At 33.4% G+C, this 72,089-nt stretch overlaps 3 protein-coding genes across 3 annotated transcripts; 1 reads left to right on the plus strand and 2 right to left on the minus strand.

Annotated features, from left to right (window-relative positions):
• The first annotated feature begins 22,745 nt into the window (after positions 1-22,745).
• On the plus strand, positions 22,746-26,684 carry LOC139852004 (G2/mitotic-specific cyclin-2-like). Its single transcript, XM_071841222.1, has 12 exons — positions 22,746-22,908; positions 23,116-23,178; positions 23,350-23,482; positions 23,607-23,663; positions 23,757-23,805; positions 24,106-24,240; positions 24,324-24,437; positions 25,082-25,174; positions 25,291-25,512; positions 25,602-25,700; positions 25,792-25,970; positions 26,299-26,684. The coding sequence occupies exons 2-12, from the start codon at positions 23,124-23,126 to the stop codon at positions 26,447-26,449; spliced, it is 1,287 nt and encodes a 428-aa protein (XP_071697323.1). The 5' UTR covers positions 22,746-22,908; positions 23,116-23,123; the 3' UTR covers positions 26,450-26,684.
• Positions 26,685-27,630: 946 nt separating this feature from the next.
• On the minus strand, positions 27,631-28,797 carry LOC139855161 (putative F-box protein At1g47790). The gene has a single exon (XM_071844405.1). It carries the CDS (start codon positions 28,795-28,797, stop codon positions 27,631-27,633), a length of 1,167 nt encoding a protein of 388 aa, XP_071700506.1.
• A 1,028-nt stretch (positions 28,798-29,825) lies between these two features.
• Positions 29,826-30,386, minus strand: LOC139855162 (F-box protein At5g62510-like). Its single transcript, XM_071844407.1, has one exon. The coding sequence runs from the start codon at positions 30,384-30,386 to the stop codon at positions 29,826-29,828; it is 561 nt and encodes a 186-aa protein (XP_071700508.1).
• Positions 30,387-72,089: the final 41,703 nt, after the last annotated feature.

Genomic DNA, 72,089 nt, shown 5'->3' on the forward strand with positions numbered 1-72,089 from the left:
CTGTACGATTAGGTACACTGCCTATAAGTGTTGTAGCAAGGTTTAAGTATATCCATTCTATAAATAAATAAATATCTTGAGTAAAATTGTATCGTATTTAATAGTTTTTCCTAGTAAAATATAAACTATTTTATATACACCTCGCATAACATCACCTTCCTGCTCAAGGCATCGGCTACCACATTTGCCTTCCCCGGGTGGTAACGAATCTCAAAGTCGTAATCATTCAATAATTCAATCCACCTACGCTGCCTCATATTCAGTTGTTTCTGATTAAATATGTGTTGAAGACTTTTGTGGTCGGTATATATAATACTTTTGACCCCATATAAGTAGTGCCTCCAACTCTTTAATGCAAAAACAACCGCGCCTAATTCCAAATCATGCGTCGTATAATTTTGTTCGTGAATCTTTAATTGTCTAGACGCATAAGCAATCACCTTCGTTCGTTGCATTAATACACAACCGAGACCTTGCTTTGATGCGTCACAATAAATCACAAAATCATCATTCCCTTCAGGCAATGACAATATAGGTGTCGTAGTTAGCTTTTTCTTCAATAACTGAAACGCTTTCTCTTGTTCATCATTCCATTCAAATTTCTTCCCTTTATGCGTTAATGCAGTCAAGGGTTTTGCTATTCTGGAAAAGTCTTGGATGAACCTTCTGTAGTAACCAGCTAGTCCTAAAAACTGGCGTATGTGTTTCGGAGTTTTCGGGGTTTCTCACTTTTCAACAGTTTCTATCTTTGCCGGATCCACCTTAATACCTTCTTTGTTCACTATGTGACCGAGGAATTGAACTTCTTCCAACCAAAATGCACACTTTGAAAACTTAGCGTACAATTCTTCCTTCCTCAATACTTCTAACACCTTTCTCAAATGTTCACCGTGTTCTTGGTCATTCTTTGAGTAAATAAGTATGTCATCAATGAAAACAATGACAAACTTGTCAAGGTATGGTCCACACACTCGGTTCATAAGGTCCATGAACACAGCTGGTGCATTAGTTAAACCAAACGGCATGACCATAAACTCGTAATGACCGTAACGTGTTCTGAAAGCAGTCTTTGGAATATCATCTTCTTTCACCCGCATTTGATGATACCCGGAACGTAAGTCAATCTTTGAATAAACAGACGAGCCTTGTAGTTGATCAAATAAGTCGTCAATTCTCGGTAGTGGGTAGCGGTTCTTGATGGTAAGTTTGTTCAACTCTCGGTAGTCGATACACAACCTGAATGTACCATCTTTCTTCTTAACAAACAAAACAGGAGCTCCCCACGGTGATGTGCTTGGTCGAATGAAACCATGCTCTAAAAGTTCTTGTAATTGGCTTTGCAGTTCTTTCATCTCGCTGGGTGCGAGTCTGTAAGGAGCACGAGCTATTGGTGCAGCTCCTGGTACAAGATCTATTTGAAATTCAACGGATCGATGTGGGGGTAATCCCGGTAATTCTTTTGGAAATACATCGGAAAATTCTTTTGCAATGGGAACATCATTGATGCTCTTTTCTTCAGTTTGTACTTTCTCGACGTGTGCTAGAACAACATAGCAACCTTTTCTTATTAGTTTTTGTGCCTTCAAATTACTAATAAGATGTAGCTTCGTGTTGCCCTTTTCTCCGTACACCATTAAGGGTTTTCCTTTTTCTCGTATAATGCGAATTGCATTTTTGTAACAAACGATCTCTGCTTTCACTTCTTTCAACCAGTCCATATCGATTATCACATCAAAACTCCCTAACTCTACTGGTATCAAATCAATCTTAAATGTTTCGCTAACCAGTTTAATTTCTCGATTCCAACATATATTATCTGCTGAAATTAATTTACCATTTGCTAATTCGAGTAAAAATTTACTGTCCAAAGGCGTCAATGGACAACTTAATTTAGCACAAAAATCTCTACTCATATAGCTTCTATCCGCACCCGAATCAAATAAAACGTAAGCAGATTTATTGTCAATAAGAAACGTACCCGTAACAAGCTCCGGGTCTCCCTGTGCCTCTGCCGCATTAATATTGAAAACTCTTCCGCGGCCTTGTCCATTCGTGTTCTCCTGGTTCGGGCAATTTCTAATAATGTGGCCCGGTTTTCCACATTTATAACAAACTACATTGGCATAACTTGCTCCGACACTACTTGCTCCGCCATTACTCGTTCCGACACCATTTGTTAATTTCGTTCTATTAACCCCTGATCCGTAGACCTCACACTTCGCCGTGCTATGACCATTTCTTTTACACTTGTTGCAAAATTTGGTGCAGAACCCCGAGTGATACTTTTCACACCTTTGGCATAGCTGCTTCTGATTATTGTTGTTGTTGCGGTTATTATTGTTGTTGGGATGATTGTTGTAGTTGCTGTTGTTGTTGTTGTTGTTGTTGTTGGGCCGTTTGTTGTAGTTGCGATTGATGTTGCGATTGTTGGGATAATTGTTGCGATTATTGTTGTAATTGCTGTTGTTGTTGTATTGGTGATTCTTATCACCGTTTTCCTCCCACTTTCTTTTGACTTGCTTCACATTGGCCTCTGCAGCAGTCTGTTCTTTAATTCTTTCTTCAATCTGGTTCACTAGTTTGTGAGCCATTCTACATTCCTGTTGTATGGAGGCGGGCTCGTGTGAACTTATATCTTCTTGGATTCTTTCCGGTAATCCTTTCACAAACGCGTCAATCTTCTCTTCCTCATCTTCGAATGCTCCCGGACACAATAGGCACAATTCTGTGAATCGTCTTTCGTATGTGGTAATATTAAATCCTTGGGTTCGTAACCCTCTAAGTTCTGTCTTGAGCTTATTGACCTCGGTTCTGGGACGGTACTTCTCGTTCATCAAGTGCTTGAATGCTGACCACGGTAGTGCGTACGCATCGTCTTGTCCCACTTGCTCTAGATAGATATTCCACCATGTTAACGCAGAACCTGTGAAGGTATGCGTAGCGTACTTCACTTTGTCCTCTTCAGTACACTTACTTATGGCAAATACCGATTCGACCTTCTCGGTCCACCGTTTCAATCCGATCGGTCCTTCGGTTCCATCAAATTCCAAAGGTTTGCAGGCAGTGAATTCTTTGTAGGTGCATCCTACACGATTTTCTGTACTGCTAGATCCAAGGTTATTGTTGGTATGTAGCGCAGCCTGTACTGCGGCTATGTTTGAAGCTAGAAAAGTACGGAATTCCTCTTCATTCATATTCACGGTGTGTCGAGTAGTCGGTGCCATTTCCTTCAAAATAGTCAAATGGAACAAGTTAATCATACAGAATATTAAGAGTAGTTAATAGTATTTCGTAGCATAATATGAACTCATTTATAAAAGCTTTTTCTTCATATTAGCATTTTATAAATTTAAATTCGGGTAGTACCTACCCGTTAAGTTCATACTTAGTAGCTAATATACAATTCAACTACTACAATTCTATATGAAAAACTGATTATAATAATATTTCGCGTTCAAACTTTTACACATTATTTTACAAACTTACAATACCGCTTATTTTACATATAGCATGAAATATAGCACACAATAAATTTGATACAAGATGGTTGTGAAGATAATTCTAGCTAGTACACAAGTCGTTCAGCAAAGGCAATAAAGACACGTAATTCATACGTCCAGAAACAAGTCATGCATTCTGGTTTTACTAGGATTACTTCCCATCCTTGGTCTTGTGGAACATAACCGTTATGGCCGTTGATAAGACAGCGTGTTGTAACGTCGTCAAAGGGACGAGGGTTACGTAATGTCCAACAGTCCCGTAACAATCTAAAAACCTCATTTCTTACCCCAATTACCGACTCCGTCACTTGTGGGAACGTTTTGTTTAATAGTTGTAGCCCGATGTTCTTGTTCTCACTTTGGTGAGAAGCGAACATTACTAATCCGTAAGCATAACATGCTTCTTTATGTTGCATGTTAGCCGCTTTTTCTAAATCACGAAGTCCAATATTCGGATATATTGAGTCAAAATAATTTCTTAACCCATTGCGTAAAATAGCATTTGGGTTCCCCGCAATATATGCGTCAAAGTAAACACATCGTAACTTATGGATTTCCCAATGTGATATCCCCCATCTTTCGAACGAAAGCCTTTTATAAACCAAGGCATTCTTGGAACGTTCTTCGAATGTCTTACAAACTGATCTCGCCTTAAATAGTTGTGCCGAAGAATTCTGACCGACTCTAGACAAGATTTCATCAATCATGTCTCCGGGTAGGTCTCTTAAAATATTGGGTTGTCTATCCATTTTGTGTTTTTATACTGTAAAATAGACAAAAGTTAGATTCATAAAAAAAATACTTATTAATACAAGTAATTTTTACATATATCATAAAGCATAAGCACACTATATTACATATATTACACCACACGAATACAACATCTTATTCCGACTCGCTTATTTCTTCTTCTTCGGTTTTGGTTCGTTTTGCCAAGTTTCTAGGGATATATGATGTTCCCCTAATACGAGCCGTCGTTTTCCACATTGGTTTAGAAAAACCTGGTGGTTTAGAGGTTCTCGGGTCATTATTACAACTTAAGGACTTCGGGGGTTGACGATACATATAAAGTTCATCGGGGTTGAAATTAGATTTCTCTATTTTTATGCCCTTTCCCTTATTATTTTCTTTTGCCTTTTTAAATCCAGTTGGGGTAATTTCTATAACATCATCGGAATTCTCGTCGGAATCCGATTCATCGGAGAATTGGTAATCCTCCCAATATTTTGCTTCCTTGGCGGAAACACCATTGACCATAATTAACCTTGGTCGGTTGGTTGAGGATTTTCTTTTACTTAACCATTTTATTATTTCCCCCACCGGTTCTATTTCTTCATCCGGTTCCGATTCTTCTTCCGGTTCCGATTCTTCTTCCGGTTCCGACTCTTCTTCCGGTTCCTCTTCGGGAACTTGTGAATCAGTCCACGAATCATTCCAATTTACATTTGACTCTTCATTATTATTAGGTGAGTCAATGGGACTTGTTCTAGAGGTAGACATCTATCACATAATATCAAACACGTTAAGAGATTAATATATCACATAATATTCACATGTTAAAAATATATAGTTTCCAACAAAATTTGTTAAGAAATCATTTTTCAAGTAAACACGGTCGAAGTCCAGACTCACTAATGCATCCTAACAAACTCGATAAGACACACTAATGAAAAATTCTGGTTCTCTAAGACCAACGCTCGGATACCAACTGAAATGTCCCGTTCTTATTGATTAAAAACGTTCCATATTAATTGATTTCGTTGCGAGGTTTTGACCTCTATATGAGACGTTTTTCAAAGACTGCATTCATTTTAAAACAAACCATAACCTTTATTTCATCAATAAAGGTTTAAAAAGGTTTACGTAGATTATCAAATAATCCTAATCTAAAATATCCTGTTTACACACGACCATTACATAATGGTTTACAATACAAATATGTTACAACAAAATAAGTTTCTTGAACGCAGTTTTTACACAATATCATACAAGCATGGACTCCAAATCTCGTCCTTATTTAAGTATGCAACAGCAGAAGCTCTTAATAATCAACTGAGAATAAACATGCTTAAAACGTCAACAAAAATGTTGGTGAGTTATAGGTTTAACCTATATATATCAAATCATAATAATAGACCACAAGATTTCATATTTCAATACACATCCCATACATAGAGATAAAAATCATTCATATGGTGAACACCTGGTAACCGACATTAACAAGATGCATATATAAGAATATCCCCATCATTCCGGGACACCCTTCGGATATGATATAAATTTCGAAGTACTAAAGCATCCGGTACTTTGGATGGGGTTTGTTAGGCCCAATAGATCTATCTTTAGGATTCGCGTCAATTAGGTTGTCTGTTCCCTAATTCTTAGATTACCAGACTTAATAAAAAGGGGCATATTCGATTTTGATAATTCAACCATAGAATGTAGTTTCACGTACTTGTGTCTATTTTGTAAATCATTTATAAAACCTGCATGTATTCTCATCCCAAAAATATTAGATTTTAAAAGTGGGACTATAACTCACTTTCACAGATTTTTACTTCGTCGGGAAGTAAGACTTGGCCACTGGTTGATTCACGAACCTATAACAATATATACATATATATCAAAGTATGTTCAAAATATATTTACAACACTTTTAATATATTTTGATGTTTTAAGTTTATTAAGTCAGCTGTCCTCGTTAGTAACCTACAACTAGTTGTCCACAGTTAGATGTACAGAAATAAATCGATAAATATTATCTTGAATCAATCCACGACCCAGTGTATACGTATCTCAGTATTGATCACAACTCAAACTATATATATTTTAGAATCAACCTCAACCCTGTATAGCTAACTCCAACATTCACATATAGAGTGTTTATGGTTGTTCCGAAATATATATAGATGTGTCGACATGATAGGTCGAAACATTGTATACGTGTCTATGGTATCTCAAGATTACATAATATACAATACAAGTTGATTAAGTTATGGTTGGAATAGATTTGTTACCAATTTTCACGTAGCTAAAATGAGAAAAATTATCCAATCTTGTTTTACCCATAACTTCTTCATTTTAAATCCGTTTTGAGTGAATCAAATTGCTATGGTTTCATATTGAACTCTATTTTATGAATCTAAACAGAAAAAGTATAGTTTTATAGTCGGAAAAATAAGTTACAAGTCGTTTTTGTAAAGGTAGTCATTTCAGTCGAAAGAACGACATCTAGATGACCATTTTAGAAAACATACTTCCACTTTGAGTTTAACCATAATTTTTGGATATAGTTTCATGTTCATAATAAAAATCATTTTCTCAGAATAACAACTTTTAAATCAAAGTTTATCATAGTTTTTAATTAACTAACCCAAAACAGCCCGCGGTGTTACTACGACGGCGTAAATACGGTTTTACGGTGTTTTTCGTGTTTCCAGGTTTTAAATCATTAAGTTAGCATATCATATAGATATAGAACATGTGTTTAGTTGATTTTAAAAGTCAAGTTAGAAGGATTAACTTTTGTTTGCGAACAAGTTTAGAATTAACTAAACTATGTTCTAGTGATTACAAGTTTAAACCTTCGAATAAGATAGCTTTATATGTATAAATCGAATGATGTTATGAACATCATTACTACCTTAAGTTCCTTGGATAAACCTACTGGAAAAGAGAAAAATGGATCTAGCTTCAATGGATCCTTGGATGGCTCGAAGTTCTTGAAGCAGAATCATGACACGAAAACAAGTTCAAGTAAGATCATCACTTGAAATAAGATTGTTATAGTTATAGAAATTGAACCAAAGTTTGAATATGATTATTACCTTGTATTAGAATGATAACCTACTGTAAGAAACAAAGATTTCTTGAGGTTGGATGATCACCTTACAAGATTGGAAGTGAGCTAGCAAACATGAAAGTATTCTTGATTTTATGTAACTAGAACTTGTAGAATATATGAAGAACACTTAGAACTTGAAGATAGAACTTGAGAGAGATCAATTAGATGAAGAAAATTGAAGAATGAAAGTGTTTGTTGGTGTTTTTGGTCGTTAGTGTATGGATTAGATATAAAGGATATGTAATTTTGTTTTCATGTAAATAAGTCATGAATGATTACTCATATTTTTGTAATTTTATGAGATATTTCATGCTAGTTGCCAAATGATGGTTCCCACATGTGTTAGGTGACTCACATGGGCTGCTAAGAGCTGATCATTGGAGTGTATATACCAATAGTACATACATCTAAAAGCTGTGTATTGTACGAGTACGAATACGGGTGCATACGAGTAGAATTGTTGATGAAACTGAACGAGGATGTAATTGTAAGCATTTTTGTTAAGTAGAAGTATTTTGATAAGTGTATTGAAGTCTTTAAAAAGTGTATAAATACATATTAAAACACTACATGTATATACATTTTAACTGAGTCGTTAAGTCATCGTTAGTCGTTACATGTAAGTGTTGTTTTGAAACCTTTAGGTTAACGATCTTGTTAAATGTTGTTAACCCAATGTTTATAATATCAAATGAGATTTTAAATTATTATATTATCATGATATTATCATGTATGAATATCTCTTAATATGATATATATATACATTAAATGTCTTTACAACGATAATCGTTACATATATGTCTCGTTTAAAAATCATTAAGTTAGTAGTCTTGTTTTTACATATGTAGTTCATTGTTAATATACTTAATGATATGTTTACTTAACATAGTATCATGTTAACTATATATATATATCCATATATATGTCATCATATAGTTTTTACAAGTTTTAACGTTCGTGAATCACCGGTCAACTTGGGTGGTCAATTGTCTATATGAAACATATTTCAATTAATCAAGTCTTAACAAGTTTGATTGCTTAACATGTTGAAAACATTTAATCATGTAAATATCAATCTCAATTAATATATATAAACATTGAAAAGTTCGGTTCACTACATCTACATCATGTGAGATGATAAAGACTTGATCTTTATCATCACAACAATCACAAAAAGGTTCCAAGTAAGTGAGATCTACAATAATAACTTAGATCTCAAGTATTAAGAAAATCCTAAGCTAGAAAGCTTGGATCTTTACAAGATTAATGAGACCATAAGCTAGAAAGCTAAGATCTAGTAAAAGTAGTGAGATCATAAGCTAAAAAGCTAAGATCTTTAACAAAATAATGAAACCCTAAGCTAGAAAGCTTGGATCTTTAATGTTCTTGAAGATCCTTAAAGCAAATGGCTAGATCTTCAAGTTACATGAAGATCATAAACACAAGTTTTGATCTTTATAACAAAATAAGGGAATCATAAGCTAGAAAACCTAGATCTAACAAGTAAATGAAGATTCAAAGCTAGAAAGCTTGAATCTTTCATGTTCTTGAAGAATTCAAACCCAAGTTTGAATTTACAAGATATAACAAGTTCAAAAGCTAAAAGATTGATCCTTTAAATGATGATGATGATGTCGACTTTATGAAGAAGAAAAGAAGAAGAAGAAAATTTAAAACTTACACTTTTTAGAGTGAGAAAGACTAGAGAGAGAATAAGGAAGTAAGTGTGTGTAATTTGTGAATGAGATCAAGTGTGAAATGTGAGGAATTAGCATGGTATTTATAGGAGGTGATGGGGTGGCATGGTGGTGGTGACCGTCGGCCATGGGGGGACAAGGGGGACAAACTTTTGCTTTTTGGTTAATGGTTGTCTAAAGTTGGTGCTTATGCTGGGATCCCATGCAACAATTGTGATTATGGTTAACAAAAATGCTAGTATGTTCCCTCTAATAAATGGGCATTTGTCTTTCATATTAATGGGTCACTAACTTATTAAAATTGGGCTAATTAAATAGTCCATTAGCTAGAGTAGGGTGGGCTTGAGTCCAACAAGGTAGAAAGTCCAACAAGACTAACTAGTGAGCATAAGTAAATTACTAAGCGTAATTAAACAACCAAAAGCCCAAGTAATTGTCATTATAAAATAACAATTAGTATTACGTAGTCATAATATTCCAATTATGACCAAAGTCAAACGTGTATCAAAATACATAGATCGTTTTAAACGTCAAGTGACACTAACGGTCATAAAAGCATTCGTGGATCAAGTTAAGTAACTAAGTACTTAATGGCACGTTGTATGGTATGAACGAAAGTAATTAATCATGAAATAAGATCCCAGAATATAATATAGCACATTACGCACAATTACGCAGTTTCGCAGAAAGTAACAAGCACAAATACAAGTCGAAAAAGTCGGGTCGTTACAACGTAAGTTCTTTTGGGTGAATACAAGTGAAAACTTAAAATTATCTTGGTGATTGTCAAGGTTGTAAATATTAGTTAATCTTGGCAGGATCTCGTTTCCACTGGCTAATCGAGTTCTTGAACCCCAACTCGGCCAGTTTCTCGGTAACTGGCTCACCAAGATCTCAAACCCCAACTTGGCCAGTTTCTCGGTCAACCATCGGTTAACGGTAGTCAAACTCGTAGATCTGCTCAAATTGTCACCAAATCCGTTCGTTACTTGGTCTAGATCCGTTCATAGTCATTCACTTAGGGTTTTTTGATTTTGGGATTAAATTAGAGAAAAGAGAGGAGAATTGTAAAGATTTAAAAAAGAAGAGTATGAGCAAAGTGTAGATTAGTATTCATAAGTGATTGACGGATGAAACTTATTATGCTCTACCCATTTGACTCATTCACAAGATCCATTAGACCTATATTTATTTATTGAGCGTTCGGATTTGATACCCATTTGACTTGTTCTTTTATATATTGCATAAGACCCAATAGGTTGGAGAAAAACTCATTGGACTTTTTTTTAAGTTTTGGTTTACATTGTCAAGCCTATTTTTTTCAAGACCCAATTGACTTGAAAGCTTGACCCATTTGACCCAAGTTTAAGCATATGGGTCTCAATTGCTAGGTATAATTACACGTCAATAACTTGTTCTAACAATACTTGTTAAACCCTTTTGTTAGTCGTGTCATGCCCATGCTAGTCTTCACTCTTCAAATCGAGTTCTGAAAGAGCTCGCTGGTCAACAAATTACGAGTTCGCTGAGTTACACATTTTTATTGTATTGTATCCTTATAGGAATAGAAAAGTTTTAATTACATCCAATAGTTCCAGTTTTCAGAAATTTCTATGATAGTTGGAAATGGTCTTTCATTAGAGGCTTGTTTCGTAAATTTGTCATCAATTGAAAGTTGCAAAAGAGCAGTGGTTGCGTGTTCTTGAATTTGGGAATCTGGTTGTGAATGAAGGCGAGTTGCATACACATTTGCTCCACCTGCAGCACTATGATGTTTCTACATTTACAACATTTATTATTTTTTGTTTTTCATGTTTACACATTGATTCACCCTTTAAGCTCCTAGTTTACAGATATTGTATATTTCAAGAACAGTCTAGGGTTTTGCATGCTTTTGGATTTTGGGAGAATTCATATGCTCCAACACGGATTGCATTAAGTAAATCTTTTGCAGTTAGGTCTAGTTGTATATTACTGGTCAACAACATGTTCTAACAATACATGTAAGTTAAAGATAATTAAAGTTTCCCTAAATGAAAGTTATCTAAGCTCTTATCCACCGTGGTATGCTTGCCCCCTCATATGTTTGCAACAGAAAATGAACATTCAACACTAGAATTTGTTACACATCTCTAATTGGAATCAAGGTGTACACATTAGCTCCACCTGCAACAGTGAGATGTTTCGTCATCTAGAATATGAATTTTCTACATTTACAATATTTATTATAGTACCCACTGGTTGTTATATCATATGATCTCCAGGGAAGGAGTATTTTTATCCAGATGTATGCAACCCAACTAGGTAATATAACTTGTGACCGTTTCTGACCATAAAAAGATGTTCTTGTCATACAATTATCGATTTTCTCATGATTTTGTTAACTAGATTTGGATTTTATATGTTGGATATTGATTTGGAGATTGATATCTTAGTATGAGATGATTGAGATTGACGAACAAATAGAAGCAAATCGGGAGTATTGCGAATTCATTTGGAAATCATTTGTGGGTTCTTATCTACATCCCAATTACAATTACAATTATCATTTTGACTATGCAATTATGTCACTGCAAATTTACTTGAAATATCCATAATTGATCAAGAGTTGTGAAGGAAAAGTTGCAATTTATGTAAGACATCCAAACATATATGATTTCTTTTATACGTTTGGTTAACAAGTTAATCAGAAAGGATGTTTAAAAAGATGAATAGTTGAAGATGTTCTATTTAATTAAGGTTGTGAGTAGCAAAGGAGCAACGATAGAAGAATTCGGCGTCTTCATCAAAGACATTTGAGCTCGTATTCTCGGCATCACGCTTTCTAGCGTCTTTTTTGTTTGGTGTCGTTGTTAGTTTATTGTATGTGTTGTTTATTATCCGGTTTGTATATCGGTTTGCTTCAAGTTGAGGCTCGGTATTCATAGTTTATAAGTTTGTCTCTTTCTAGGTACGAGCCTTATCGGAGTTTCTCTCGTTGTATCCTTTGTTGAAGGCGTTTTTTATTCGAAAGCGTTTTCGTATTCATATAGTTTACGTTATGTTTGAAAAAAAAAAATTAGACAATAGTCAATAAGACTGTTTCTAACCCTGCATCTGACATCACAGGCAGATTTGTACTTTTTGGCTCAAAAAGTGCATTTGCATGTGACATTGCAGTGTCAGATTTTGACCCCCCAATAACCTCAAATGTCAAATGGTAGTGTCAAATTCATTAGAGTCCACCAGTTTTGTAATTTTTTTTTCCCAAATGAATTAAAATGGTAAATAAATACAACAAAATAAAATAAATTACATATTAAATAAAAAAATGCATAATTAATTTTTCATAAGAATTTAAAAATACATAAATTAACGATTACATAGATTCAATAAAAAAAAACTAATTCGCATTGCGAAAGGTGGGTGGAAGGTTCCAAATATGCTCGACTAAATCCTCGGTAAGTTGGTTGTGCATATATCGATCCCTTATTTCTCTTGCGATGATATCTCGATCCCGTCTTCTGTTCCGTATACGTTCCATACCATTTTCCATTTCTTCGGTAGTGAATCTTTCTTCCCATTTAGAAAGTGCAAAGCCGTTATCTTCAAGTATCATGTTATGTAATATGAGACACCATTCCATTACTCTTCGCATCCTGTTAACTGACATACTTCGTGAAACTATGCGTATAATATGAAAACGACCTTGAAGAACCCCAAATGCCCTCTCTATATCCTTTCGGGCACTAGCTTGAAATCTTGTAGACTTAATCGTAACCTCGAACCCGTTTATAAACTAGTAAACTTTTATTAAAAAAAATATGGAAAGAAAAAGAGTAAGAATGAAATGTGTGAAAAATGATAGAATTGTTGGTGTTTAAATAGGAATAAAATGGAGTAAAAATGATTTTTTCTTTTTAAAAAAAATAATAGAAAAAACGGGTATATATCCGTTGGGTAATGGATATATTTCCCCAACCAATCACATGCTGCCACACGTCCCTTGAAGCCCCGTTTTTTTCAGTCAAAACATCAACTGACGCCCCCTAGCGTCAGATTTTGACGCCGCGATAATGGCGTCAGGGGCGTCAGATAGCGCCAGCTCGTCTGACGCGTGCATCTATGACGCTGCGTTAGTTCCAGTCTAAGTGGTTGATGCCTGAATATAGGTATCCGGACCTCTTATAAAAGCATGATTAGGTAGTAATCCTGATTAGATGCATGTCCATTTGAACATTTGATCATCTTACATCATAAACGCAGATAATTATTGTTATTGATGGATCAGTTATTTGACTCGATACCTTTAACTCATTTTTGCTACTTACAAATTAGTGATGACTATAATAAATGCACCTTAATTCTATTGATGATTATTCCCATTTGGTCAACATCTTGAGTAACTTATTCATCTTAATTGAAGATAACACTTTCTTTTTTATACTAAATTGTCATTGAATAATACTTAGACCACATTCAGAGGTGATGGAAAATTAAGGATTGTAGGAAAATTTAGAATGATGTGGGAAGGTTACGAGAAGTTTATGGAACGGAAGCATACTAGTATAGGTTGTGGGAATGGTTGTGGGTGATATCGCAAAAGATAGGATTAGGAATTGGTTGAAAATGTGGTGGAAAATGTAAGAAAAAGAAGAAAAATTGAGCGTTGTGAAGGGGTGGTGAAACACGAACGACCATTAAGGACGTTGTACGGCTTTCAAGTTCGTAAAGGGGTTAAAAAAAATGGACGCATGCTTTTTAGCTTTATTTTCATGTCAACGTAGAAATAGAAACATAGAATAGAATTTAACAATCACAAACATAGCATTCCTACAACAATTGTTAATACCCTTATCATAAGTGTTACATTGTTATAAATATATAAATATGTTATGTGCTATTCCTATTTTAATTCAGAAGCAATGTCAATATTATACTATTAATGCTAATTAAAGGGAAGTCGTGAGTTCGAAATCATGGACCATCATGAAAACCCTTCGTAGCCAAGGAAGTTCACCATTCACGGCTCATGGCAACTTGCAAAGCAGTTTGTTGCCTCGAGATTTGTCTGTTTGCAAAGCGAGTAAGAAACTCGGACCCGAAAGGAAGCAAATAAAAAAACTAAATCAATTCAATGATGAAAAATATATGCATCTTGTTTGATATAACTCATGAAAGAACAAAATACATTGTCAAAATTATATTTATGTTTATATATTTTGTATTTTGCTAACGAAAACCATGAAGGCTTGCTTGAGTAGTCACCGAGTTGCCCAATGAAACAAATCACGCAGGTTTGATTCTTGGCTATGCCAAATCGCTTAAAAAGAGAGTGTGACTAGAGGGTGCACATAATGCGCAACTCACCCGGTACCAGGTCACGCGCTCGGGGCTTGATTACCCAATGTTTACTCTCTATGGGAAGAGCCAATGTGATCATTCATAGAGAGGTTTTCTCGCTAATCTAAATTTTTTTGCTAACGACAGCTCTAACGACAACAAAATCTATATACTCCGTAATTAATATATTATATTATATTACTAGTTTTATGAGCCCGTGCGTTGCACGGAAGTTGTAAGTTAAAATGTAAATATCACACTTTAAACTTGTGCGTTGCAGAACTGTTAATGAGCAGAAAAAAATGTACATATTATAGTATTGAATTATTAGCGTATTTAAAAATCGTTGACTTAATTTTAAAAAACATAAGAATTATATATTATATATTATATATTATATATTATATATATTATAGATATAGATGTATAGATAAATGTATAGATAGATAGTTTTATGAGCCCGTTAAATATATAGATATTTTGCTTATTTAAATCTTTTCAACAAATTAGATAATACTTCGTAAGTTGTTTTAAATGAAAATTTAGATATTTTTCTTAATAAAATTATATCATTAAATGGATTATTAATAATACTCCGTAATAGATTAAAATTCTATTATTAAACAATAGAATAATCAAATGGCAAATTCTATTTTTTAATCCTTATCCTTATTTAATTTTAAATTTATTAAACAAACTTAATAATCATTTGTAAGTTGTTTATGGATTATTAATAATACTCCGTAATAGATTAAAATTTGATTATTAAACAACAGAATAATCAAATGGCAAATTCTATTATTTAATCCTTATCCTTATTTAATTTTAAATTTATTAAACAAACTTAATAATAATCCGTAAGTTGTTTTATATGGAAACGATATTGGGAAAATTCCACAAATCAAATTTATATTTATATTAATATTAATATTAGATTATGAAACGAAATATTTATATTTAATCTTTTATATATAATCTTTGAATATCTTTGAATTCCATGATAAATTTGGCAACTAAATTTCAACCTATATATAAAAATTTATTTGAGAAATTTTATTTATTTCAGTTTAATTAAGAAAATGACGCGTGTGCAAATTTAATTCAGTTTTATTGATAAATTGACACGCGTGCAAATTTAAATCAGATTAATTGAGAAATTGACACGTAGGATTATTGGCACGCGCTTTATACGGAAACGATAAATGGATTATTAATAATACTCCGTAATAGATTAAAATTCTATTATTAAACAATAGAATAATCAAATGGCAAATTCTATTTTTTAATCCTTATCCTTATTTAATTTTAAATTTATTAAACAAACTTAATAATCATCTGTAAGTTGTTTATGGATTATTAATAATACTCCGTAATAGATTAAAATTCGATTATTAAACAACAGAATAATCAAATGGCAAATTCTATTATTTAATCCTTATCCTTATTTAATTTAAATTTATTAAACAAACTTAATAATAATCCGTAAGTTGTTTTATATGGAAACGATATTAGGAAAATTCCACAAATCAAATTTATATTTATATTAATATTAATATTAGATTATGAAACGAAATATTTATATTTAATCTTTTATATATAATCTTTGAATATCTTTGAATTCCATGATAAATTTGGCAACTAAATTTCAACCTATATATAAAAATTTATTTGAGAAATTTTATTTATTTCAGTTTAATTAAGAAAATGACGCGTGTGCAAATTTAATTCAGTTTTATTGATAAATTGACACGCGTGCAAATTTAAATCAGATTAATTGAGAAATTGACACGTAGGATTATTGGCACGCGCTTTATATGGAAACGATAAATGGATTATTAATAATACTCCGTAATAGATTAAAATTCTATTATTAAACAATAGAATAATCAAATGGCAAATTCTATTTTTTAATCCTTATCCTTATTTAATTTTAAATTTATTAAACAAACTTAATAATCATCTGTAAGTTGTTTATGGATTATTAATAATACTCCGTAATAGATTAAAATTCGATTATTAAACAACAGAATAATCAAATGGCAAATTCTATTATTTAATCCTTATCCTTATTTAATTTAAATTTATTAAACAAACTTAATAATAATCCGTAAGTTGTTTTATATGGAAACGATATTGGGAAAATTCCACAAATCAAATTTATATTTATATTAATATTAATATTAGATTATGAAACGTAATATTTATATTTAATCTTTTATATATAATCTTTGAATATCTTTGAATTCCATGATAAATTTGGCAACTAAATTTCAACCTATATGTTAAAACTATTAATGTATTTCTAGATATAAATAGAATTAACTAATAGATATTTTACTAAGTATATACTAGAAGATAGTAGATGTAAAGGAAGTCAAAATATAAGAAATGTCTAGAAAAAGTCCACCGACATTTGTGGGCTATAAATAGCCAAGTTGTGTTGCATTTGAGATGCACCAAATTCTCAACCAATAAAAAGAATCCACTTCTTAAACTAAGTCTTCTTCACTTCCAATATTTCAATAAACATCCCCTCCATTTTAATAACATTTCAACTAAAACTAATAAACTATAAACTAATCAATCACAAATTATAAAACTACTACATTTGTAACAAGTGGTATCAAGAGCCGTGTTGGGCGTTGTTCGAGTACACCATGACTACCGTTGGTGCATACAATATTCCCGTCCCCATCTTTGATGGCGACAACTATGATTTTTGGAGTATCCGAATGAAGACATATTTTCAAGCACAAAGCTTGTGGGATATTGTCGAAGTCGGGTTTATAAATCCAAAAGACGACGAAACTCTGTCCGCGGAAGATCAAGAAAAATATAACAAAAATGTAGTCAGAAATGCTGCTGCTCTAGGCTACATTCAACAAGCCTTGACACCGTCTATCTTTCCACGAATCATGGGAGCTACGACAGCCAAAGAGGCGTGGAAGATCCTTCAAGAAGAATTTCAAGGAAATGTCAAGGTGAGATCCGTCAAACTTCTAACTCTCAGAAGAGATTTTGAAAATTTAAATATGAAAGAGACTGAGACCGTAAAAGATTACTATTCTAGAATTAAAGAAATAGTAAATCAAATGAGAGCCTATGGAGATAACATAACTGATAAGAGAATCGTAGAAAAAATACTTATCAGTATGACAGAAAAATACGATCATGTCATTACTGCTATCGAAGAGTCAAAAGACATCGAGACTCTGTCGGTACCAGAATTAATTGGCTCTCTTGAAGCATATGAGGCTAGACTGAGTCGGCGTAGTGAAAACTCACTTGAAAGTGCCTTTCAGTCTAAACTCAAATTACGGTCTCAAAAATCAAACAATGGGGGGAAAAGAAATCTTGAAGAAAATTCGAGAGGAGGAGAAAAACCCAGAACCGGGTTCGATTCGAGAAGAAAAACCTATCCTCCATGTGGCATTTGCAAAAGGACAAACCACTTGGAGAAAGATTGTTTCCACAAAGGGAAGCCACAATGCAATAACTGCAAAAGATTTGGGCATCTTGAAAAAGATTGTCGTTTAAAACAAAATCATCGAGCTAACTTCACGGAAGAAAGTGAAGATATACCGGAGAACAAAAATCAGCTATTCTATGCCTGCCATGTCGCAAATAAACAGAGGGACGATACTTGGTTGATCGACAGTGGGTGCAGCAACCACATGACAGGAGATGAAAAGTTATTTGATAATATCAACACGTCCGTAAAGTCCCGCGTTAAACTAGGGAATGGAGCACTTGTTGACACTAAAGGCAAAGGTACAATTACTGTTCAAACTAATAACGCCACTCGATCTGTTAATGACGTTCTTCTAGTACCAAGCTTAGCAAGTAACTTGCTAAGTGTTGGACAAATGATGGAGCACGGCTACTCTTTACTCTTCGAAGAAAATTCATGTGTTATTCGTGACAAGAAAAACAATTACAAATTAATAGCTGAAGTGCCAATGGAGAACCGCAACTTTCCGCTTCGTTGGGAGTATATCAGAGACACGGCCATGAAAGTTCAAGTCGAAGAATCATGGCTATGGCATCGAAGATTTGGCCACTTTAACTTTCACGCACTAAAAACCCTCCAACAAAAGAATATGATGAGAGACTTGCCTAACATAGAAGAAATCACTGACACGTGTGAAAGCTGTATGATGGGAAAGCAACATCGAAAACCTTTCCCTCGTGACAAAGCCTGGAGAGCGAAAGGTATACTAGAGCTGGTGCACACGGACGTATGTGGACCAATGAGGACCCCGTCTCTTAACCAAAACAGGTACTTCATTTTATTCATTGATGATTATTCTAGAATGACGTGGGTGTATTTCATGCGTGAAAAATCAGAAGTATTTACGATATTCAAGAAGTTCAAGAACTTCGTTGAAAAAAGTAGTGGCCATTATATAAAGACACTAAGGAGTGATAGAGGAAAAGAATACACCTCTACACAATTTAACAAATTTTGCGAAGATGAAGGAGTTAAACGCCAACTCACTGTTGGTTACGCCCCTGAGCAAAATGGTGTCTCTGAACGCAAAAATAGAACTGTAATGGAAATGGCCAAAACGATGATACATGAAAAAGGCCTTCCAAACAGTTTCTGGGCTGAAGCCGTATACACGGCCGTATATATACTAAATAGATGTCCCACGAAAGCCGTAGAAAACAAGACTCCAATTGAGGCATGGAGCGGAAGGAAACCATCAGCGAAACATCTGCGAGTATTTGGGAGTATTTGCTACATCCACGTTCCAAAGGAGAAACGTCACAAGCTTCAAGAAAAATCAGAAAAAGGAATATTCTTGGGCTACAGCACACAATCTAAAGGCTACCGAGTCTATAACCTGAAGACTAATAACATTGTGATCAGCCGAGATGTGGAGTTTGATGAAGACGCTTCTTGGAACTGGGAAAAGGACAAAGTTAAAAAACAAACATATCTGCCTCGGATATCTATGGAAACTCCAGTCCAACAACCACTACAAGTTGAGCATTCTGAACAACAAGAAAGTACCGGTGAAATAAGCCCTGCTACACCAACTTCTCCATCAACAAGATTACCTTTGGTGCAAGACGAGTCAAGTCCAGAGTCAACACCTGGAAGAGTCAAAGCGTTAGCAGAGATCTACGAGACTTGCAACTTTACAACTATAGAACCTGAAAGCTATGAAGTTGCAGCCAAAGATGAAAAATGGGTTACTGCTATGAACGAAGAAATAAGAATGATCGAGAAAAACAACACATGGGAGTTAGTTGATCCTCCAGAAAATAAAGAAATCATTGGAGTAAAGTGGGTTTACAAAACAAAGCTCAACCCTGATGGTTCTATACAAAAACACAAAGCAAGGCTGGTAGCTAAAGGCTATTCACAACAACCAGGGGTCGACTACAATGAAACTTTCGCACCTGTAGCTCGACTGGATACTATAAGAACGCTTGTGGCACTAGCAGCTCAACGAAGGTGGAAGATTCACCAACTAGATGTGAAATCAGCCTTTCTAAATGGGTTTCTAGAAGAAGAAATATATGTAGAGCAACCACAAGGGTTCATTCAAAAAGGAAAAGAAGAAAAAGTCCTAAAGCTCAAGAAAGCCTTATATGGACTTAAACAAGCGCCACGTGCTTGGTATAGCCGCATTGACAGCTACTTCACAAGTTCAGGTTTCAGGAGGAGTCAAAGTGAGCCTACACTCTACATCAAAACCCAAGGTAACTCTGACACTCTCATTATTTCCTTGTATGTCGATGATCTAATATATACTGGAAACAATGAGAGAATGATACAAGAGTTTAAAGAAGACATGATGAAAACGTTCGAGATGAGCGACCTTGGATTGATGCGTTATTTTCTTGGCATCGAAATCAGTCAAGAAAATGAAGGCATCTTCATTTGTCAAAAGAAATATACGGAAAATCTCTTGAAAAAGTTTAAACTATACGGTTGTAAAACCGTCGCCACACCACTAGTTGCCAATGAGAAGATGAGACAAGAAGATGGATCTGAGAATGCAGACGCTTCAAGATACAGAAGTCTCATTGGAAGTCTACTTTATCTAACAGCAACAAGACCCGACATCATGTACGCAACGAGTCTACTATCCAGGTACATGCAAAACCCTACTCAGATACATTACGGAGCTTCTAAAAGAATATTAAGATACTTGCAAGGTACCATGGACTATGGAATATGGTACAAGCCTACTATAGACTCGAAGCTTCATGGATACACAGACAGTGATTGGGCCGGATCGGTGGATGACATGAAAAGTACTTCAGGATACGCATTCACACTTGGATCTGGTGTATTCTCATGGACATCAAAGAAACAAGAAACGGTGGCACAATCTTCAGCTGAAGCCGAGTACGTCGCAGCCGCTAACTCAGCTAATCAGGCTATATGGCTAAGGAGAATACTAGAAGACATGGGCGAAAAACAAGAAGAAGCTACAGAAATATTATGTGACAACAAGTCTGCAATCGCGATGGCAAAGAATCCAGTGTTCCATGGTAGAACAAAACACATTGATATCAAATATCACGTTCTGCGAGAAGTCTCCGCCAGAAAAGAAATTGAACTAAAATACTGCAAGACCGAAGAACAGGTTGCAGATATTTTCACTAAAGCACTACCAAGACCCAAGTTCGAGTTCCTACGCAACATGCTAGGAGTAACACCGAAATACATTAAAGAGGAGTGTTAAAACTATTAATGTATTTCTAGATATAAATAGAATTAACTAATAGATATTTTACTAAGTATATACTAGAAGATAGTAGATGTAAAGGAAGTCAAAATATAAGAAATGTCTAGAAAAAGTCCACCGACATTTGTGGGCTATAAATAGCCAAGTTGTGTTGCATTTGAGATGCACCAAATTCTCAACCAATAAAAAGAATCCACTTCTTAAACTAAGTCTTCTTCACTTCCAATATTTCAATAAACATCCCCTCCATTTTAATAACATTTCAACTAAAACTAATAAACTATAAACTAATCAATCACAAATTATAAAACTACTACATTTGTAACACTATATATAAAAATTTATTTGAGAAATTTTATTTATTTCAGTTTAATTAAGAAAATGACACGTGTGCAAATTTAATTCAATTTTATTGATAAATTGACACGCGTGCAAATTTAAATCAGATTAATTGAGAAATTGACACGTAGGATTATTGGCACAAAACACATTGATATCAAATATCACGTTCTGCGAGAAGTCTCCGCCAGAAAAGAAATTGAACTAAAATACTGCAAGACCGAAGAACAGGTTGCAGATATTTTCACTAAAGCACTACCAAGACCCAAGTTCGAGTTCCTACGCAACATGCTAGGAGTAACACCGAAATACATTAAAGAGGAGTGTTAAAACTATTAATGTATTTCTAGATATAAATAGAATTAACTAATAGATATTTTACTAAGTATATACTAGAAGATAGTAGATGTAAAGGAAGTCAAAATATAAGAAATGTCTAGAAAAAGTCCACCGACATTTGTGGGCTATAAATAGCCAAGTTGTGTTGCATTTGAGATGCACCAAATTCTCAACCAATAAAAAGAATCCACTTCTTAAACTAAGTCTTCTTCACTTCCAATATTTCAATAAACATCCCCTCCATTTTAATAACATTTCAACTAAAACTAATAAACTATAAACTAATCAATCACAAATTATAAAACTACTACATTTGTAACACTATATATAAAAATTTATTTGAGAAATTTTATTTATTTCAGTTTAATTAAGAAAATGACACGTGTGCAAATTTAATTCAATTTTATTGATAAATTGACACGCGTGCAAATTTAAATCAGATTAATTGAGAAATTGACACGTAGGATTATTGGCACGCGCTTTATAATAATGTATAGATTATTATTATTATTGTTATTGCTATTATTGCTATTATTATTATTATTATTATTATTATTATTATATTATTATTATTATTATTATTATATTATTATTATTATTATTATTATTATTATTATTATTATTATTATTATTATTATTATTATTATTATTATTATTATTATTATTACTATTTATATGAATATGAAATAAAGAATAAAGATAAAGGTTTCTTTTTAATTAAACAACTGTAAAGTTTGTTGACTATTAGATCAAAATGGTAATAAGAATAAAAGTTGAGGGGTATCTTTTGAAAAACAACGAACACAATACGATCCAAAAGATCCAACGGCTGCAAATAACTAGCCGTTAATTTCAAATGAACGAATTCTGGAAATAGAGCCGGACATAAATCCGCTCATTATGATTCGATTTCTAACCCACAATTAAAACTTTAAAATACCCTTTTAACCGATTTCACATTCACACCCACCCTTTTAACGGATCAATTTTCATTCAACAATCTGTGTAGAAATAAAGAGAGAGAAAGAGGGAGAGAGAGAGAGAGAGAGTCAAGATTTACTTCAATTGATTCGACTTGAATGAAGTTTTTGTGTTAATCTCTCTCTTTTGTGTACTAATTTTGATTTAGTTCGAAGAATTTGGAGTTTTCTGTGATAAAGGTTAGTTCTTGATTTAGGGTTTTGTTTATTTCTTGATTAAATTAATTCGTTTCTGTTATGTTTATTGATTTAAATCACTATCTGAGAAATGGGTTTTTGTTTTTAAATTGAAAATTTTCATCTTTAATGTTTAAGATTAATGGGTTTCTTCTATCTTTCTTTTTTTTTTTTTATATTGATTCTTTTAGGGCTTTTGATTGAATGTAGATAGTATAATGGCTGGAAGAAAGGAGAACGTGACAGATGTAATCCGCTCTACAAAAACACAAGGTAAACATTAAACAATGATTTATTGTAAGTTCTTTATTTCAGTTAATCTTGATTTTATATTTTTATATGATATGATGTTGAATTTGTATGATGTGTTTGATGAAATTTGTGAGTGAACACAAATATAACATATAAAACCCTAATTAAATTTGAAAATTTGATGTATTTCAGGAGGAGTAGGAGGAACAAAGGCTGCGAATTTGAAATCAGGTGTCCCAGTTGGTAATAATAGAAGGGCACTAAGTGAGATAAACAAGAACATCATCAGAGTTACACCTGCATACCCTTATGCTGTTAATAATGGGTAAAATAAAATTCAACTTGTTCTTTTTTTCTCCATATTTTAAGTATTATGAGGTTTTATCAATGATCTTTAGTGTTTTTAATTACCCATGTTGATTTGTGTCATCTTTGTATTTGTTTTTTAGAAAAAAATCAATTCCTGTTAAGAAACCACTTGTTCCGGCTCGTCGACCCGTTACAAGGTCGGTAACAGGCACTTTTTTCTGTATATTGTGTGTTTGGATATACTGAAATCAAATCTTTAATGCACTCTCAAATTTTTCTGTTTTTTGCAGGAATTTTAGTGCACAAGTCACCTGCAAACCACCACTGCCTGTGCCAGAGGTATACACCGTTCGTGTACTGTATTTCTTTATCTTATAATTGGCAAAAGATCAGTCAAAAATGGTAAATATAAACACAAATCCAAATAGGTAGACTTGTAGAGGTTATTATATAAAGACAAAAATAAAATTTATGTGAATTGAAGGGTTGTATGTTTTGTACAGAATTTGGGGTTTTCTTTAACAGTATGTCCTGTTTGACTTTTTTAAGCTGCATTTTTTACAACCTTTATGAATCTGAATCATATGAGATAAGTATACGGTTAACCTGACGCTGTGAAATATACATGAACTTTTTTAGGGTAAGAAGGCAAAAATCCAACCAATCCCAGATGTTGTTGAAGGGGACTTGAAGATTGTTGATGCTGAAGATGATTTTAATGAACCTATGTTTGTGCAACACACAGAAGCTATGCTGGAGGAAATCGATAAGATGGTAGTTCGATTATGTTCTGAGCTAATAATAATTTTGTATTTTAATAAAGTTAATCAGTCTAATGTGTCAAATTTGTATGGTAGGATGAAGATGTATATGATGAACTAGCATTGGACATTGATGAAGCTGAGAAAAATGATCCACTTGCAGTCGCCGAGTATGCTGACGAGATTTACGCGCACTACCGCAAACAGGAGGTAATTTCTATGTTGATAATTCGGCTAAGATCAATAATTTTGCATTAAATAATAATTTAGAAAAGGGAAATAATAATACAGCATTATTTAAAATAATTTAGCAGATCGTATGATTTTATAAAATCTATAAGAAGAAATTTCAACCCATTTGCCTATAAATGGGATGATTCGGGTTATGTGTTATCACTAATGGATCAAATAAGTTGGTCAAAGTATGGAGTGCAAATGGGGCTGTCCCAAGTGTATTTTAAAGCCCAAATCTTCATAAACAGGTCAAATGGGTTAGTAAAAGTTGGATTGGGTCAAATGGGTTGTCCCAATTGCATTTTAAAGCATAAATCTTCATAAACAGGTCAAACGGGTTGGTCAAGATATGGAGCTAAAACATAAAATTCATAGATCATTTTATTGAAATGGGTAAAGTCAAATCTTTTATGCTTCTTAGTTGGAAATGGTTGAAATGGGTTGATTGTTCTTCAAACTTTTTTTATAAGCATAAAAACTCATAAAACAGGTCAACCCATCGTGTACCAAATTACCTGATTTGAGCTGTTAGGCAGTCCAAATCAATTGTAATCCAACACTTTTGAAGATACCGTATTGTTTTGCATATCGATTGTTCTAAACTAGCAAAAAAACTGCAGATGTTGAGCTGCGTTTCACCTACGTACATGGTACAACAGCAACATGACATAACAGACAGGATGAGAACCATTCTTGTTGACTGGCTAGTTGAGGTACATAAATTATGTGCACCGGTTAAAACTGCTTAATCATATTACAATTCCTAAATAAAGTAAGTTTAAAGTAGTTTCTGATCTCCTAATTAATCAAATAATGAAATGTACAACAGGTTCATTACAAATTTGAACTGATGGAAGAGACCTTATATCTAACGGTCAACCTCATTGACCGATTCTTGGAACGTCAAACTTTATCAAGAAAGAAACTTCAGCTTGTTGGAGTAACAGCCATGCTTTTAGCATGTAAATATGAAGAAGTTTCTGTACCTGTTGTTGAGGACTTTATTGTCATTTCAGATAAAGCGTACACACGAGACGAAGTCCTCGTTATGGTAATATCACTAGACTAACAATAATATTGTCCGATTTTATTAATTTGTTCCTTAAAAAACTCATATTTGTTGACAATTGATGTTAACAGGAGAAGGAAATGGTTAATACACTTCAATTTAATCTCTCAGTTCCAACTCAGTATGTGTTTGTCAAGAGGTTCCTTAAAGCCGCAGAATCCAACAAAGAGGTCTAATACGAGTTTTTTGTTATTTTCCGAATTCTTTTATTTTATATATTTTTTATTTATTTTCTGATGGATGTTCTCGTTTTGAATATAGTGGGAGCTACTATCGTTTTACTTGGTTGATATGTGCTTAGTGGAATACGAAATGCTCAAGTTCCCGCCTTCACTACTTGCAGCAGCTGCTGTTTACACTGCTGGATGTACTCTTAACAGATCAAAACAGTGGACCAAGAAAAGTCAACATTATTCAAACTATACCGATCATGACTTATTGTAAGTTCTGTTCCAGTTTAACATAAAAAGACTACACCTTTATAGTCCTATATAGTTTACTCTAATTTTAACATGGTGTTATGAATACATTTTGAAAGATTATTGTTCCCATTTTTGGTGATTTTACACATAACTGGATTGTAAAAGTTGTTTTGAATTAAAATCTTTATTGCTTACCTTTATGCATAGCTGGAATTCAAAGGAAGGTTTGTATTGGAGTCTTTTATTAACCAAACTGTTTTTACATCATGTGTATTGCATAACTCTACTATGTTTAATATTGAACTGATTATATTTATTTATTGGAAAATTTGCCTTTTTTTTTCAGGGAATGCGCGAAGATGATGGTCTGTCTACACCAGAAATCAGGCACAGGAAAACATGTTTCAGTGTTCAAGAAGTATGGCACATCAAAGTATGGCAATGTGGCTCGAACCCACCAGCCGGCTAACTTCATTTTGGACGACGTTTGGGTTTGATTAGTTTGTGACTGAAATACAAGTCGAAAACTTGTTTGTTTTTTAGTCCTTGATGAGCAACCTGTAGTTGCCAGTCTCTTAGGTTGTTTCAACTCTGCTAGTATTTTCCATAACTTTTTAGATCATCCGTGATCTGTGTGTCGACGTTTGAACCCTTTTGCAGTGTTTTTTTAATCTTGTTTATATAATCTTAAATGTGAAAACATATGTTACTACTTATTAGTATTTCTTATGCTGTTCCTTATAACTGCATTAGATTCTTGTGTATGAGATTGAAAATAAATTGTGTCAATCTATGAAACAGATCTACATTGAAATGAATTTCCATCAATTTCAGTATGATCATGCTTTAATTTATACATTCAATTAGTAAAGGCTACTGTTTCAGTATGATTATGCATTAATTTATACTTCCCAAATATAATTGCACTAGTAAAGGCTAAACTGTTACAGTATGATCATGCATTAATTATCCTGCTAGATTTTCTTACTTGTTACTAGATTACAAGTACGGAGTATCAGTTTATAACCTTTAAGTTATATGTGAGATGACTAATCACTTGGTGCCACAGAAATGTGAACTGTAAGTTTTGTTGCAACTATTTAGGCTTTTAAAACATTGTTTATTTAGATAATAAATAGTCGTACTCAAAAATTTTTAACATAATTCTTCATCATAATCACATAATCACTATTGCAACAGTACACTCGATAGCATCAATTAGAACTCAGAAGTAAAGAAGAAGATTATCAAAGACTCAAATGTGATGTTCTTTATTGCAATTTAACATTGTAGAAAAGAAGATGTAACTGGTATGAGTAAGAATGCGTAAAAATGGTCAGCTTTAAGAATCCAAATCTCTGTAAGTAACAACGGGTCCAAATAGGTTGATATGGGTGAGATCAGATGGTTGTTAAAAGAGTAAATAACGTTTATTATTTTGGGTCAACCAGGCCTGAACCCCTATGGCTCGCCATATGGCAACTTTTAGTAGTACGATCCATCACTACGGTGTCATACAGGGAGGGCTCTCAACAGCTGCAAATGTTGCTTTTGGATTTTAAAAGCATCAACAACTTGCTATAAGAATTAAGATACATGTATTGTACAATGCATTTTATAATAATGATCATTTTACACTTTGAAATGTTACCAATATCTTGATTGATTCTCCACTCTACTATTGATCAAGCAATAGCAATGTTTCGATGTATGATTTCGCTAAGCATTCATACCCACCGCCAGCAATCCCAGTATCATTAATTTCTTCTGACTTGGGTTCATAAACAAAAATTGCATTTTGTACATAACTGTAATCAAAGAACATTTCGATGATAGGTTCACCAGTTTTCCTAAAGTCATGTACCTTTTCTATTTGCAATGATTCAAGTGGTGACTTAATAAGGAATAGCTTAGTAAACGAGTTTGGAACCCCATGCTCCATCCTCCATACACAATACTCTTCTTGTGTTTCGGTATACTTGGTTTCAAACACAACAAGAGATGTTTGTAATTTAAATAAATGCAAGAAACCGTTATATACGTACGCCAAATTATTCGGAAGCTCTATATCTGCAAACTCTTCAGTTGTAATATCAAATGACAATATCAAACTCTTCGTATGTATCGTTTGACCCACACAAGTCCTATCAGTGGCAACCCAATAAATAAACTTATCTATACATACTTGGTTCCATGTCGGTTTGATTGTTTTACGGGGCACGTTCTTAGACAAAGTCCTCCAACACCCCGAACTTAAATTAAAAATCTCAACTTGCGAAGGGATGCATTCTTCCGGCTTAATTAGCCAACTTGAATTATAAGTAATTTTGACAAGCTTAGGGTCATTAGTACGAGGACAAACTCCAAAACCAACAACGGTTTGAAATTCCAAATTGTTTAGTGCATTAGGCATGACAATACGGACCGATTTTCTAATCGTAGGATTCCATAAAACAAATGTATTCGTTTCAGAAGAAAATGGCGTAAAATCTACTGATATTTGTGGGACAACACACAAGCAGAGCACACCCTGAGAGGTACCTATTATATTTGGAAACTTACCAAGTAGGCCAACATCTGAGGGAACAATTAGGGGGGTCTTGTTTAGGAGAAAATTATCATCATCATCCACAATTGAATTATATGTTTCATATTCTGAATCAACGTACCTTACAAGTACATGATGCTGCAACGGAGCGTTGCTGAAGTGGTAATTGGCGATAAATTCAGAGCTATCAATTAATGACTTCCATGATTTTGAAACTTGTCTGAATCGAATCAACGATTTGATAGGAAGCAATTTGATGATTCCTATTTGAATATCGAGAGGTACGTTATCAGACATTAAGGGTTTTGTGTTTGATTTTGGGGAAGATTGGGAGTTGACTTAAGGAATTTTAGACGGTTAATAGAAGATTACGAGTAGTACGACCAAATTACGAAGTGAATTCTTTTTGTGCCGGAGAAGTAACAAAGATCGCCGGGAAATCGGATTTGGTTTGGCTGCACGAAGGAATTCATCTATTGTCTTTGAATCTTGAATTTTTTTTTTCCCTTTTTCTTCCCTTTGAACGCACGGATAATTCAACATTCCTTTTCTAATTTTTACTTATTTAAAGATCTATTCTGCAACTTTTATGTCAAAAACTTATGATAGAAGCCGGTTCGAGATGTCGAATCTCCAAAGAAATTAATAAAGAAATAGACTTTTGGATTAAACCAATCTTTCATTCATCATACTTAAAATAAAAGATGCAATACAATTTATACTAAATGAATAAAAGAAAACGTGCTACTGTAACTACCTACTATCCTAATAATATGGAGATCATGGAAATAAGCATGCCTACGCCACTATCCACTTCTTGGAAAATAAAAGAATACATGGGCCATGATGCAAGTGACATGGCAGTAAAAGAAAACATGCAATTAAAAGAACAACGTCCAGATCTTTGCTAACGGCTAGACTTGCTTTACTTCTGACTTAGCAATACTTAGACTTGTCCCATGCCAAGATGCTATCAATACCCCCCGGTTCAACTTCAACCTTGTCCTCAAGGTTGTAACTTGTCGTTGGAAGAGTTTCAGATGTCTCGAGAAACAAGAATTGTGGTGGATTGCAACGGTGACCAGGGTAGAATTATTCGGAAAGTCTATCTCTGTAAATTCTTCAGTTGTCATATCAAATTACAATATCAAATTCTTCGTCTGTGTCGTTTGACCCACACAAGTCCAATCAGTGGCAACCCAATAAATAAACTTATCTATACATACTTGGCTCCATGTCAGTTTAATTGATTTACGGGGCACATTCATAGACAAACTCCTCCAAGACCTCGAACTTAAACTAAAAAGCTCAACTTGCAAAGGGATTCATTTTTCAGGCTTAAATTGCCAACTTGAACTATAAGTAATTTTGACAAGCTTAGGGTCACTAGTACCAGGACAAACCCCAAAACCAACAACGGTTTCATATTCCGAATTGTTTAGTGCATTAGGCACAACAATACGAACCGATTTTCTAATCGTAGGATTCCATAGAACAAATGTATTCATTCCGCAAGAAAATGGCATAAAATCTACTGATATTTGTGGAATAACACACAAGCAGAGCACACCCTGAGAGGTACCTATTATATTTGGAAACTTACCAAGTAGGCTAACATCAGAGGGAACAATCAGTGGGACCTTGTTTTGGGGAAAATTATCATCATCATCATCCACAATCAAAACATATGTCACATTTTTTGAATCAACGTACCTTACAAGGACATGATGCTGCAACGGAGTGTTGCTGAAGTGGTAATTAGCGATAAAAGAGCTATCGATTAATGACTTCCATGACTTTGAAACTTGTGTGAAATGAAGCAACGATTTGATAGGAAGCAATTTGATGATTTCTATTTGAATTTCAAAAGGTACGTTATTAGACATTAGGGTTTTGTGTTTGATTTTGGGGAAGTTTGGGATTTGAATTAAGGAATTTTAGACGGTGATAGAAGATTACGACTAGTAGGACCAAATTACGAAGAGAATTCTTTTTACGCCGGAGAAGTAACAAGATCGCCGGTAAATCGGATTTGGTGGATTCGGTTGGCTGCACGAAGGAATTCATCTGTCTTTGAATCTTGAATTTTTATTACTACTATAATTTTGTTGCCTTATTTTATTATTATTAGCCTTTAAGAACCCGTGCGTTGCACGGCGACTCTTAATACAACAAACTGAATATGTATATGTTAAATCAATTCACGGTACATTCTTGTGGATAAAATAAACATAATATGGAAGTGTATTTTTATTCCAATAATTAAATTATCAATGCAATATTAGTAGAAATTGAGAACAAATAAGTTTACTCCTATTCTTAATACAATCATATACATTACAAACGGTATGGTATTTACCTAAAACATAAAAAAAATACAACATGTACATTAGCAGTTAGTTGCTCCTCAGTTGCTCCTCTAACATGAACAAACTCAAATACTTCCTCAAAAAACATCCCAAAGCATGTTTTGAACGTATAAAAGTAACACAAATCGTTTGACGATTATCAGTTTATTAAAGACCTTAATGCAAATTGACAGACCAATATGTTTTAACACTTAAAAAATGGCCCCGTACATATCGTTATCCATCCCGCCCATGGTGTCCACCTTTAATCATAAAATCATATAAAAAAAATAGGGGGAACCAACCTCAATTGCTTTACAGAGTGTATTAACCTTTGTAGCATGATTTATTTTCTGTGAAGTAAAAATCAACTCAAATACACCACGTCTACACAGAAGGTTCGAACATAGGCAAAGTGAAACTTCTATGAACATTGTAGTTTAAATTCCATGTAATCCCGGGTTGCTAAGGGGCTGCCTAATATGCCAAAAATTTTCTAATTTATATATAGATTATGTTTTGAGCCTGTGGAACATTTGAACCCAAGGTATTCATGAACTTGTTACCAATAAGCAAATTAAACAAATTAGTCAAAACAGATAAAATCTAACGACCCGTTCTAATCCATCTGGACGAATACATTACATTTGGTTACATCGCGAGGTACTTGACCTCTATATTATACATTTTACAAACCTTGCATTCGTTTTTAAAAGACAAACTTTCATTAAATCGAAAGTTGACGACATGCATACCATTTCATAATATATCCAACTATAATTGACTTAATAATAATCTTGATGAACTCAACAACTCGAATGCAACGTCTTTTGAAATATGTCATGAATGACTCCAAGTAATATCTTTAAAATGAGCAAATGCACAGCGGAAGATTTCTTTCGTACCTGAAAATAAACATGTTTTAAAGTGTCAACCAAAAGGTTGGTGAGTTCATTAGTTTAACATAAATAATCATTTCCATCATTTTAATAGACCACAAGATTTTCATTTCTCATAAATATACGTCCCATGCATAGAGACAAAAATCATTCATATGGATTGAACACCTGGTAACCGACATTAACAAGATGCATATAAGAATATCCCCTATCATTCCGGGAAATCCTTCGGACATGATAAAAAAACGAATTCGAAGTACTAAAGCATCCAGTACTTTGGATGGGGTTCGTTAGGCCCAATAGATCTATCTTTAGGATTCGCGTCAATTAGTAGATCGGTTTACTAATTCTTAGGTTACCAAGCAAAAAGGGGCATATTCGGCTTCGATCATTCAACCATATAATGTAGTTTCGATTACTTGTGTCTATTTCGTAAAACATTTATAAAAATTGCGCATGTATTCTCAGCCCAAAAATATAAAGGGTAAAAAGGCAAATGAAACTCACCATACTGTATTTTGTAGTAAAAATACATATGACAAAACTGAACAATGCAGGGTTGGCCTCGGATTCACGAACCTATATCATTTGTATATTCATTAATATATATAATAGTAATCGAATAAATATTTTTATTATATTTTAATTTATATATTATGTATGTTTAATTTGTGTATATATTTATAATGGTTAATCTTTATATAGTTATTTTAATATATCCATATTTATATACATAATTGACTAATGTTATATTTAAAATCGAGAGTTTGTTATTTGTATGTATTTATATAAATAATAATAATAGGTTTTATACATTTAGTTATGTGAAATTTTAATATAATTATAGTATATGTAACAAGTATATTTTATGTACAAAATATTTATTTGTTTTAAAAAATATAGTTTTTGATAGTAATGCTTTACTAATAATGATAATACTAACTTTATTAATAATAATGATAATACTAATAAAAATAATGATATTATTAATAATGATACTTATTTTAATAATAATAATAATAATAATAATAATAATAATAATAATAATAATAATAATACTAATATTTATAAAAATGATATTAATACTCATATTAGTGAAATTAATAATGATTTGTATCATTTTCCTAATAATATTAACAATATTAATAGTTATAATCATAGTCATAATATTAATACCTATATTAATAACAGTGATAAAGTCTAAAATTTCCATAATAATACTTTTAATGATATTGATAAGGATAACAATAATAACAATATTAATGATAATACATTAATAATAACAATAATTTTAATCATAATCATAATGATAAAAATAATAATAATACTCATCCTATTAATAATAACAAAGTTAATAATAATGATAATAATAACATTAAGTAACAATACTAGTAATAACAATTAGAATAACAATAATAATGAAAATAATAATAATAGAAATAATAATAATATTAATATTAAGATAACTACCTCATAAAAATCGGCCTAAAGAAAATATAGTGACCCTGGCAGGGCTCGAACCCGTGACCTCCCGAATACCTGAACACCCACTGATAATGCTAAAAACGAACATATATTTCATAGCATTATTTCTCAAGAAAGACAAGCTTTTAGTTGCAATTGTTCTATTTACAAGTGATATTCGTTTAAATAATAAAAGGTGAAGACAAAAGACAGATTCGACGAATTGAAGACGCAAACGACCAAAAAGCTCAAAAGTACAAAAGACAATCAAAAAGGTTCCAATTATTGATAAGAAACGTCTCGAAATTACAAGAGTACAAGATTCAAAACGCAAAGTACAAGATATTAAATTGTACGCAAGGACGTTCGAAAATCCGAAATCGGGACAAGAGTCAACTCTTAACGCTCGACGCAACGGACTAAAAATTACAAGTTAACTATGTATATAAATATAATATAATATATAATTAATTATATTAATTATATATATATTATATTTATAAATAAAAACCGTCGGCAGAGAAAGACCCCAAGGGACTGAGCTGTAATTTCATTCTCCGCGACTCGCGGAGTTTGAAGGCAAAAATGCCGTGAGTCGCGGAGCCCCAAATTCAGAAACCCCCTATAAAGCTCGCGCATTCTGATCGTAAAACATAATCATATTTTTCTTCCTCATTCATACGTAAAATTTATATTTATATTTATAATTTATATTTTAATTTTAATTATAATTCTAATAATAAGGGTATGTTAGCGAATATTGTAAGGGTGTAAGTCGAAATTCTGTCCGTGTAACGCTACGCTATTTTTAATCATTGTAAGTTATGTTCAACCTTTTTACATTAATGTCTCGTAGCTAAGTTATTATTATGCTTATTTAAAACGAAGTAATCATGATGTTGGGCTAATTACTAAAATTGGGTAATTGGGCTTTGTACCATAATTGGGGTTTGGACAAAAGAACGACACTTGTGGAAATTAGACTATGGGCTATTAATGGGCTTTATATTTGTTTAACTAAATGATAGTTTGTTAATGTTAATATAAAGATTTACAATTGGGCGTCCGTATAAATTACCATATACACTCGATCGGACACGATGGGCGGGGTATTTATATGTACGAATAATCGTTCATTTAACCGGACACGGGAATGGATTAATAGCCACTAGAATAATTAAAACAGGGGTGAAATTACATTCAAGGGTAATTGGTGTAATTGTTAACAAAGTAGTAAAACCTTGGTTTACACGCAGTCGATAACCTGGTGTATTCATTAAACAAAGTATTAAAACCTTGTTACAATTCGAATCCCCAATTAGTTGGAATATTTAATTTCGGGTATAAGAATAATTTGACGAGGACACTCGCATTTTATATTTATGACTGATGGACTGTTATGGACAAAAACCAGACGGACATATTAAATAATCCAGGACAAAGGACAATTAACCCATGGGCATAAAACTAAAATCAACACGTCAAACATCATGATTACGGAAGTTTAAATAAGCATAATTCTTTTATTTCATATTTAATTTCTTTTATTTTATATTTAATTGCACTTCTAATTATCGCATTTTTATTGTTATTTTATTTAATTGCACTTTTAATTATCGTACTCTTTAATTATCGCAAGTTTATTTTATCGCACTTTTATTATTCGCAATTTCATTATCGTTATTTACTTTACGCTTTAATTTAAGTCTTGTATTTATTTTTAATATTTTACATTTGGTTTTAACTGCGACTAAAGTTTTAAAATCGACAAACCGGTCATTAAACGGTAAAAACCCCCCTTTATAATAATAATATTACTTATATATATATTTGTATTTTTATAAAAGTAAACTAATATAGCGTTGAGCTTTGTTTAAAGATTTCCCTGTGGAACGAACCGGACTTATTAAAAACTACACTACTGTACGATTAGGTACACTGCCTATAAGTGTTGTAGCAAGGTTTAAGTATATCCATTCTATAAATAAATAAATATCTTGTGTAAAATTGTATCGTATTTAATAGTTTTTCCTAGTAAAATATAAACTATTTCGTATACCTTAGCTTTGACATCAAGTATTTTTGGCGCCGCTGCCGGGAAACTTTCTAAACGCCGGAAGCGCAACGCTAATATAATATAAAAAAAAAGATTTTTTGTTTACTTTTATTAAAATTCGCTTTTGTAAAAATACGTTTTGAATATTCGAAAATATAAAAAGAAAAACAAAAATTTATATATTTTTAAGATTTTGTTAAATATTTAAGTTTTATAAGTTTCTTTATTTTTATTTTAGTTTATAAAAATATAAGTTTTATTTAAATATCTTTTATTTATATAAAAACAGAAAACAGAAAGAAAAAAAATAAATAAAGAAAAACGCGTCGAATTTAATAAGCTGTCATCTGAATTTCTGAACCCCGCGACTCGCGGGGTTTTCTTTATAAATTACCGCAACTCGCGGAGTTTCTCTGACACCGACAGAAACCCTAAACTGCATTTATTACGGATTATTATTAATTATAATTATTATTAACCCTAATTATTATTAATATTATAATTAAGTTTTATTTTAATTTAAGTTTTATTTAATTTGTATTTTAGTTTATTAAGTTTAATTAAATTGTAAAATTAGTAGTTTTATTAAATAAATAATATAAAAATAATATTTTTATAAAAATTGTAATTTTTACAACTTTTTGTATATTTTTATATTTTGTCCCTTTTTAATCTCTTTAGCATAACTTTTATATTTTTAGCTCATATTTAGTTTTAAACTTAGTTTTTGCCATAGTTATTTTTACTCCTAGATTTTTAGGCTTTGCCGTAGAATTCTTTAAGTGCTTTTTCTTTAGACTAAGATTTAGGTACTTTAGAATTTTGCGACGCCTTTTTAAGTTTTAGTTTCTTTTTAAGTTATTTCCATTTGAGATTTAGTTTTTCCTGTAAGCTTTAATATTTTTAGACACTTTTTACTATGTATCAATTATCATTCCAATTAGTAATTTCAATTTGCGATTATAATTTTAAGTTAGTTGTAGTAATAAGGTTAGGTTAGTCAAGTATTTTTAAGTTTTTATAAGTTTCTTTTATTTTTCCGTCACTTTTTATTTTTCAACCATTTTTTCTTTTTCGACCTTTTTCGACGAACTCTTTTTCTTTCTTATTTCTCGCTATTCTAGTTTTAGGACATAGATTTTTATTCTACTTCTTATCTAAATTTCTTAAAATTACGAAAATTTATTTTAAGTGGTTAAATTGATAGACATCAAAATTTTCTGGTTCGTAGTAATAGTTGGATTTGTACGTGGACCGGGTTATTGGAGCCAAACAGTCCTCAATTATATTGAGACCAAACGAATCCTGCCCCTCTGCTGCATCTTTTGGCTATTCGAAACGTGGGCAAAATCAGAAAAGTCTATTGATTGGATAACTTATTATAATTTTTCTTTCCTTTTAAAAACTAATAGGATATTCAGTGAATGCACCGAGCAAGACGTTCACCACCTTTTGTACGTTCACCACCTGTAACTCGATCAAGACATTTAGCAAATATAACTGCCGTTGATTTTTCTTTAGAATCGTCATCCAGTCGACCAAGTACTTCAGTTCAAATTTCCGATAATCCATTTTTTGAAACCAACCTCACAATTGAGAATCCGGAAAATATTCAGGAACGGTTCGTAGATCCTGAACCATTAAACTTTCCTCCGGAGCCACCAATCATTCAAACAGAGATTGTTGAGGAACGAACCATTAAATCAGAATCATCTAGTGATACCGATTCAACAAATTCAATTATGGAGAATCTGGAACCTTTAAGTATGGAAGACCGAATGAGAGCTAAACGCACTGGACAAGGTCACGCAATTACTCATCCAGACATTAATGCACCAGATTATGAAATCAAAGGACAAATTCTACACATGGTGACTAATCAATGCCAATTTAGTGGTGCGCCGAAGGAAGATCCAAATGAACATCTACGTACCTTTAATAGGATCTGCACACTATTTAAAATCCGAGAAGTGGAGGATGAACAGATATATCTCATGTTATTTCCTTGGACTTTAAAGGGAGAAGCCAAAGATTGGTTGGAATCGTTACCTGAAGGGGAGATCGATACATGGGACGTTTTAGTTGACAAATTTCTTAAACAATTCTTTCCTGCATCTAAAGCCGTAAGACTTCAAGCAGAAATTGTTACGTTTACACAGAAACCAAATGAAACTCTATATGAGGCGTGGACAAGATATGGAAAGTTATTAAGAGGATGTCCGCAACATGGTTTAGACACCTGTCAAATAGTACAAATATTCTACCAAGGATGCGACATCACTACAAGAAAAGACATAGATATAGCAGCTGGTGGTTCTATTATGAAGAAAACCGAAACTGATGCTTACAAAATTATTGATAACACTGCTTCCCACTCACATGAGTGGCACCAAGAAAAAGACATCATTAGATCATCTAAAGCAGCTAGAGCCGATTCTAGCCATGACTTAGATTCCATTTCCGCAAAGATAGATGCTGTGGAGAGACGAATGGAAAAGATGACTAAAGATATTCACTCAATACGAATTAGTTGTGAGCAGTGTGGAGGACCACATTTGACAAAAGATTGTCTCAGTATTGAATTAACAATGGAACAAAGAGAGAATATTTCATACATAAACCAAAGGCCTGGAAATAATTATCAGAATAATTATCAACCGCCAAGACCGATTTATAATCAAAACCAGAATTACAACAGAAATATTCCATACAACAACCAACAAGGTCCTAGCAATCAACAAGTATCCAATAATACTTATAATCAGCAAAGACCTAATTTTCAAAACAAACCACCACAACAAACCGATGATAAAAAGCCGAATTTAGAAGATATGATGACGAAGCTAGTTGAAACTCAAACGCAGTTTTTCACATCTCAGAAACAAACTAATGAACAAAATGCTCAAGCATTTAGAAATCAACAAGCTTCTATTCAAAATCTGGAACAAGAAGTGAGTAACCTAGCAAGATTAATAGGTGAAAGAAAACCGGGAAGTCTACCGAGTGATACAAATGCTAACCCCCGGAATGAAACAGCTAAAGCTATTACCACAAGAAGTGGTACAACACTTAAACCACCTGAAATACCTGTAACTTCTGATGAAGCCATTCCTACTCCACAAGAACCACAACCTGATCAAGATAAGGAAAAAGAACCGGTAGTTGAAAAGGTTAATGAAGATAACACAGTTAAGGATAAACCTTATGTTAAACCATACCAACCACCACTTCCTTACCCGAGTAAAATGAAGAAAGAGAAACTTGAAGCCGAGCAATCCAAATTTTTGGATATGTTTAAACAGATAAATGTAAATCTTCCTTTCATTGATGTGATTTCAGGAATGCCTAGATATGCTAAATTCTTGAAAGATCTAATCTCAAATAGAAAGAAAATGGAAGAACTCTCGGCTGTTACTATGAATGCTAATTGTTCAGCAGTGCTGTTGAATAAGATACCAGAAAAACTATCTGATCCAGGAAGTTTCACAATTCCATGTTTTCTGGGTAGTCTTAGTTCAATAGAAGCATTGGCAGACTTAGGCGCTAGTATAAATTTAATGCCGTATTCACTATACACTAAACTAGACCTTGGAGAATTGAAACCAACCAGAATAAGCATACAACTAGCCGATAGATCAATAAAATATCCTAGAGGGATAATGGAGAACATGCTAGTTAAAGTTGGTACTTTAGTATTTCCAGTAGATTTTGTTGTTTTGGACATGGAAGAAGATTCTCAAGTTTCTCTCATATTAGGAAGACCATTCTTAAACACGGCTAAAGCAATGATAGACGTGTTCGGTAAGAAACTGACCCTAAGTATAGAGGATGAGAGTGTTACCTTTTCAGTTGATAGAGCAATGCAACAACCATAATCTGCAGATGATACATGTTATTATATTCAAACTATAGATGCACATGCAGAATTATTAGAAGAATTTCCAGAATTACAAGGAACAGGATAATGTTCTTTAGGAGAAGGTAATGAACCAATTGATGAAGCTGAAATGTTAGCTACACTTATAGCTAATGGATATGAACCAACAACAGAAGAAATTCAAATGCTAAAAGAAGAAGACAGATATCGATACAAATCATCGATAGAAGAACCTCCGAAATTAGAGTTAAAGTCACTTCCAAACCATTTGGAATACGCTTATTTACATGGTGAATCTGAATTACCTGTAATAATATCGTCTTCTCTTACTGAAAATGAGAAATCACAACTCATTTCTGTGTTGAAAGCTCATAAACCAGCCATTGCATGGAAGATTCATGATATTAAAGGAATAAGTCCTTCGTATTGCACACATAAAATTCTTATGGAAGAATGTCATAAAACGTATGTGCAACGCCAAAGAAGACTAAATCCTAATATGCAAGATGTAGTTAAGAAAGAGATTATTAAACTGCTAGATGCAGGTTTGATATATCCAATTTCTGATAGTCCATGGGTAAGCCCAGTTCAATGCGTGCCTAAGAAGGGTGGCATGACTGTCATTACAAATGAGAAAAATGAGCTTATTCCTACTAGGACTGTAACAGGATGGCGTGTATGTATTGATTATAGAAAATTAAATGACGCCACCAGAAAAGATCACTTTCCCTTACCTTTCATTGATCAAATGTTGGAAAGATTAGCCGGAAATAGTTACTATTGTTTTCTAGATGGATTTTCCGGATAATTTCAAATTCCAATAGCACCCGAGGACCAAGAGAAAACCACATTCACGTGCCCTTATGGTACTTTTGCTTACAAACGCATGCCATTTGGACTTTGTAACGCCCCTGCAACCTTTCAAAGGTGTATGATGGCAATTTTTCACGATAGAAGAATGCATGGAAGTTTTCATGGATGACTTTTCAGTCTTCGGTGATACATTTAAATCATGTCTAGTTAATCTGGAACGAATGCTAATTAGATGAGAAAAATCAAATCTAGTACTTAATTGGGAGAAATGCCATTTCATGGTTAAAGAAGGCATCGTTCTTGGACATAAAATTTCAAAAGAAGGAATTGAAGTGGATAGAGCTAAAGTAGATGTAATTGCTAAACTTCCACATCCCACCAATATTAGAGGAGTTAGGAGTTTTCTAGGGCATGCCGGTTTTTACCGACGTTTCATAAAAGATTTTTCTAAAATTGCCACTCCTATGAATAAACTCCTAGAAAAGGATGCGCCATTCATCTTTTCAGATGAGTGTATCAAATCTTTTAATATTCTTAAAGAGAAACACACTAATGCGCCGATCATGATAACACCAAATTGGAATCTACCATTTGAACTAATGTGCGATGCAAGTGATTTTGCAATGGGAGCCGTTTTAGGACAAAGGATTGAAAAACGATTTCAACCTATATATTATGCTAGTAAGACATTACAAGGAGCACAAACGAACTATACAACTACTGAAAAAGAACTCCTTGCTATTGTCTTTGCTTTTGACAAATTTCGATCATATCTCGTTCTAGCAAAAACGGTGGTCTATACCGACCATTCTGCTCTTAGATACCTATTTTCAAAACAAGATGCTAAACCAAGATTAATCCGTTGGATCTTACTCTTACAAGAGTTTGATATTGAAATCCGAGATAAAAGAGGAGCAGAAAATCTCGCCGCTGATCATCTTTCTCGTCTTGAAAATCCCGAATTAGAAGTTCTAAATGAATCGGCCATACAAGACAACTTTCCTGATGAATATCTATTGAAGATAGATTATAATGAAATTCCATGGTTTGCAGACTATGCAAACTACTTAGTTTGTGGATTCCTTGAAAAAGGATTATCGTACCAAAGACGAAAGAAATTCTTCAGTGATATAAAACACTATTTCTGGGAAGATCCACATTTGTTTAAAAGTTGTCCCGATGGAATAATACGCCGATGTGTATTTGGAGATGAAGCTAGTAAAATATTAAACCATTGTCACACAGGACCAACAGGAGGGCATTATGAGCCTCAACTAACAGCAAGAAAAGTTTATGAAGCTGGATTCTATTGGCCTACAATTTACAAAGACGCACACCTTCTTTGCAAATCCTGTGATGCATGTCAAAGGGCCGGAAAAATAAGTCAACGTGATGAAATGCCACAAAATGTCATCCAAGTGTGTGAAGTATTTGACATTTGGGGTATTGACTTTATGGGTCCATTTCCAAAATCTCATAATAATCTATATATACTCGTAGCCATTGATTATGTATCTAAATGGGCGGAAGCACAAGCTCTCCCAACTAACGATGCACGAGTCGTAGTCAACTTTTTAAAACGTCTTTTTGCAAGGTTTGGAACACCGAAAGCTTTAATAAGTGATCGGGGTACTCATTTCTGTAATAATCAACTTGAGAAAGTTCTTAAAAGATATGGAGTAACTCATAAAATCTCCACCGCATATCATCCACAAACAAGTGGACAAGTTGAAAATACCAACCGAGCTTTAAAACGTATTCTAGAGAAAACCGTAGGATCAAATCCGAAGGAATGGTCCATTAAATTGGAGGATGCACTCTGGGCTTTTAGAACAGCCTACAAAACTCCAATTGGAACCACACCTTTTAGACTTGTTTATGGAAAAGCATGTCATCTTCCTGTAGAAATTGAACACAAAGCATTTTGGGCTTTGAAGACATGTAATCTTGATTTACATGAAGCCGGACGTCTACGATTAAGTCAACTAAACGAATTAGAAGAATTAAGACATGAAGCATACGAAAATTCGTTAATCTATAAAGAAAGAACAAAGAAATGGCATGATAAAAGAATCAGAAGTTCAAAAGAATTTAAAGAAGGAGACAGAGTTCTTCTTTTCAATTCACGATTCAAGCTATTTCCTGGAAAATTGAAATCAAGATGGTCTGGACCATTCATAGTCAAAAGAGTTTTCCCATTCGGAACGATAGAATTAATAAATTCAAATGGGATTGAATTTAAAGTTAATGGTCACAGAGTTAAACATTACATACATGGTCCGATGGAAGTCGACAGCGAAGTTAATCACAATTTCGACACCACAGCTAACTAAGTGTGGGGAGAATCAAGTCTTTAAAGGATAATATATATTTCTGTTAGAGTTAGATTGTCTGTTTTCGTATAGTCCTCGAAAATGGAACCCGAATGGTCTTTTCCTAGCAGACCCTAAAGAACTAGTCTTCTCCCCCCATTCTGAATTTTTATTTTTTTTAGGTTTTTACGAAATGAAGACTGCCTGTGAACTAAACCATGGTCTAATGCTACACGCTTTGATCACTAAACGTAATAATGACATACTACCGAGTGAAATAGTATCAGTAATCAGAGAAAGAATGGACGGAGTTAGAAAAGAATCCAGATGCGAAGATAATAAGTTACAATTTGGTAAAGGAAAATCAAAATCCGCAGCGAAAAGAAGAGCACGACACTTAGAACGATGTCATAAATGCGGAAAATGGTCACATGGAGGTAAATGTTCAAATAATCAAACCTATTCAAATACCGAATTTGTTACTTTATGCAGAGACGGACCGTTCATATGTTTAGAAGAAAAGACACTGAATGCTCGAGGTTACGCCTATGTAGCCATGGAAAACCAATTAAACCGACTATCTTATGAATGGGATAGATCATATAACTAAGAAATCTATCTCACAGGTATGTCTGTACAGTTTTTATTTTTATTTTTATTTTTAACCTTTTGATAATAAACGCTAATTTGTTCGCTAAAAAGTATTAAATTGGTATTGAATAAAATTAGGTTTGGCGACCGAAATTATTGATATCATTCAAAAATTTATTACATCACTGCGAAATTTAACGTTTATTCTTAAGGTATAAATATCTTTAATCAATCAACACAAAATATTTCAAAAATTCGTCATGAGTTAAATTAGGTTTTGGAACCGAAATTACTTTACCGAAAAGAGGGGCGCATATTTTTGATAATATTTGATTGATTAAAGTGGGATAAAAAGACAAAAAGATTTTTAATTTTATTTTTACCATGTTTTTAAAATTAATATATAAATCTTAAATTAATATTGTAAACTTTGTAAAAACAATATTTTTAAAATTGTAAATATTTGAAAAATTAATATAAGTTTGGTGTGAATTTTTAATTTTTAAAATATAAATTTTTAATTTTATGCATTTTAAATTTTAAGTTTGGTGTGAATTTTTAATATTAATTTTGAATTTTATATTTAAGTTATGTGAATTTAAAAACAAAAATTTACTTTATCTCATTAAGTTAAGAATATGATTTTTAAAATTCGTCGTAAGTTGAAGACTAGGTCTTTGAACCGAAATTGCTTTACCCGAGAGAGGGACGAGAACTTTTATTATCATTATTTTTAATCTCATTGAATTAAAGTATGCCAAAAATATTAAAAAAAACCCCAAAAATCTTAGCTTTTAAAACAATCGCTACAAAAAGACAAATTTTAAAATTTTGTCGAGGGACGGACTAGGACATCGATCCGAAACGACCTCGTCCTAAATAACAAGGGAAACAAAATTTTAAAATTAATTACTTAATTGTTTTAATAAGTTAAAGTTTATAAAAAAAAAAAAAAAAATTACCAAACTCCGCGACTCGCGGAGTTTGGAGGGTTAATCCCCGCAACTCGCGGAGGGACCGAAAATCAGAAAAAAAAAATAAAAAGAGCTGAACGATCAGTTTCAGTCCACACAACCCAAAACTCAAAAACACAGCGAAATACTGCGCGAAAATACACCAAAAACACCCCCAAAATCACAATTTTTAACCGTTAATCACCAAATCTTTTACTAAAATCATGTTGAGAAGGATGCTATCTAAGAATTACTCAAGAAAAACGGTAAATTTCTACACCTAAACACCATTTAATCCGAAATTTGGTGTTCTTGAGTCATTTTTTTTCCCAATTTGATTTTGATGCTTTTTAGTGTAATTAGGCTTAAATTGTTTATGTATTATGCTTGTATAACCTAGATTGATGCTGTTTAACATGATTAAAAGCCTTAAACTTCAAATTTTGAATAATCTAGGGTTTGTGTTCTTGAGCAAATTTGGGGCTTTTTGATATAAACAGGTTATGGCCGATTTTTGTCATGAATTGTTGCTAAATTGAGTAGTGTAACATGTCTAGGTAGTTAAATGATCCAAACTTTGAGCCTAAACATGATTTTGAGAATTAAAGTGGACTTTTTCAAGTCTAAAATTCATGAACTTGATTTTTGAAAGATAATGCCATTTGAGACTTGTTTAATTGCTAGTAATGATTATTTTGACATGTTATTTGAGTTGAATGATTATGAACTAGGCGAACATTTTCGTATATACTTATTTGAAAAAGTGTAGATTTGATGAAAATATGAAAATGAGCTTAAGTTTGATATAAATTGATAATGTCATTGTAATTATTTTGATTGATGATTTTGCTGACACTAATGCATATTTGGATGCACAAAATTTGTGTTTGATGTGTTTTGCAGACTGAAAGGGGTGAATCTTCATCCCAAGCCCGCAATGCTCCTGCTGAGAATTTGGAACAACAGGAGGTGGATAACTACTACAAGCAGGATATACCTCATCCAGTCATGACCTTTTCTGATATGCACTTGGAAGAGTTGCACCCGAACCTGAGATTTGACAGACTTTGGATAGATTATCCAAAATACCAAAGGGGTTTGCATACTCTTCATTCTAAGGTTGTTGAGGTACCGAGGGTCATAGAATGGGGACCCTTAGAAGATGTAGAATTGGCCGGGCCAATTAGGGAATTACTTGTACAGAGGTATGGTAATTCTACTTTTAATGACTGGGTACGTTTATTCACCATGCGTAGACCTGTATATAAAGTATGGTGTGAAGAATTGTTATGTAGTATAGAGTTGAATGATCGGGTAGCTAGTTTAACCGATCGTTCTTTTATTAGATTTTTGTTAGGCAGTTCGATGCGTCACATGTCTTTACTAGACATGGCTCAGGCTTTACATATATATACGCCTGAGGAGTTAGCATCTGCCGATTGTAGAGGGTTGATACTAAACGGTAGAAAGATAGATGAAAATTTTGATACACACGGTGTGTGGAGTCAAATGACAAGCAATCACCGTTTCAAATGGGGAAATTACTCTTATTTGGATATAGATAGAGCCGAATTAAGAGTGATTCATAGGTTTTTAGCCAATTCGATTACACAAAGGGGTAAGAACAAGGAAAAAGTAAATGAACAGGATTTGTTTTACCATATGTGTATTCGAGACCCACAAAGCGCTGTAAGTATACCATATTGTGTGGGTTATTATTTATCAGCTATGGTTCGGGGGATGCGACCGCATAGCATAATAGGAGGTGGTATTTTTATTACTTTGATTGGTGAATATCTCGGTGTGGATATAAGTCGGGGGGGATTATTAGTAGAAGAACCAGAACCCCGCGATACTATAGGTTTAAATGTATACCATGGTGCGAAAGTTTTGAAGAGGCGAAATAACGCCGCAGTACGATACCATGGTAGACATCCACAGGTGGAGAGAAACCAACAGCAAGGTAATGTAGGAGGGGGGAATGAGATGCAAGAAATGCAAAGGTTTATAGCTTCTCAGGAATACGAAAATGCTAGACAGAGAGCATTTCAAGATTGGCAAGTTCATCAGAACCAAATCATAGCTCATTGCCAACATATAGGTAGAAACTATATTCCTACACCGAAACCCATCTTCCCTCCTTGGTCTATAGAGATGCAGCCACCATATCCTACGTATAACACTGCCGAAGCATTCTATAGCACCTATGGTTATGCCTGGAACCCCTATTGGTACCAGTATCATCCCTAGTATACTTAGTTTTATTTATTTTGTAATTTGTAATTATTGATACGTTTAATACTTTTGTTAATATTGTAATCATTTTTATAATTATCTAACTTTTATTCTTAGATTTTAATAATTTTTGAATGTGGGGTAATATACCAAACTTCAAAAATATGTATATATGTTTGCAGTTTATCTTATGTACATAACAGGGTAAAACAACGCATTTTCAAAGACTGGCATTAAGTTCAGCAAAAGCAACTAATTTTGACGACAAGATGCAAAATATATGTGAAATAACAACAAGACGGAATGAACAAATGATGTGCACCATTTATCATTCAGCAAACAAACGTCAATATATTTGGAAACTTCGGTAAAAATTTAATCATTATCACACTAATCACCCTCAATAATTTAAATTGTTACTGATTTCTTGCAAATGAGGGCATTGCAAGATCTTAAGTGTGGGAAGGGGTTAAATTCTTTCGAATTTTAAAATTTTTATCTTAAACACTTGGTTACCATTAAAAATACTATTAAAGCAGTAGTTGTATTAGAATCTAGTGCTCTCTGATAAAAAAAGAACAGCCCTAGTCTTATATACTGACTACCCAATTCTAGTAAAATTTTTCAAAATTTTCAATTAAATGAATTCAAAATCATGTTTATACATATTTATGAACGATAAAACTAGGTTTTAACACCGAAATTATTGTTACCTCGGAAAGGACATAAATTGAGAAACAAACTAAAATGTTAAAATTCATTTAAAATGGAATAGAGGACGATAAAAAGGAAAATAAAAGCCAAGTGTGGGAAAATTTACCAAGTTATCTTAAACATATGTCACATATATCTGTAACAAATAACTGAAAATACTTTTGCTTTGGACTAAACTAAACTGTTTTACCCGATGAAAGAAAAGAAGAGATAGATCTACACGATGAATCAATTCCATCATTAAAAGGAAGTAAAGTCTTCCGAAAAAGACACGCGCTTCTTGATTTAGGTCAAGAAGTTGTCGTCCAGACCAGCTGTAGGTTGACGAAAAATCTAGAAAAGTCATCACTAAAATCGGCTGGAAATCCACGGACCTCAGCATAAAACAGGGTCGCCATGTGGTCAGATTTATCCTAACCATGAGAAGGATTTATCTCGTACAATGGGGGGGCACCATGCAAATTAGCTGGACAAGACTAATGAATCAGATCCCCAGAAAGGATAATCTCCTTAAAGATTAAAAATCAGCTTTTAAGACTGATATCACTCAATCCTTGAGATTGACCTTAAAGATTGAGAATTACAAACTCATGGAATTCAATGATATCTAAACTCGAGCTTGAACGAGAAAATATTTTGATCAAAATTATAAACCGATTTGTTTTCTGAAAACCCTATTTTCAATGCGTTCATTACCATTGAACGTAAAATCCTAGGAATTCACCTGGAATTCATTAGGTCACCTGAACTAAATCGGGTGTCAACCGTAAGAACGGTGGTTGCATAGTGGTCAAAGACAGGACCTTGTGCCATACCAAAAAATTATAAGGGTGAGCTTTACTATTGCTCCTACCAAGGATAGTAATTGCGTCCGACACGTTATAGACCATAATTAAAAGCATGTCAGGGGACATTGCCTTAACAGTTGCTTGTTCAACGCTTTCCTTTCAACCGGACGGTAGTTTACCGAAAGGTAATATACGGGACAAGTAAACTGGACGTGTTGCTTTCCAAATACAAGGTTAGCAAGTGGGTGACACAAAACCGCAAGTTTTGAGCTAAAATTTTCAAATCTGAAACCCACCAAACCCATAAAAATATTTTGCAAACACCGGTAAAGGGTTATCCCGTAAAACTTATCTAGGGTAAAAACTAGATTTAATTTTCAAAAGATCAAATGTTTTCATAAAGATCCAATTTCCTTAATGGATCTAAATTTTTATAGTCATGTGGGACTGTAAACCATATCGTTACTACCATTGTTTATACCGCCGTATAGAAATCACTGATGTACAAAGTGTGAAGAATAAAGAAGTGATTCTAGTATTTCAAGACGATATTGCTTGAGGACAAGCAACGCTCAAGTGTGGGAATATTTGATAATGCTAAAAACGAACATATATTTCATAGCATTATTTCTCAAGAAAGACAAGCTTTTAGTTGCAATTGTTCTATTTACAAGTGATATTCGTTTAAATAATAAAAGGTGAAGACAAAAGACAGATTCGACGAATTGAAGACACAAACGACCAAAAAGCTCAAAAGTACAAAAGACAATCAAAAAGGTTCCAATTATTGATAAGAAACGTCTCGAAATTACAAGAGTACAAGATTCAAAACGCAAAGTACAAGATATTAAATTGTACGCAAGGACGTTCGAAAATCCGGAATCGGGACAAGAGTCAACTCTTAACGCTCGACGCAACGGACTAAAAATTACAAGTTAACTATGTATATAAATATAATATAATATATAATTAATTATATTAATTATATATATATTATATTTATAAATAAAAACCGTCGGCAGAGAAAGACTCCAAGGGACTGAGCTGTAATTTCATTCTCCGCGACTCGCGGAGTTTGAAGGCAAAAATGCCGCGAGTCGCGGAGCCTCAAATTCAGAAACCCCCTATAAAGCTCGCGCATTCTGATCGTAAAACATAATCATCTTTTTCTTCCTCATTCATACGTAAAATTTATATTTATATTTATAATTTATATTTTAATTTTAATTATAATTCTAATAATAAGGGTATGTTAGCGAATGTTGTAAGGGTGTAAGTCGAAATTCTGTCCGTGTAACGCTACGCTATTTTTAATCATTGTAAGTTATGTTCAACCTTTTTACATTAATGTCTCGTAGCTAAGTTATTATTATGCTTATTTAAAACGAAGTAATCATGATGTTGGGCTAATTACTAAAATTGGGTAATTGGGCTTTGTACCATAATTGGGGTTTGGACAAAAGAACGACACTTGTGGAAATTAGACTATGGGCTATTAATGGGCTTTATATTTGTTTAACTAAATGATAGTTTGTTAATGTTAATATAAAGATTTACAATTGGGCGTCCGTATAAATTACCATATACACTCGATCGGACACGATGGGCGGGGTATTTATATGTACGAATAATCGTTCATTTAACCGGACACGGGAATGGATTAATAGCCACTAGAATAATTAAAACAGGGGTGAAATTACATTCAAGGGTAATTGGTGTAATTGTTAACAAAGTAGTAAAACCTTGGTTTACACGCAGTCGATAACCTGGTGTATTCATTAAACAAAGTATTAAAACCTTGTTACAATTCGAATCCCCAATTAGTTGGAATATTTAATTTCGGGTATAAGAATAATTTGACGAGGACACTCGCATTTTATATTTATGACTGATGGACTGTTATGGACAAAAACCAGACGGACATATTAAATAATCCAGGACAAAGGACAATTAACCCATGGGCATAAAACTAAAATCAACACGTCAAACATCATGATTACGGAAGTTTAAATAAGCATAATTCTTTTATTTCATATTTAATTTCTTTTATTTTATATTTAATTGCACTTCTAATTATCGCATTTTTATTGTTATTTTATTTAATTGCACTTTTAATTATCGTACTCTTTAATTATCGCAAGTTTATTTTATCGCACTTTTATTATTCGCAATTTCATTATCGTTATTTACTTTACGCTTTAATTTAAGTCTTGTATTTATTTTTAATATTTTACATTTGGTTTTAACTGCGACTAAAGTTTTAAAATCGACAAACCGGTCATTAAACGGTAAAAACCCCCCTTTATAATAATAATATTACTTATATATATATTTGTATTTTTATAAAAGTAAACTAATATAGCGTTGAGCTTTGTTTAAAGATTTCCCTGTGGAACGAACCGGACTTATTAAAAACTACACTACTGTACGATTAGGTACACTGCCTATAAGTGTTGTAGCAAGGTTTAAGTATATCCATTCTATAAATAAATAAATATCTTGTGTAAAATTGTATCGTATTTAATAGTTTTTCCTAGTAAAATATAAACTATTTCGTATACCTTAGCTTTGACATCACCCACACAACCATCCCTCCATCACAGTTTTTCTGAATTATACTCTATCCTATTTCATTTAACCCATTAGCTTGTTTTGTTCTATATCCTCTTTCTTCTTCAAAATCTCATACGATCAAAAACAATATCATAACCAACAATTAAGTTATCAGTTATATTTAGGTTTTAAAATCGTAACATAAACATTTAATTGTAATTAATTGGATTAGGAAAAGAAAAAAAATTAAAAAAAATAAATAAAGAGTGCTGCTGCTCGACGTTCATAAAAAAAATTGATTTTGATTTTGGGCTTGTTTTGGACGAATGTTACAACACCAAAATTGTTTCAAATCATTCCTAAAACCTTTTCCAATCATCAATTTAAACAAAAACATTAAAACAGCTTCGAATTTGCTTGAAGAACATAAGTTGACTTTTATGTTTCAAAACTTTGACCTTGAAATTCTTGACTGATAAAACGAATTGGAATATGATATTTTGAAGAAAGTTTAAGTGTACAATTCCTAACAAGTCTGCATTTACAGATTTTGATAATTGATTCGATATTCAATTTTGGCCAAAAAGTGTAGCACATAGAGGTGCCGATTGCAAAAAAAAAAAAAAAAAAAATACAGCTGTTTTTCCCTTTTTACGAATGGCTAGCTGTATATATAATCACTTGATTGAAGGAATTAGCACTAATAATTAACAAAAATTTTGTTTGAATGTGGTTGGAAGTCAACAGGTATCACGAGCAACAGATTACAAGAAAGAAAAAAAAATAACAGATAGAAAAAGGAGCCTGATTATACGCGTAATTTTATCTTTAGAATATATATTTACTTAATTTTATTAATTAATAAATATACTAATAATAATTATGATGTTAATATTAATAATTAATAATAATAATAATAAACTAAAGTACTAATAATAATAACAATTATATTATTAATAATAATATTAATATTAATAATAATAAATAATGATAATTATAATAATAATTATAAAAATGATACTAATCATAATATTATTAACGATAATAAACATAATGATTTTTAATGATGAATGTGATAATATTAATACAAGTAATAATTTAGATATAACAAGTTACATGTGTCCAATTTTTATTTTAGAAATAATAATATTATTAATACATAGATTAATATTAATATCAACATTAATAATGAGACTAATAATACTAATACTGATATAACACTATAATTAAACTTGTATTATATATATGTATCATTACTTATATTATATATCATCTGTTGTTGAATGTTTATTACTTATCAACATTACAGACTTTGCTTATCGTGTCGAAACCATATAAGATTCAAGTTTAAATTTGGTCGGAAATCTCCGGGTCGTCACAGTACCTACCCGTTAAAGAAATTTCGTCCCGAAATTTGAGTGAGGTGGTCATGGCTAACAATAAAAATATTTGCATGACGAATATGAGTTGATAATTAGAGTTTTATCATCATTGAGTAATATGGATAAAACAATTCGATTATTTAAAGAGTACGAATGAAGCTATCACAAAAGATTGAGTTAGAGATTTAACTTTTGACGTAGTCACGGTGTATTTCCGGAATTTAAGGAATTTAAAAGAAAATCCTTGGAAATCTATAAGATCTGATTCTTCGGCGAAATAGGAAATCAGGATCTCTCTAATTAAATGAGGAGATCTGCCTTGATTTCTTTATCAGATATTTCACTATAAATTAACTTCTTCCGTTCCATTACTTTTACCATTCCTATACCTAATTCCCCAAATTCCAAAGTTTATGAAAATGCTTAATCCAGTTCTAATCCTTGTCCTTATCCTTACTATCACAACAATTATTCTCCTTTTCCAACTTCCGCCAGAGGAATCTACTTACTTCTACTTTGCCCTTGGGGTTATAGTACTTATAATTCTCTCGTGTCTTTATGTTGCGATAAACATTGATATACACGGTTTGTAATTTATGTGTTGTTATCGGGATTTATATCTCCCCTTATATTTTAATGTCCCTATTTCTGTTTCCTATAATCATTGTCATCCACAGTTAATACTCTCTTTTATTTGCTGCGATTTATACCCCGATTTCTATTTCGTAGTTTTGTCCCTTCATTTCTTCTTCTTGCTATTAAGCACCGCTTGTAATGATCCAGAATTCGCAGATATGAATTTCGGAATGAACATTGTTAATGTTTTAGGAAAGAAATGGTAATAGCATAATTTGACTTGTTAAATTACCAGAATTCAAGAAAAAAAATAGGACTATCAAGAAAAATATGTTCTTGATATGTTTATAGATTGGACAGAACGTAAGAGTCGTGTAACATGGCACATGATGACGTTAAAATCTGTGAATCATCACATTTCATTAGAAACTCAGCATGACTTACTGTAATATAATCACGTTGATCAAGTGTCATTATATTATACTAACTCATGCTTCAGTTCCCAACACTACTTCGAAGTACTAAAGCATCTGGTACTTTGGATGGGGTTCGTTAGGCCCAATAGATCTATCTTTAGGATTCGCGTTAATTAGTAGATCGGTTTACTAATTCTTAGGTTACCAAGCAAAAAGGGGCATATTCAGCTTCGATCATTCAACCATGTAATGTACTTTCGATTACTTGTGTCTATTTCGTAAAACATTTATAAAAATTGCGCATGTATTCTCAGCCCAAAAATATAAAGGGTAAAAAGGCAAATGAAACTCACCATACTGTATTTTGTAGTAAAAATACATATGACAAAACTGAACAATGCAGGGTTGGCCTCGGATTCACGAACCTATATCATTTGTATATTCATTAATATATATAATAGTAATCAAATAAATATTTTTATTATATTTTAATTTATATATTATGTATGTTTAATTTGTATATATATTTATAATGGTTAATCTTTATATAGTTATTTTAATATATATATATATAATTGACTAATGTTATATTTAAAATCGAGAGTTTGTTATTTGTATGTATTTATATAAATAATAATAATAGGTTTTATACATTTAGTTATGTGAAATTTTAATATAATTATAGTATATGTAACAAGTATATTTTACGTACAAAATATTTATTTGTTTTAAAAAATATAGTTTTTGATAGTAATGCTTTACTAATAATGATAATACTAACTTTATTAATAATAATGATAATACTAATAAAAATAATGATATTATTAATAATGATAATAATAATAATAATAATAATAATAATAATAATACTAATATTTATAAAAATGATATTAATACTCATATTATTGAAATTAATAATGATTTGTATCATTTTCCTAATAATATTAACAATATTAATAGTTATAATCATAGTCATAATATTAATACCTATATTAATAACAGTGATAAAGTCTAAAATTTCCATAATAATACTTTTAATGATATTGATAAGGATAACAATAATAACAATATTAATGATAATACATTAATAATAACAATAATTTTAATCATAATCATAATGATAATAATAATAATAATACTCATCCTATTAATAATAACAAAGTTAATAATAATGATAATAATAACATTAAGTAACAATACTAGTAATAACAATTAGAATAACAATAATAATGAAAATAATATTAATAGAAATAATAATAATATTAATATTAAGATAACTACCTCATAAAAATCGGCCTAAAGAAAATATAGTGACCCTGGCAGGGCTCGAACCCGTGACCTCCCGAATACCTGAACACCCACACAACCATCCCTCCATCACAGTTTTTCTGAATTATACTCTATCCTATTTCATTTAACCCATTAGCTTGTTTTGTTCTATATCCTCTTTCTTCTTCAAAATCTCATACGATCAAAAACAATATCATAACCAACAATTAAGTTATCAGTTATATTTAGGTTTTAAAATCGTAACATAAACATTTAATTGTAATTAATTGGATTAGGAAAAGAAAAAAATTAAAAAAAATAAATAAAGAGTGCTGCTGCTCGACGTTCATAAAAAAAAAATTGATTTTGATTTCGGGCTTGTTTTGGACGAATGTTACAACACGAAAATTGTTTTCCAATCATCAATTTAAACAAAAACATTACAACAGCTTCGAATTTGCTTGAAGAACATAAGTTGACTTTTATGTTTCAAAACTTTGACCTTGAAATTCTTGATTGATAAAACGAATTGGAATATGATATTTTGAAGAAAGTTTAAGTGTACAATTCCTAACAAGTCTGCATTTTCAGATTTTGATAATTGATTCGATATTCAATTTTGGCCAAAAAGTGTAGCACACAGAGGTGCCGATTGCAAAAAAAAATAATATAATAAAAATACAGCTGTTTTTCCCTTTTTACGAATGGCTAGCTGTATATATAATCACTTGATTGAAGAAATTAGCACTAATAATTAACAAAAATTTTGTTTGAATGTGGTTGGAAGTCAACAGGTATCACGAGCAACAGATTACAAAAAAGAAAAAAAAATAACAGATAGAAAAAGGAGCCTGATTATACGCGTAATTTTATCTTTAGAATATATATTTACTTAATTTTATTAATTAATAAATATACTAATAATAATTATGATGTTAATATTAATAATTAATAATAATAATAATAATAAACTAAAGTACTAATAATAATAACAATTATATTATTAATAATAATATTAATATTAATAATAATAAATAATGATAATTATAATAATAATTATAAAAATGATACTAATCATAATATTATTAACGATAATAAACATAATGATTTTTAATGATGAATGTGATAATATTAATACAAGTAATAATTTAGATATAACAAGTTGCATGTGTCCAATTTTTATTTTAGAAATAATAATATTATTAATACATAGATTAATATTAATATCAACATTAATAATGAGACTAATAATACTAATAATGATATAAAACTATAATTAAACTTGTATTATATATATGTATCATTACTTATATTATATATCATCTGTTGTTGAATGTTTATTACTTATCAATTTTATTTATATTATCATATACATATAATAATAGTTATCTACAGAAATCATATATTTGATATAAATTCCTTTTAAGTACAACTAAATGATTTTATGATTTATTTTACATATTTAATTTTTAATGTTTAAATTATATTTTTAAAATTTCCAAGTTATTATATATATATATATATATATATATATATATATATATATATATATATATATATATATATATATATATATTTACAAATAATTGTTCGTGAATCGTTGGGAATGGTCGAAGTCAAATGAATACATGAACATAGTTTTCAAAGTTTTGAGACTTCAACATTACAGACTTTGCTTATCGTGTCGAAACCATATAAGATTCACCTTTAAATTTGGTCGAAAATCTTCGGGTCGTCACATAAAACATAAAAACCTACCTGAATACAGAATTTTTTCGGCGGAAGTATGGGTACACACTACTTCAGCAGGGGATGCCTGGCCAACAGAAAAGATTGTAAAAGAACCAAATAAGTATATACTGCTTAGAGTTAAGCCCACACGAATATTGTCTTTGTCGCAAGTGTACCAGCACCGTCAGTTTGTAGGTACAATTTTACACTAAGCAAGAGTTAATGAAAGTAAAAATATTACTATTAACGAATTATAGCATCAATGATCAAACTATTATAATATCATAACAAAGCTGCAAACCTAGTGTGATAACCTTATGATTTGTTGGTCGAGGATTATAATGAAAAGGTCAAAATCTTCATTATTTATCATGTTTAAACACGAAGGGTCGCTGATAGTTTGTCATATCCAAAGTACATCTTTTAAGACCGTATTGTACAGAAACTATCTTTTGATGAACTTCATGTCCACTTCATTTGCTTACCCAAATATATGCGATATGGATTTACTTATTATCAAATGTAGGTATATAACATAACCCATTTCAAATCTGTAAAAATGTCAAAAACAAAATCTAAATATGTAACAGTATGAAATATAGACATCAAATTGACATAATTCTTTATCCAAAAAAAAAAAAACGGCTGGAACCTATAGAAACAAACATTAAGTCATTAACATGGTCATTAACATAACATAATACCAGCACTATATTAATACTGTTAGTTCCACCATTTAACCCGCATATACAATTCATACTGGGCAACTTAAATTGAGATCTTATGATGTTACAATTCATAACTGAAGAAATCTTAATTATCTTGATATGCAAGATTTCAAAAATAAGGTTACCCTATCGATCATATTTTGAGTGGGCTTGACCATCAAAAATAGTATTGTGGAAATGTGCAAAATATGAATCATATCACAGGACATGCCAATTTGATATAACGCATATAGTTATGACAAATAGTAATATAAAATGATCAATGACAAGGAAGTAAAATATCATACAACTTGCCAACTTCTTATATTCAAATATTTTGTTATATTCAACATCATTAATCAGACAATTGGAGTTGATCTTGAACAATATAAAGAAAAAAAAAAGTATTCATGGATTATACCTCGGTATCATGTCTTTTTGGTTGATCTGCTCACTAAATTTCACCATCCTTTTGGACGCTTTCTGAATCTGAAAAGATAAACAAACCATCAATCTGAAAACATAAATAAACATAAACATTGAATACGCAATCGAAGAAACGAAAGGACCAATGCAGAGTTTTGAGAGTAATGCAAGAAGATTGAAAATGACGGCAGTTTAGAGTTTTATATAAATATAAATAAATTTAGCGTGAAAACTGCTTACAGTTATTTAAGATGGTGATATGCAATATCCCATAAAATACGGCGACAGTTGTTAACTTCCCAAATTTGCATTTATATGAACCTAAAAAATAATTAAACAAAAAATACAAAATAATTAAACTTGAAAAAAATAATTAGATTTTAGATTAAACGATGTATAGCAAGAAGCAATGACCATCAATTTAAACTATATACTTACGTATGAAGATGGATATGATGCGATTAACATACAAAGGAAATTATAATTACTAATTTAAATCTTAATCATATACCTGAGGATGAAATTGGGGCAACTAGACGGAAATATTTGTACTAATCAGAAGTAGCTCCAACATTCTTAATAAATTAGGGTTGTTGAATAAACTCCCATTCTCGCCTACTGGTAAACAGGCGGCATACCGTGAATCGGAGTGAATCGTCAGTCAGCCTCTCATACGTTAAACCATGGGACCGCCGGCATACAGTAAACAATCGTGATTAAATTAAGTTGGGTTTCAATTAAGATTGAAATTAGGGATTTGACAGAACGGTTGTTGATCGAATATATGAATCAGATGAATAGTGGATGGTCACCGGGATGTTAATAGACTGTACCTTGTCGGGCTCAGATTGTCCGGCGACGTTCCGTTCTTCGGACGAAAGGAATTCATCGATCAGCTGTGGTATCACGATTAATCGGTACCGTTATGCTTGTAAAAATGACTGCATTAATACTATAACTGTTCCGTTACAGTTGGACGTCACCGGAGGAGGATAAAGGCGGTAGAGAAAGGCCTAGTGGGGTGTTTTTTTAATGGAAGAGGAGAGATAATGTTGAGGTGAGAAATGGACGGGATGAAAAGGAATCAGTATTTGGTATTGTGGATTTCATTTGTTTGGATGGACATGTGTCTTCATATGGGGTAAATAATTGAAATGTATAGGGACACTTGTAAGGTAGATAGTGGTGTGGCTTAGGTTCTGACAAGTGTATGCACGCTTTATGTGATGAAGGGATTATTATTATTATTATTATTTTTTTTTTTTTTTTTTTTTTTGAAAAAACTGGATATATACAAATAAAACTTTTCACAAAATGGTGAAAAATTGGAAGGCTACAACATGAAACAAGATGGATAAACTAAACAGGCCATTATGTAGAAACATATGCATACAAAAACAAAAAAAATAAGCACTTCTTCTCTTCTTATAAAAGCATCCATGGTTGAGAGCTCCACAAATAGAATTGAAAGCTCTCACACTTCTTCACATTAACAAGCCATTGAAATACTTTAAGCTTGATACGGTTCATCGTTGCGGCCCAACAAGGGTACACTCCAATAAATACCAAGTCATTTCTAGCAATCCAAATAGCCCAAAGCGTTGCCGGACCTATTAGCCTCCAAAACTCTCCCGCCTTAATACCCATTCCATTACACCAATCGTTAGAGAATTCAAGGATCGATAAAGGAATAATCCAAAACACATTCCACCACTTGAATAACGCCATCCAACATTATGAGACCATGAACAATGAAGTAATAAATGATCAATCGTCTCAACTTGTACCAAGTACCCACCACACTTATCATCCGACCCGGGCGTAACTTCGTTCATAAATTAACACCTCTTTAACCGGGACCCCACCTTGAATCGATAACCAATGAAAAATAGCAATTTTTGATGGAACAAGATTATGCCAAATCAACTTATTCCATTCAACTTCCATATCTATATTAGAGGATATCATAACCCGAACACCTTCCACCACATAGTAAATCTTGTCAATCGAATGTACCCATTGAATCTTATCTTCTTTACTTTGATCAAACACCAAATGAATTAATATGCTCATTAACGTTTCATATTGAATATTTTCATAATCGTCAAGATTGTCCATAAACCCCGGATCCCATATTATAACACCATCTTCATTAACAGCCCCACATCCGCTAACCGACCGTTTCTTTTTTAGGATAAACGATAAAGACTCGGGAACTGGTCTTTTAATTTTGACACCCCCACCCAAATATCATTCCAAAATGAAATTTTTGTGCCTTTCCCAATCTCTCATCTCTAACTTTGAGGACTAATAATATCAAATAACTCGTCCGTATTTTGGAGTTTAAGTAATTCCCGCCATACTAAAGACACTTTGTTGTTGCGGTTAACTATAGACAAATCTAAGAGAAGATTACCTACTTGGCACGCTCCGAATGAATTAGAAACAATACCTTGCCAAATCGCCTCTTTATCATCATTGAATTTAATCCACCACTTAGCTAATAAAGTTAGATTTTTTAACCTTAAAGGGATGATGTCTAGCCCTCCACATGCTTTTGGAAGACATACTTTACTCTATTTAACCAAAGCCATTTTCTTCTTTGATGAATCTCCACCCCACACAAAGTTTCTCCTTAAGCTTTCTATCTTTTTTAAAACACCTTTTGGAACCTTAAAGATAGACATATAATGAGTGAGAAGGCTTGATAACACCACATTAACCAAGATAAGTCTACCCCATATCGATAAACATCTTCCTTTTCATCCCGATAACTTATTTTTTACCTTGTGAATAATTGGTTTCCATGTTAAACTTCTACAAATCTTTGCCCCAATAGAAATCCCAAGATAATCAAACGGGAAAGAACCCACTTTACATGAAAAAATTTCCGCAAACAAAGCTAATTCATCATGCGGCACATTAACACCATACAACACCGTTTTAGAGGCATTAATTTGAAACCTGGATACTTCATGAAAACGATCTAGAATTTGTCTAATACAAAGCATTTCTTGAATAGAGGGATGAGCTAAAATAATATTGTCGTCGGCATATTGAGAATGATTAACATTATTATGATTATCAAAACACACCCCTTTTAAGCTCCCACATTGCATCACATTAGACAATAACTTACTAAGAATTTCGGTAACGAGAATAAATAGAAAGAGAGATAAAAGATCACCTTGTCTTAATACCCTTTTCTTTCATCACACCTTCCTTTGTTGGCGAGCCATTTAACAAAACCGAAAACTTAATTTTAGAGATACAAGCCTTTATCCAACCGACGAATTTAGAGCCAAAAGTCCAAAACCCATGTTTTGTAAAACCTCCAATAAAAACGAATGGGAAACGCAATCATATGCTTTTACAAAGTCAATTTTAATAAAGATCACGCCTTTTCGTTTTTTATTTGCAAAGTGCCATACCTCATTAACAAGCATCACCCCATCTATGGAAGCAGTGATAATTCAACATTCCTTCTCTAATTTTACTTATGTTAAGATCTATTCCACAATTTTATGTCAAAAATTTACTACTAATATCATAATCACATATTGTCAGACTCCACTTACTAATAATCATCTTTTTCATTAGAAATTCCTAATACATGGACACAAAATTCTGATTTGAATCAAAATATAATACATCAAATCTAAAAATTCAGTTTTTTAAAAACAAAAAAACAGATGAAACCTTAGCCACAGAAATAACAAAAGCTGAATCACATGAATCGTCACCGCCTTCTTGCCACCATCGTTGCTCACTGAAATTGTGAAAGCTCGTAACATCTTGAAGTTACCTTTTTTTTTAACATAATTCTTCATCATAAACATAGACACTCAATTAAGCACATAATGTAACGACCCTGGATTTTTCAACGTATATTTATTAATAATAATTATTATTAATACATGTGATAAAACGAATGTATGTTATTACATTTACATGTTGCCATGATTGCCCGAACTTGACTTTAATTGCCCGAAACGTCTTTGTGACACCCGGAACTTTCACGAATAATATTTTTAGAATATTATTTACATTCATGATTAGTTTTATTAATCATTTTAATTAACTAAGGCTTTTAGTTAATTACATGAGCTTTAATTGGATTTATTTGTTAATTAAGTGAACTTGGACTTTATTAGTGTTATGGACTTATGACTTTGGACTTTAGAAGCCCACCCCACATCTCACAAGGATTATTTAGCCCATCATTAATACGTAAGTGTTACTTGGAACCAAACTAGAAGACTTAACTAGCCTTGGAATCTTGTTACTTCTCATCCCCATGCAAATACCACCTTGTAACCAACTTTAATGAACTTTACAAGCTAGTAACCAAAGAACAAACTTCCCCCTCCCTTTTTCTGCTGAATGCCGAAGGCCTTTGTGACCATTTAGTGGGGTTTTAATTTTTTTTTTACAATACATACTCACTAGTATTCATTTTACTCTTTCATTCAAAACACACACACTTAACTTGCAATTACTTTCTCTCAAACTTTCTCTCTTTTCTCTCCATACTTGTAAGTAACAAGAACTTCTTTTTTTTCTCCTCTTGTTCTTCACCAAAACCGTAGCTTAAAGCTACATGATCATCATCATCATTTGTTGTTCTTTGTTGTTTGTTACTTGTTCTTGATTATTGTTTAACTACTTGTCTTTGTAAATTGTTGTTACTTACTTACATGTTACAAGAATCAACTTTCTAGTTAGATTCTTCATATTAATCTTGTATTTGCAAGAACATACAAGAACTAACTTTCTAGTTATGTTCTACACTTGTTATTTTTAAAAGATTAATGTTCATGTGTTGATAAACTCATACTTGTAGTTCTTGAAGTAAACTTAAAGTTTACTTTACTTAAAAATTAAACCTTGGTTGAATCTTTAAAAGTATGAACAAACCATGAACAAATTTCTTGTTTACTTAGTTTACTTCTTCATTCTTGCACTTTAATTTCATGTAATTAGTTTAAATGGTCAAGTACTACAAGTTAGTCTTGATCTCATTAATCTTGAACTAAAAGTTAACTTGAAAGTTCAAGAACATATAAATAAGTTTTCTTTAAATATAACTTTGTACACTTATTATTTGCTTCTACTTAGTGAAGCATACTTTTGGATTGTAAAACATTCGATGTTGGTTTAGACATCACTTTATTAATGAATGCAAACTCTTTTTGAAAACGCATATAGTACTTAACCTTGTAATGATCCTGTTGTTGATGATTCGTACACGATGGTTTTGTACGGGGCATCACATTTGGTATCAGAGCATTGGTTGTAGGGAATTAGGTTGCATTAGTGAGTCTAAGACTGACCCGAGTAGGATTCACTAATAGGACTAATCTACAACTTGCTAGTTTACGTGTTTCTGCTGAACTTACTGCATGCTGCTGCTTACTGTTACTGCTATATGCCGTATGCTACTACATGATTTCAATACTGCATGCTATTACTTGCTTTCGATTGCATGCTACCTTCGTACGATTTGCTGTTATTGTCATGCTACTTATTGTTATACATGATTTAAACTGTTGGCCTAATACGTGTTTGCTTTATGACTTACTGACATGGAAAATTTATTTTTCCTTGTTCAGATGTCGGATGTACCACCTGCTAGCGTTTTGGGCAGTTTAGACTCTTCAGCTACTCCACCTACCACCGTTGCCGATCCACCGATCCCGATACGCACGAGTGACCCCGGCGCTTCATCTTTCGGGACTAGCAGCCAGCCGCCTGCACCAGTGGCTACTATTGACGGACATGTGGATCCTACGGAGATTCCAGCTCCGTCTGCTTCCGGACCCTCGGATTCACAGCCCCACATCGGTGGTGTTGTGATCCCCGCGGAGTTCGGGGAAGGGCCATTCCGTAACCATATGCGCATGCCGTGCCGACGCGCTCCAGATGGACGTTTAGTGCTGATTCCGCCATTCAGACACAGAGAGATGTTGGCCGCCTTCGGACTGCCAGTTCAACCACCCGTGTCACCACCACATGATTCTGATGATCCTTCATCCGATGACTCCTCTACAGATGACTCCAGTGACTTCGACGAAGAGAACCTTAATGACGTACCTATACAGGCACCCTCCACCCCGCCGAAGAAGCGGTACCGTCCTGATGGCACCGTTATTCCAGGGGTGAATGGAGGTCGTGCTTTCACTGACGCTTTTGGTCGGCGTCGGAGGGTTACTGCCCGTAAGCGGCTTGTACCGTACCCTGCCGACCCACTCATACGTAAGGCACCTCATTACGTGCTGACTATTTTTGGAGCCGGGACATCTGCACCCCGTTTTGTGCGGTCTTCACCACCCACTCCACCAGCACCATCCGCTCCACCCGCACCACCTGCACCACCAGCACCACCTGCCCCACCATCTCCCACTGTCGAGGAATTGACAAGGGAGGTGGGAATCCTCTGAGCTCAGGTTACTGAGCTCGAGGAGCAGTTGGCTCAGGTTTTAGACATCCTACACCCACCTTCACCGTAGGACCTTTTGTATTAGATTTCATGATGTAATCTAGTTGTAGTTTCATATTTCACTTATGTATTGTACGAACTTATTCAGATGTATGAAACTTATTATTATTAATGGAAACTTTGTGATGTTACTTTTTGCACAAGTGTTCTACTTACGTTACTGTATGGTGTTTTGCGGTACTTGTATCAACTTGCATTACTTAATTAACATGTGTTGTGCTGTTTACATGTTGGTTACTATATACTATATTATTATATATTGAATGCTGGATTTTGACTTGAGTCAAAATTTTTGTTTAGAACATCATGGCTAACGGTCGATCTACACCTACTGCTGCTCAAAATGAAGAGATGATCCAAGAACGTGTAGCCGCAGCCCTAGCAGAAAGAAACCTCCAAGCTCCACCGCCACCACCACCGGTTATCCCACCTGTTCGAAATGGGTGTACTTACAAGGAATTCCAGAGCTGCAAACCACATAACTTCAGTGGAACCGAGGGACCGGTTGGTCTCACCAGATGGTTCGAGAAACTTGAATCAGTATTCCGAGTTAGCAACTGTTCGGAGGACAATATGACCAAGTTTTCTTCGTGCACGCTATCTGACGGCGCGCTAACGTGGTGGAACACGTTAGCTCAAGTGAAAGGCATTGATGAGGCATATGCTACGTCATGGGAGGAATTCAAAGCTGCTATGATTGATGAGTATTGTCCGAGAAACGAAATCCAGAAGATGGAGATGGAATTCATGCAGTTAAAGGCCGTTGGGAACGACCTTGACGGTTACAACAGGAGATTCTTGGAACTAGCTCTTATGTGTCCGACAATGGTCACCCCGGAATTCAAGCGTATGGAGAGATACTTCTGGGGACTCCCTAAGTCCATCAAAGGAAATGTCAGATCTTCCAAACCACCGAATGTTCCCGAAGCAATGCGCATGGCGCATACCCTCATGAATCAGATTCTCATTGATGAGCCGGAGAAGGCTAAGTTTGAAGCTGGTAGTAGCGAAAAGCAAAAGTGGGATAATAACAACAACAACAACAACAACAACCACCACCACCACAACAACAGGGGGAGAACCTATGACCAGACCCTCGCCAAGAGGCACAACAACGGTGGAAACCCTAACCCCAACAACAATACCAACTCCAACCCGAACTACAAGGGAACCTTACCACAATGCAAGAGGTGTTACAAACACCACACTGGGTATTGCAATGTCGTCTGCGAGAAGTGCCAACGGTCTGGGCATGTTGGAAAAGACTGCAAGGTCACCACTTTGAATGGGAAGCCGAATACCAATGGACCTAAAAAGTGCTACGAATGCGGTCAGACGGGCCATTTCAGAAATGCGTGCCCAAACAAGTGAAAAGATGGCGGGCCACCCCGTGGTAGAGCTTTCAACGTTAATGCAAGGGATGCACGCGATAACCCCGACTTGGTGACAGGTATATTCAAAATCAACAATCTTTTAGCTTCTGTCTTGTTTGATACTGGTGCGGATAGAAGTTATGTATGTAGACATTTTTGCGATAAGATTAATTGGTCATTAGTCCCGTTAAAATAGAGTATGCTTGTCGAGGTCGCAAATGGAAAACTTGAGAAAGTTGACCATATTAGTCGAGGAGCTATTATCAACATAGCTGGTACAGATTTCGAAATTGATTTGATACCTATCAAACTGGGAAGCTTTGACGTTATCGTTGGTATGGATTGGTTGAGCAAGATAAAGGCCGATATTATCTGTGGAGATAAAGCACTTCGCATACCACAAGGAGATGGCGAACCACTGGTGATCTATGGAGAGAGATGTACCTCGAAGTTGAACCTCATTAGTTGCGTGAAAGCGCAAAATATTATAAAGAAGGGACGTTTTGCTGTCCTAGCACATGTGAAAGCGGTAGAAACTGAGGTGAAGAGCGTGAACGACGTTCGAATTGTGAACGAATTTTACGATGTCTTTCCAGAGGAATTGCCTGGATTGCCATCGCCGAGAGCCGTAGAGTTTCAGATCGACTTAGTGCCAGGAGCTGCACCTGTAGCTCGCGCACCTTATAGACTCGCACCTTCCGAGATGCAAGAATTACAAAGCCAACTACAAGAACTACTTGATCGAGGATTTATTCAACCAAGTTTCTCGCCTTGGGGCGCACCTGTGTTATTTTTGAAGAAGAAGGATGGATCCTTCCGTATGTGTATCGACTACCGTGAACTCAACAATTTGACAATCAAGAATCAGTATCCTCTTCCACGAATTGACGATCTTTTTGACCAACTACAAGGATCGAGCGTTTACTCAAAGATCGATTTGAAATCCGGATATTACCAGCTGAAGGTGAAGGAAAGTGACGTGATGAAAACTGCATTCAGGACCCGTTATGGTCATTATGAGTTTCTCGTGATGCCATTCGATTTGACAAATGCACCTGCCGTGTTCTTGGACCTCATGAATCGTGTCTGCAAGCCGTACTTGGATAAGTTTGTTATCGTCTTCATAGATGATATCCTCATCTACTCTAAGAGCGAAGAAGAACATGAGCAACACCTCTGACTAGTGCTCGAGCTCTTGAGACAAGAGCAACTTTACGCCAAATTCTCCAAGTGTGAATTTTGGTTGAAGGAAGTACAATTTCTGGGTCATGTTGTGAGCAACCAGGGTATCAAATTTGATCCCGCCAAGATTGAAGCTATCAGCAAGTGGGAGACCCCCACTACTCCGACGCATATTCGCCAATTCCTAGGTCTCGCAGGTTATTACCGAAGGTTTATCGAAGGTTTCTCTCTGATTGCGTGTCCTTTGACCGCACTGACTCACAAGGGTAAGAAGTTCATTTGGGAACCCACACACGAATCAGCATTTCAAACTTTGAAGAAGAAGTTAACCACCGCACCTATCCTATCACTTCCCGAAGGCAGTGACGACTTTGTTGTTTATTGTGATGCATCGAAGAGTGGTTTTGGTTGTGTACTGATGCAACGATCAAAAGTTATTGCCTATGCCTCCCGCCAATTGAAGATTCACGAGTGGAAATACACTACTCATGATCTTGAACTTGGAGCCATTGTCTTTGCGCTCAAATTGTGGAGACACTATTTGTATGGAACTAAGAGCACTATCTTCACCGATCACAAGAGTCTCCAGCACATCTTCGATCAGAAGCAATTGAATATGAGACAGTGTCGATGGATCGAGACGCTCAACGACTACGATTGTGAACTCCATTATCACCCTGGCAAGGCCAATGTTGTAGCTGAAGCTTTAAGCCGAAAGGAGAGGACGACACCTCTTCGTGTTAGGGCTCTGAACATTACCATCCATTCGAACCTCAACAGCCAGATCAGAGTAGCCCAAGATGAGGCTCTCAAGAAGGAGAATATAACTCATGAACATATGAACATACTTGTCTCTCGATTCGAGGTTAGGGAGTCTGGACTTCGATGTTATGCCGAAAGAATTTGGGTACCTCTTTATGGAGATTTATGGAATCTTATACTTGATGAAGCACACAAATCGAGATATTCAATTCATCCTAGAGCGGGTAAAATGTACCACGACCTTAAAGAATAGTATTGGTGGCCGAATCTTAAGAAGGACGTTGCGACTTATGTTGGTAAGTGTTTGACTTGCTCGAAGGTTAAAGCCGAGCATCAGAGACCTTCTGGGTTACTTCAACAGCCGGAGATCCCACAATGGAAGTGGGAAAGGATCACAATGGATTTTATTACCAAGCTACCAAAGACGGTGGGCGGATATGATATTATTTGGGTTATTGTTGACCGCCTTACCAAATCTGCACACTTTCTAGCGATGAAGGAAACGGATACAATGGAAAGACTTGCTCAATTATACATCAAGGAGGTTGTATCTCGTCACGGTGTACCCTTATCGATCATCTCAGATCGCGATCCCCGTTTTGCCTCTAGATTTTGGCGTTCTTTGCAAGAAGCCATGGGAACTCGTCTTGACATGAGTACTGCTTATCACCCTCAGACTGACAGGCAAAGTGAATGAACAATTCAGACCTTGGAGGACATGTTGCGTGCTTGTGTTATTGACTTCGGAAAGGCCTAGGAAAGGCATTTGCCACTAGCCGAATTCTCGTACAACAACGGTTATCACTCGAGCATTAATGCTGCACCTTTTGAAGTGTTGTATGGTCGCAAGTACCGATCTCCTATTTGTTGGGCCGAAGTAGGCGAAAAGCAAATCACCGGACCCGAGGTAGTCCACGAAACCACGGAGAAGATTGATCAGATTCAAGCGAGACTTAAGACTGCACGCGATCGTCAAAAGAGTTATGCCGATCTTAAACGTAAAGACTTTGAATTCAACGTTGGTGATCGTGTAATGTTAAAGGTTGCACCTTGGAAAGGTGTGATCTGTTTTGGAAAACGTGAAAAGTTAAACCCACGATACTTTGGTCCTTTTGAAATTTTGAAACGTGTTGGACCCGTTGCCTACCGTTTGGATCTACCAGCACAATTGAGCTCGGTTCATCCTACCTTCCATGTGTCAAACTTGAAGAAGTGTCTTGCTGCACCTGAACTTATCATACCACTTGAAGAACTTACTATTGATGACAAACTTCACTTCGTGGAAGAACCTGTTGAGATTATGGATCGTGAGATCAAAACTTTGAAACGCAACAAGATTCTGATTGTCCGAGTACGATGGAATGCCAAACGAGGACCTGAGTTTACTTGGGAGCGAGAGGATCAAATGATGCGGAAGTATCCTCACCTTTTCCGGACTCCTCCATCTACCTCAGCTTAAATTTCGGGACGAAATTTTCTTTAACAGGTGGGTAATGTAACGACCCTGGATTTTTCAATGTTTATTTATTAATAATTATTATTATTAATACGTGTGATAAAACGAATGTATGTTATTACATTTACATGTTGCCATGATTGCCCGAACTTGACTTTAATTGCCCGAAACGTCTTTGTGACACCCGGAACTTTCACGAATAATATTTTTAGAATATTATTTACATTCATGATTAGTTTTATTAATTATTTTAATTAACTAAGGCTTTTAGTTAATTACATGGGCTTTAATTGGATTTATTTGTTAATTAAGTGAACTTGGGCTTTATTAGTGTTATGGACTTATGACTTTGGACTTTAGAAGCCCACCCTACATCTCACAAGGATTATTTAGCCCATCATTAATATGTAAGTGTTACTTGGAACCAAACTAGAAGACTTAACTAGCCTTGGAATCTTGTTACTTCTCCTCCCCATGCACATACCACCTTGTAACCAACTTTAATGAACTTTACAAGCTAGTAACCAAAGAACAAACTTCCCCCTCCCTTTTTCTGCTGAATGCCGAAGGCCTTTGTGGCCATTTATGTAACGACCCGGAATTTTCCGATCGTTTTACACTTATAAGATTAATATTTACATAAATTAAAACTTACCAACATGATAAGCAATCTAAATTGTTGAGATTTATGATTTTGAAAAGAGTTTTACATAACGTTTAACCGTCTAGTTTGACCGATGATATCACGAACTATACAATATATGTTAATTATACGTTTGTGTATATATATGTATATATACATATTTAACATGATTTAAGGATGTTTAAATATCTCATTTTGTATTAATAACAATAAGTTATAAGTATATTTTGAAACTACTAACTTAAGCTTTCAAAACGATAACTATACGTAACGTTATTTGACATAAATACTTACGACCTATAATGTTTATACATATATCATATATATAATGTATTTAATCACTTTTAAAGACTTAAATACATAAAACAATATAAGTATATTCACAAAAGATAGCTATATTTGAATCCTCATTCCATTTTTCACAAGATTTCTATACGTATATCTAGAGTATATGTACTCGTATCATACCTAGCTTCTATACGTATTTACTATTGGTATATACACATCAAATCACCACCAACCAGCCCTTGTTCATGCCTTATGTATAAGGTAACTACTTTTGTTATTTAGTATGACAATTTCACATGATTAAAAGATCTTTTCACAAAATTACAAATTTATACACCTTTTACACCACCATAAATACATGCATCCATTTTCAATTTTTGGAACATCATTTCTCTAGCTAAACACACACACTTACTAGCCTCATGTCTCTCTAAGAACTCCAGCAAAAATCCTCTCAAGAATCACCTTAAACACCACCATAAAAAGATCAACAAAAACACTACAAAAATACAACTTTCAATTCAAGTTTATGTCTTAAGTTGCTTCCAATCTTTCATCCAATTTCATCACTCTTTTGGTTATAGGTTTTTACTCCTCTTTTACAGCAATCTTGTCCAAGTAACTTGAGGTAGTAACTTTGTTCATAACCTTATTCGATTCATATATATATAGCTATCTTATTGTATGGTATACAATTTTAACAACAAAAACATAGTTTGAATGATTTCAAACTTGTTTGCAAACTAAATAGATCCTTCTAACTTAACTTTTAAAATACTTCAATACCTATAATATAACTTAAATATATGCTAATTTAACAAGGTATAACTTGGTTTTTCAAAGAATACCTTAAAAAACTGTTTTTATGACGTCGGAGTGCAACCGGGGGCTGTTTTGGGTTGGATAATTAAAAACCATCTTGAACTTTGAATTGGAGGTTTATATTCTGGAAAAATGATATTTCTTATGAATATGTTAACACATAAAAATTTCATGATTTAATTCATAGTATAAGTATTTTTAGAAAAATGGTCATTAAATGATGTTTTTGTAACAAAAATGATTAACTTCATAAGTTTCACCAAAATTTGACCTATGACCTATGATTTCGAATACAAACTAAGGTATTTACAGTTCATATTCTTAAATAGGGACTCGATCCAAGGAAGTGGAAAGTTGAATCAACGAAAACGGAGTTGTAACGAAGAAATTATGACCAAAACAAAATCGGATATCCAAGACTAGTTTAGCCACGAAAATAATTGGAGAAAATTAAATAAATCACATCTTCCTAAAGTAACATGATATTTTATACATATGTACTCATAATTTAATTTTATATGGTTCAGGATCACCCGTAAACAATACGAGAAGATTAATCATAAGATCTCATGATTGTACGCAACACGTCATTTGACAACACCGGTACTTTATGTACGCAACACGTCATTTGACAACACCGGTACCATGGGTCAAGATTAATCTCGACCAATACATATACGATGGGGGTTTTATTTATTTCATTGGGGGTTTATTAAACAACTAAATATGAACCATTAAAATTGAATTACTAACATCGGACTGCTAACTACGGACTAAGGAATTATTAAAAGTATTAAAAGTATTATAAGTATATATATGTGACGATTGTTTAAAAAGAAAAGGTATTGATATATTATATATGGATAGGTTCGTGATATCAATCGGAGACCAAGTCGAAATTACATATCTTCAAGACAAAAGTGAGTATATAGTCCCACTTTTAAACTCTAAATATTTCGGGATGAGAATACATGTATTTTATGTTTTACGCTATGGACACAAGTAACTGAAAAATATATTCTACGTTGAGTTGTACCACTGGCATACTTCCCTGTAGCTTGGTAACTAATATTTACAGCGGTATTGTAAACGCGAATCCTGTTGATAGATCTATCGGGCCTGACAACCCCAACCGGACTGGACGACCAGTATTCAACGGTTGCACAGTACTTCGTTTCGTGACTACACCTTGGTACGGTGTAGTAAGATTTCATAATAAAGGGAATATGCGACGTGATTAAATGTTAAGTATGGTTACCAAGTGCTCAACCACTTAGAATATTTTTATTAAAATGTTTATATATGAAATCTTGTGTTCCATTGTTATAACGCTGCTAGCATCAAACCTATATATCTCACCAACTTTATGTTGACGTTTTAAAGCATGTTATTCTCAGGTATGAATTAAGTCTTCCGCTGTGCATTAGCTCATGTTAAGGATACTACTTGGGACCTTTTAAGCCATGATACAAAGACGTTGCATTCGAGTCATTGGAGTTCAATAGAGAATATAAATAAGTAAATGACAGATTAGGTCATTTGGATATTATGAAATGTTAGACGAAAATGTCAAATATTGATGTAATGATAGTTTGCCTTTTAAGAATAAATGCAACGTTTGTAAAATGTATCATATAGAGGTCAAGTACCTCGCAATGTTATCATATGTTATTGTATTCGTCCCTATGGATTGGGTCGGGTCGTCTCATGTGGTATCAGAGCGTTGGTCTTAGCGAACCAGGCCTTGCATTAGTGTGTCTAACTGGTAGTTGTTAGGATGCATTAGTGAGTCTGGACTTTGACCGTGTCTACATGTCAAAAGTTTTGCTTATCATATCTAGTCGAAAATCATCTGCTTATCATCCTTAAGAATTGCCTGCTTAGTATTCTTAAGTCTAGACACGTCTTACTGCATTTGGTGCATCGATAGTGTATAGACAAAATTCGTATCCTAGCGTATCTGTTGCTATAGACATTGCCTGACGAATTTCAAAGATTCTCCGTAATTCACGGGATTTTGAGTATTATAAATACATATGTAAATTATGTATTGAAGAATACCAAACCCAACTCCTATAATCTATTCCAAACCAAAAATTCATTTCCCCGACTGTACAAGATGAACTTCGCGTCCAGTTCGAATTCCTCCGACTCCGACAGCTACGCTGATATGGATTTCCATTCGGGCTCCGAAGGCAGCGTCACTGGAATGGATCAACCAATTTCTCATCATCTATTCTGGATGAATTGGGGATGGGTTCGTAGTATACTAAATTATTGGAGACAAGAAGAAGGTGATCCCTTTCACCCACCGAATTGCCCCATTGGCGACGAACCTGAAGCACTTACCGGCGAACCTGTTCGAGAAACCATTTTCTCTCTCATTTCTCGAGTATCTCGTCACGATTATATCCTATCCCATATTTCGGATCTTGTTCATTCGCTCACTCCAAC

This window comes from Rutidosis leptorrhynchoides, chromosome 6 (genome assembly GCF_046630445.1).
Source record: "Rutidosis leptorrhynchoides isolate AG116_Rl617_1_P2 chromosome 6, CSIRO_AGI_Rlap_v1, whole genome shotgun sequence".
Classification (NCBI taxonomy): Eukaryota; Viridiplantae; Streptophyta; class Magnoliopsida; order Asterales; family Asteraceae; genus Rutidosis; species Rutidosis leptorrhynchoides.

What these genes read in the sequence shown, in the direction of transcription:
- LOC139852004 (XM_071841222.1), top strand. Translation starts at nt 23,124, where the DNA reads ATGGCTGGAAGAAAGGAGAACGTGACAGATGTAATCCGCTCTACAAAA. An exon ending in TTGTTGACTGGCTAGTTGAG is followed by an intron (nt 25,175 to 25,290) that starts GTACATAAATTA and finishes AATGTACAACAG; the next exon opens with GTTCATTACAAATTTGAACT. An exon ending in GAGACGAAGTCCTCGTTATG is followed by an intron (nt 25,513 to 25,601) that starts GTAATATCACTA and finishes TGATGTTAACAG; the next exon opens with GAGAAGGAAATGGTTAATAC.
- LOC139855161 (XM_071844405.1), bottom strand. Translation starts at nt 28,797, where the DNA reads ATGTCTGATAACGTACCTCTCGATATTCAAATAGGAATCATCAAATTG.
- LOC139855162 (XM_071844407.1), bottom strand. Translation starts at nt 30,386, where the DNA reads ATGTCTAATAACGTACCTTTTGAAATTCAAATAGAAATCATCAAATTG.